General features: G+C 36.8%; 2 protein-coding genes and 2 long non-coding RNA genes across 7 annotated transcripts; 1 reads left to right on the top strand and 3 right to left on the bottom strand.

The window, feature by feature from the left end:
• Window positions 1-20,826: 20,826 nt before the first annotated feature.
• On the bottom strand, window positions 20,827-22,700 carry LOC110871261. Of its 4 annotated transcripts, XR_002553599.2 has the most exons (6): window positions 22,201-22,700; window positions 22,023-22,088; window positions 21,502-21,542; window positions 21,319-21,412; window positions 20,990-21,087; window positions 20,827-20,901 (listed from the first exon to the last, which is right to left on the bottom strand). It is a non-coding gene; the product is annotated as an uncharacterized LOC110871261 (long non-coding RNA). The 4 variants fall into 4 exon arrangements; XR_002553596.2 differs by lacking the exon at window positions 21,502-21,542 and having other exon boundaries at window positions 22,201-22,694; XR_002553598.2 differs by lacking the exon at window positions 21,502-21,542 and having other exon boundaries at window positions 22,355-22,694.
• A 985-nt stretch (window positions 22,701-23,685) lies between these two features.
• Window positions 23,686-24,552, bottom strand: LOC110870267 (leucine-rich repeat extensin-like protein 3). Its single transcript, XM_022119457.1, has 2 exons — window positions 24,177-24,552; window positions 23,686-24,038 (listed from the first exon to the last, which is right to left on the bottom strand). Exons 1-2 carry the CDS (start codon window positions 24,550-24,552, stop codon window positions 23,686-23,688), a joined length of 729 nt encoding a protein of 242 aa, XP_021975149.1.
• Window positions 24,553-25,276: 724 nt separating this feature from the next.
• LOC110870266 (respiratory burst oxidase homolog protein C) lies at window positions 25,277-39,623 on the bottom strand. The gene is made up of 12 exons (XM_035989778.1): window positions 39,578-39,623; window positions 38,934-39,096; window positions 38,750-38,798; window positions 38,467-38,580; window positions 37,825-38,235; window positions 37,244-37,708; window positions 37,071-37,166; window positions 36,851-36,966; window positions 36,297-36,399; window positions 35,900-35,961; window positions 31,506-32,038; window positions 25,277-25,566 (listed from the first exon to the last, which is right to left on the bottom strand). Exons 1-12 carry the CDS (start codon window positions 39,585-39,587, stop codon window positions 25,457-25,459), a joined length of 2,232 nt encoding a protein of 743 aa, XP_035845671.1. The 5' UTR covers window positions 39,588-39,623; the 3' UTR covers window positions 25,277-25,456.
• Window positions 39,624-58,902: 19,279 nt separating this feature from the next.
• LOC118491729 lies at window positions 58,903-62,186 on the top strand. The gene is made up of 2 exons (XR_004892132.1): window positions 58,903-59,013; window positions 61,787-62,186. It is a non-coding gene; the product is annotated as an uncharacterized LOC118491729 (long non-coding RNA).
• Window positions 62,187-64,040: the final 1,854 nt, after the last annotated feature.

Genomic DNA, 64,040 nt, shown 5'->3' with positions numbered 1-64,040 from the left:
CTAGGTAGCCCTGTAACAAAATCCATGGAAATCTGCTCCCATTTCCACTTCGGGATTTCCGGCTGCTGGAGTAGGCCTGCTGGTTTCTGATACTCGATCTTGACTCTTGCGCAGGTCAAACATTTGCCAACATAGGCTGCTATGTGGGCTTTCATGCCAGGCCACCAGTATGTGGTTCTTAAGTCGTGGTACATCTTATCTGAACCAGGATGTACTGAATAACGGGACTTATGGGCTTCGTCCATCACAAGCTCTCGTAGATCTCCGTAAAGTGGGACCCAAATGCGCCCTGCCACATAGTAGGCGCCGTCTTCTTTCTGTTCTAGTTGCTGCCTCGATCCTCGCAGGGACTCAGCCCTGATGTTTTCCGGTTTCAGAGCTTCAATCTGAGCATTTCGAATCTGGGTAGGGAGACTAGACTGGATGGTAAGTTGTAATGCTCGCACGCGCTTTGGTATAGTGTCTTTTCGGCTGAGGGCGTCTGCCACAACATTGGCCTTGCCCGGATGGTACTTAATGGCGCATTCATAATCATTCAGAAGTTCGACCCATCGGCGTTGTCGCATGTTTAATTCCTTCTGCTTAAAGATATGCTCGAGACTCCTGTGATCGGTGTAAATGGTGCACTTGGTACCGTACAGGTAATGTCTCCATATCTTAAGCGCAAATATCACCGCTCCTAGTTCCAAGTCATGCGTAGTGTAGTTCCTTTCGTGTGTCTTGAGTTGTCGAGAGGCATAAGCAATAACTTTCTCGCGTTGCATCAACACGCAACCGAGCCCATGAATAGACGCATCGCAGTAAACTATGAAGTCGTCCGTTCCTTCAGGTAACGAGAGAATAGGAGCACTGCAGAGGTTATCCTTTAGTTTCTGAAACGCGGTTTCCTGAGCTTCACCCCACTTATAAACCATACCCTTCTGAGTAAGAGCCGTGAGAGGCTGAGCGATCTTTGAAAATCCCATGATAAATCTTCGATAGTATCCCGCCAGTCCCAAGAATTGGCGGACTTCAGTCGGAGTCTTAGGGGTAGGCCAATTCTTTATAGAGTCGATCTTTGTAGGGTCGACGTGGATTCCATCTTTGTTAACCACGTGCCCAATGAAATGGACTTCTCGAAGCCAGAAGTCGCATTTCGAGAACTTGGCATACAGTTGCTCATTGCGAAGGAGTTCGAGGATAAGGCGTAGGTGCTGTTCATGCTCTTCCTGACTTTTCGAGTAGATCAGGATGTCGTCTATAAACACAATCACAAACTTGTCGAGATAGGGTTTGCACACTCTGTTCATGAGATCCATGAATACCGCAGGCGCGTTGGTCATTCCAAAGGGCATAACGAGGAATTCATAATGACCATAACGAGTTCTGAATGCAGTTTTGGAGATGTCTTCATTACGGACCCTTAACTGATGGTAGCCTGATCGCAGGTCAATCTTAGAATAGTAGCTCGATCCTTGCAGTTGATCAAACAAATCGTCGATTCGCGGGAGAGGGTAACGATTCTTGATGGTAACCTTGTTCAACTCACGATAGTCAATACACATTCGGAACGTGCCATCCTTCTTCTTAACAAAGAGTACCGGTGCTCCCCAGGGTGATGAACTAGGGCGAATAAATCCTTTATCCAACAGTTCTTGTAGTTGAGTAGAGAGTTCCTTCAGTTCTGCAGGGGCTAAACGGTACGGTGCACGAGCTATGGGTGCTGCTCCGGGAGCTAGCTCGATTTGGAATTCGACCTGACGATGGGGAGGGAGTCCAGGTAATTCCTCAGGAAATACCTCGGGGTAGTCACGTACTACTGGAAAGTCTTCAATCCTCTTTTCCTTTTCCTGCGTGTTGGTAACAAGTGCTAAGATAGCGGTGTGCCCTTTTCGTAAACACTTCTGGGCCTTCAAGAACGAGATAATGCCGGAGATTTCTCCACCTTTACCACCTTGTACAATGAGGGGTTTGCCAGAACGGCGAGGAATACGAACTGCTTTCTCTTGACAGAGGATCTCAGCGCGATGCTTGGATAACCAATCCATACCAATAACGACGTCGAAGCTTCCAAGAGTAACAGGGAAAAGGTCGATACTAAATGTCTGACCAGACAACTCTAGTTTGCAACCCTTGACAACATGTGAGGCCTCGATGTTTCTTCCATTAGCTAACTCGACGATATGAGGAGAACTTAGTAACGAAAGCGGACGCTTAAGCTTCTTACTAATACGTAGGGATACATAACTAGCATCGGCACCGGAATCAAATAACACAGAAACATAACGATCATCAAGTAGGAACTTACCCGCCACGACATTGGGGTCATTCCTTGCTTCTCCAGCTCCAATCACAAAAGCCCTTCCTCTAGCACCATTCCCAGCATTGTTGTTTTGATTGTTGTTTCCAGCTCCCTGGTTGTTGCGATTCTGATTCAGTTCAGGGCAATCCTTCTTAAAGTGCCCTGTTGCCCCACATTTAAAACACGCTCGGTCGTTTCCTTGCTGCTGTTGCTGTTGGGGTTGTTGCTGATTTTGTCTTGCTGGGAGCTGACTTCTACAATCCTTGGCTTCGTGCCCCATCTTGTGGCATCGCTGACACTGGCCCTTGTTACATGCCCCATTATGGTGTCTGTTACACTTGTTGCACTTAGGGTAGCTTCCCCGGTAGCCACCCTGTTGCTGAGTGCCCTTGTTGTTTTCAGTTTTCCTTTGCTGTGCTGGGGCCTGAGTGGGGTTAGCATCCTTGCCCTGACTTCCTTCCCACTTACGCTTGTTGTCACTAGAAGTTCCGACAGTAGCACTGATCCTTTTGGGCAACCTGCCCTCCTCTACGGCCTGATCAGTAAGTTTGTGAGCAAGTCGAACGATCGGCTGAATGGTAGTGTGGTTGGCTGAAGTTACATGGCTTCGAATTTCTGGAGCCAAACCCTTGATGTACAGTTCGATTCTTCGATACATAGGTCGAGACATGTTTGGGCAAAGAGCAGCATAATCATTAGACAACTTGGTGTAAGTTTCAATTTCCGACCCAACCATCTTGAGCTCGTAGTACTCATTCTCAAGCTTGTGGATGTCATCCCGGTGACAGTATTCATCCTTAATCATATCCTTGAAATCCTCCCATGCCGTAGCATTTGCAGTTTCCAATCCAAACATCTGAATCTGCGCCTTCCACCAAGAAAGCGCGCTTCCTTCAAGCGTAGCAGTAGCAAATTTCACCCAATTTGCAGGGGGACATTCGCAAACAGCAAAAACAGCTTCAATTTTCTCAATCCAATGCAGAAGTCCTATGGCACCCTCAGTGCCGTTGAAAGGGAGAGGCTTGCAATCCATGAAAGTTTTGAAAGTACACACTGGTGGTTGCGCAGGTGCATGCTGACCTATAGGGTGAGAAGCGAAACGTATAGGTTTAGAGGCGAAAAGACGATGTGGCGGTAGGATCTAAACATCCTAAAACAACGAGCTTACCTATAGGGTGAGCTGCGAAAGCTGCAGCCACTATGTTGAGTAGGTTAGTGAACTGAGCCTGAATCATGTTGATGTTTCCCCTTCCACGTCCACTCATTGTCTTCATAACCAGAAAACACAGTATGAGTGTGATGCCGTAGTGTAACGAGAATGAGATAGAAGAGAGAGAGGTGTATCTATCTAATTAGGCACACTAGTACATACAGTAATACAGGAAACATAAAGTAAGCAAACAAGTAAACACTGGTCCGAGCTATGAGGTCAAAAGTGTTGAGCCTTGCACTTGGAGTGTAGTGTCGTCGCGAGTCACGGGTTATAGTCTGGTTTTCTCCAAAAAGATTTTTCCCCTTTTTAAAACCAAGTTCACTATAACCAATGGCTCTGATACCAATCTGTCACACCCCCAAAATCCACCTGCGGATAACACCCGCTTTGAGGGCGTGACTGACCAGGATCCAGCCACCAATTATACTGAATAATTAAGTTGATAACAAAAGTAATACTTACTAACTATAAGATTAGCAAACATCAAGTTCAGAGTTTAAAGTTTTAAGTTCAAACAGTAATAAGTAGCGGAAGCAATAGTAAAGCAGTTTGAACAGAGTTCATATTTCAAAATAGGTAACACCCAACACGAGGGTGGACAGACACTACTCATTCCCAAGCAGCAAGCTCCTTCGTCACAGGTTACCTGCAAAGCATGCAGTAAGGGGTCAACAATAATGCTGAGTGAGTTCACTAGTTGTCCAGTTTTAATTTCCAAAAACTTGTTTCACCAGTTAATTTATCCGTTTATACATGCCATGGGGAGCTACCCCAAAAGTTAGCGACTAAACTGTTTTTCCAATACCGAACACTAGGTAACCGTTGCGTTTCCGCAGGATGCCCCGATGTCAATGTTCTATCATCATTGACGGATGCCTGAGTACATTAGTTCACGACCGATCCCAAACCAGGGCACGGTGTGAGGCTGGTAAACACCTAAATAGCGCTATCAACTAATAACCCGTTCGCCTGACCCCGGCGACTAATCGGTATTTGTAGTAGGGACTTGAGTGATAGAGTTTCGTTTAGTGCCGTTAGTTGCAATCCGTATAAACAGTAATTAACCAAAAGGTTTCCCAATACCAGGGAAGGAAAAGTAAGTTTTGTTCCCAATAACTAGGGAAGGTATGTAGATGGTATCCCTTTTACAAGGGGATAGGGTTGTTTTAGTCTCGTGTCCCAAACCACCGGGACGCATGCTTTTAAGTTGTGAACTCACCTTGGGTTGCTCGGTAGGTTTAGGTTACTTGTCAATCACATTGGTCACCACGTCCTAACATGGTTACCGGTATAGGTCAGGTTCGGTGTACAAGCATTCACATAAAAATCTATACACATAACTGGCACGAAGCATACATACAAGTAAACAGTCGTGGGGTTATTGGGCCGGCCTAAACATTTAAGCAGTCAACAGCGACACATAATCCAGTCAACAGATAGCCCAAGTTAAACACATATCGGCCCAATAACCAAAATGGACAGCCCACTCGCAACCAGGCGGTCTCGAGTCGCAACCAGGAGGTCTCGGCTTGTCACGCTGTGGTTGCGAGTCGCAACCGTGGTCTCGAGTTGTCACGTTGTGGTTGCGAGTCGCAACCGTTGTAGTCTCGAGTCGCAATCGTGTGGTTTCGACTTGTCATGCTATGGTTGCGAGTCGCAACTGCGTGGTCTCGAGTCGGAATGCTGTGGTTGCGAGTCGTAATATGTCCCTTTCATGTACACGTGATGATGCAGACTAAGTCAGGTTAGTTGGTACAAGACATCAGTCCCCAAATCAGGAAACAACCAATAGGGTTTAACTAACAACTTACCCAAACTGTCTATCAACCAAATATGGATCAAATCACAAGGGTTTTCAAATACTCAACCATTATTCAACATGTTCATAACAAGTTCATCCATATTCAACATCCTAGGGTTTTTTTTTATGTCCAACATAACCATTCATTTTATGAACTAAAACTTACATATTTCATCAATCATGCAAGGACAAGAAACATACATGTTTGTAGCCGAAATCTTATGTTTAACATCATCATTTTTGCAAGAAATAAAGAAGTATAGTTTGGTTGGCCATGAACTCTCTTAAACTACCATTTCTAGTTATTTTAAACATGTTTAGCAAATATTCATACATAAGGTTTAACACCCATAATCCAACTTCACAAATCACCCAAAAATCATGTGTAACACTACTAACCAAGCATTTCTAGTTCATACAACATACATAAATCTCATGCACATAGTAACAACACTAACCGGTTGTGAAGAAGAAGAATGAGCCGAAATAAAGGAAGAAAATGAGAGAAGATAAAGTGTCCGAGTTAGTGGTGATGAACTTGTCCGAGTTTCCTTGACCGAGATCCAAGCTTGAACCGAAAGTTGGATGAGGATGGATTGTTGTTGAAGGTTTCTAGTTGAGAGAGTATAGAAGTGTTGTGGTAACTAAAGAATGAAGAATGAGGGGGAGGTTGGGTTTATATACAAGGTTCCAACATAAGCTTGGGGGATTTCGGCCCAAGCCGGTTACGGCCCAAAGGCCCACTCGAGACCGAGTGGCCCACTCGCAACCGGGTGGTTGCGAGTCCTGGTCTCGGGTCGTGGTCTCGACTCTCATATATATATATATATATTACATACATATCAAACATATCATGTAAAAGTCACGTTTCCATTTAATAATATTTATATATACACAAAATATTACAAGGTGTTCGTTCGGAAAAACCTAGAGTGTCACAAAATTCTAATTACCCGTTTATTTTCGTAAATTATACGAAAATTGTTAAATAATAATAAGGGTGTTACAAGTTGGTATCAGAGCCTTGGTTTAAGAGATTCAAGTATGGCGGGAAAGCTATGCTTGGACTTAAACCTCACGCTCTTGATAAAGATTAGTGTTCGGTTCGAGGCTTGATCGCAAATCCGGTAAGTACATGTATATCAATGGTTTAATATGATTAAAGTGTTGAGAACAACACATATGGTTATCGTGTAATACACGTTACACCAATAAAATCGATATAGAGTAGATATAGTCAACGAAATTACATGCGTTGACGTGTATAGTAGAAAAGCCTTGTATTATTATACGGGCATCCTTTAATGTTGAAATTATTAACTGTTGTATATGTTTTAGTTGAAGGACACTCGCATATGAGGATAGCGAGAGCTTAACAAATTACGGATATGATAGAAGAACGGTCCGAAGTATGACAAGAGGAGCATGCTCACCAAGGACTAAATCGCGTAACGACCGCGAACAAATTTAAAGGCAAGAAACGCCCGTCAGGGCAAGCATTACCAGGTGCGTGCTTTTAAATATAATCGCACAAATGACAATATGCAACAAACATGTAGAAACTGATTGTTGCATATGTAAGCTAGAAACTTGGAAAGCCTGAATAGAATACCTATCCAGGATATTACTTCCAAGAAAACTAAATAGAGGCGTTACTTAAATAGGGCGTGATGTGAAAACTATAAAAAGGTCATGCGTGTCATGTGTTAATCGCTTACTCTGGCCAAGTAAGTAGTGGCATATGGTACCATGAACTTCTTGTAGCGGACACATTTACGTCTGACATAGTAAGGGCGGGGTGAATGGGACTAACTAAAATAGTACCAAAATGAATCAAATAAATAAGATGTTTGATAGTAAACGTAAACGCAAGTCGGACGACGGGAGCGTATTACGTTAAAATGATGAGCCCGAGAGAAGGGACAAAGATCGGAGAAAATGAAAATACAAACTAACTAATGAGAATGCTAAGGCATGGGGATAAAATTTTTATCGACATAAGTGATGAAATTCACGTGGACAAGTCAAACGAATTGAATAATGAATAAAGGACTTAATTAAATAAAAGCGATGGATTTCGCTAAGACGACCAAATAAATTGAAATGATGTCTAAAACCATATAAGAATGGTTACTTGATAATGATTACGGTAAAAATACCCGATGAACGGGTAGGATTGTGGGTGAATGCGCAAACCGAGAGACGGGAGCGCGAAATAGAAAGTCAAAAGACTCGGAATACGAGTCATGACTAAAGGATGACAAGAATTTTCGCAAACATAAATTTTGGTAATTACGTTCAACCATTTCAAAGTTGGACGGGTCAAATAGAAAATGAAGTTTAACATTCATAAGTGATGAAAATTCACCCAAAATGAGTCAAACGAGTCAATTGAGGAATAACGCTTAATATAATAGGAAAACGCAAACCGGTGAAATCGGAAGGCTGAAAACAATAAGATAGAAGGACCCGGGTAATGGGTTGTAAAGGAGTATAAGTATAAACCGGGTAACGGTAAACGTAAGCAAACCGACGTGTAAATGACGTTAGAAGTCGTAAAGTCGGAAAGATAGCCCGAAAGTAAAGCCCGAAAGTGAACAAAAGAAACCTTAGACTACGGTCAAAGTCAACCAAAGTTCAAAAACAAAATTAAATGATTCCAAACATAACAAAGGATGCTTTAAAGATATATAAGTATAAATAGACTCATGTATATTTTTTTATTATTTTGTCCAAGTCGAACCGTATAAGTCGCGTAGGTCCCTAACGAGCGTCGAAACCCTAATCAAACAAACACCCCTAATACACCCCTGATTTACGGATAAAATACTAAAAAAAATCAAAATTAGTTAAATAGGTTGAGTAAATACCTGGCGAATTCGCGTGTATACAGTCGCCTATGCGTAGTCGCCTTCTTATGTCTCTGTATTGTGTGTGTTTTTGGTTTGGGGAAGAACAGAGCTGCGTAGGGGTTTCTCTGATTTAAATCAGAACCTATACGCAGCGTAGAGGTCCCTAGGGAGCGTATACAAAAGTCAAAAAAGCAGTTTGACTTGTTAAATTACCATTTTGCCCTTCTGTTGGGGCTATACGAGGCTGATTACAAGGGTGAAAATGTCATTTTCTGACATTTATATATGCTGCGTATGGCCCTCTACGAAGCGTATATAAAGGTCATGAGAATGACCTTTATACCCTTATATTGAGGCTATACGAAGCATGGTTAGAAGGGTATAAAGGTCATTCTCTTGACCTTTATATACGCTTCGTAGAGGGCCATACACAACGTATATAAAGGTCAGAAAATGACCTTTTCACCCTTGTAATCAGCCTCGTATAGCCCCAACAGAAGGGCAAAAAAGTAATTTAACATATTTATATTTTGAAACTATGATTTGGGGGGAAAATTGTCCGCCTTTTACATACGCTTCGTATGGAACAATACGCTGCATATTGGTTTAATCATTTTACCATTTTGCCCTTGTGCTGAAGTTATACGAAGCCAAACACAGGGGCTATTTTGTCATTTGCTTCTCATACGCTGCGTAGGGATCCCTACGCATTGTATACAAAGCTCCATTTTTTTTTATTTTTTTGTGTTTTCCTTTGTTTATTTATAGAAAAAAATATTATTTGATAAATAATACAAATATAATTTAGAAAAGCTAAAAATAATAAAAAAATTATTATAAAAATGATACAAACTTTATAAATTAAAAAATTTCTACAATTTACAAAAATACAAGTTTCCGCATAATCTTCGATAACATTTAAACTCGGTTCTCTGTCTTTGTCTAAGTCTGATTTAGGATTGGTTAACTCGTAGTAGTGCTGTAACCGCGGTCTATACATTTCTTCCCACCGTTTCGCAGCTATTGATCGATGTGTCGACCACAATGGGGTCACTAAAGGCATGGGATAGTCTCCTTCCAACTTAGCATGTATGAAGTGTCCCCCGTAAACATGTACGAGCGTTATCGCTTTAGGTCGTGGATCTAGTGGGGCATCCGTTAATGGGAAGATGGTAGAGCTCCCTTCGATGCTTAGAACGTGGAGGACAATATTATACCTTTGCGCTACGAGAAGCCCAACGTGGGGCATTTCCATCCAGTGACTTGGATCGCACCCTTTCACTGAATGCCATTCGATGCTGTTACGTATTCGTTTAAAGTCTCCTTCTTTATATCTTTTGAATACATGCTTCCAATGCAGCTCGTTATGGTCAATCTCCAGTAGTAAATCACTTCGAATACGGGGCCATACGTGTTCCGTAAAACCTAACCCGACAGCCACAGACCTGTACCCACAATGACTGTATGGGGTCACATCTTGTATACGCGATATGTAAGAGTGAAACTCTGATGGAATTTGATTCTTAAACCTCTTAATGCTTAACAAGTGCTCGTGGTTTGGGGGAAGTGGTATATACGTTGTTGTACTCGCCATAGGAGTTGTATCTCCCAGCTTCGTCTAACCTCGCATCTTCATCTAGCCTTTCTTGTACTTTCTTTGATGTAGGCCGACGGGGAGTATTTTGCTGGACGATCGGTGGTTTCTTGGTTGATGATTTCGGGGTGAAGACCGCTTTTATCTTTGAAAGCAAACTCTTTTGCTGAACGGGGGACTGCGCCTCTAAATGTTGCTCACAGTATTGAGCTCTGCTACAACATCGACTTCCTCGTCTACCAGTTTACACGGGAGCAAGTCAAGCTTACGTCAGAATACATCTATGTCGTCGAGTTGTATCATACGCCCTGCACAGTTAAGTTAATACGGTGTGAGAAACAGCTAAATCGTACAAACTAACAAAAGGTTTGTGGTTTTAATATTTTTTACCTGTACGTTTGTAGTTTTCCAGCCTACGAGCACACGACAATCCACAGCTAAGCCACATATGGCAACCACATGATGCGTTAAGTTTCCACAACACCTCCAGCTTCCTCATGAGCTCTGCTGCCAGCAAATCAAGTGTTGTATGGGAAACCCTTCCACGTAGGTTGTCCAACAGTGCGTGTCTGTGGTGGTTCGTCGTTTTGTCGATGCTCTCGGTGAAACTTTTTTGTATTTCATCGTACTGAGTTTCAACTATATCAATGACGCATCTTGCTATTCGCTCCAATGGACTCCCGCGCGTAACGTATCTTTTTAAATTTGCGTGTTGGCTCTCAACTCTGTTGGTGGTGCGCTGACCAAAGTTGCGACACTTATCGGTCCACGCATAAACGAACATTTCTTTATAGTCTTTGAGCCAGTTTTCGTAGACGTAATCAAAGACACCTACAAAAATAAAATAATGAAATGTAAAAGCGTGTGTAAAATATAATGGATTGGGTGAGGCGTTTGTTGAAGGAACACTTACTTTCTCGGTTGGCAACCACGAGTCGGTTATACAGTTTCTCCAAGTTGTACTTGTAAATGGGCTCTGAAGCAGATTCGCACACTCTCCGCCAGTACGACATAAATTTCCCCCAATCTTCTTTATTGAACCCTTGCGTGCAATGTCTACATATATTTTGTTCGATGTGAGACTGGCATAGAAGCCTAGATGCGTTCGGGAATACTTTAGCACACGCGTTAATTAGGGCAAGCTCTTTATCTGTGACTATCACACGCGGCATCATACATTCATGCAAAATTGACATGATCCGCTCAAGCACCCACACGTAGTTATCCCTTCGTTCTTTGCAAATAACGGCATGTGTGATACAAAAAGACTTGTTGGTCGACTTCAAACCCACAACCTGGACAAATGGCATGTTGTACATGTTTGTTTTGTAGGTCGCGTCGATCAACATCACGTGCAGGAATGCACGCCACATAGTGATTGAATAAGGATGAACAAAGAAAATCTCTGTTACGACATCTGTTTTGGGTTCCTGTCGGGTGTTGTAAATGAATCTGTTGTCATGCAGCACGCTTTCCAGTGCCTGCATAGGAGTCTTTCCGTCCATCAGTGTCGCTCTAATTTTTTGTACCGTATTTTGCACGTCTTTCTAAACATGCAGGCTGTCGGGGAACTGCTTTCTTAGGGTTTGAAATATGATACGTGGCTTCATGTTTTGAGCAGTTAGCTGTTCCACTAGCTTGTATTCGGCTTTAGTAAATCTTCGCACAAAAGCGTGGCCCAACAGACTCATCGTAGGTTCGTGGTTATGGTTCGCGTTGTCCAATTTTAACTCTCACGTGTCATTTGTCACGTCCCGGATGGCGAGTAATGAAAATGGGCACCCGATTTTTTTGCTACCAGCTTTCCTATCTGTTGCTTTACTACGATGCTCACCACTACAGTCGCACACAAGCCATACCATCCCAGTAATACCGCCAATATTTTTCGATCGGCAGGTAACAATTACGTAACCATTCTCTTTTCCCGTTTCTTGTACCCAATTCTTCAAATCAGTTAGAGACATGAAACGCTAAAAAAAGTTACGTTAATAATAATAACAACAACAACAATAAAATAATAATAATAATAATAATAATAATAATAATAATAATAATAAAATAACAACAACAACAACAATAATAATAATAAACACCAACAACAACAACAATAATAATAACAATAACAATAACAATAACAATATAATTCTAACAATAATAATAATTATTATAAAAATAATAGAAATACTAATGCGATACCTCCTTTATTTGAAACGGATTGCCCGAGGTAGATGGTTCATAATCATCATACAGTGGTGTGTTACGGGGCTCATAACCGTATCCACCGTATTCTTCATATCCACCATAGCCTCCGTATCCCCCGTATCCACCTTCACCCCCATATCTATCGTATCCACTGTATCCACCTTCACCCGATATCCACCTTCACCCCCGTATCCACCTTCACCCCCGTATCCGTAACGCGGATACGATTGTTGCGTCAGGTAATATGGTTCATCAACATGTGCATTCTCAGCACCGTATCCACTTTGTTGCACGTACGGAGATTCATACCCGTATCCGTAATCCGGATACACTTGATGCGCCGGGTAATTTGGTTCATCAACAGGTGTAGTGGGAGTCTTGTTCAAGTCTGGCAACTGTGTTTTTTGATCAACAAGGACTCCAGACACAACCTCCTACTCATTGGCATCCTTTTCTCCCCATGTGTCGTTAGAATAGCGATGACCGAAATAATTCTCATTCCAAAATGATGACATTTTGACAATATTGGACAAAAAACAGAACAAATGATTTTGGTTTACTATTAAAGAAGAAGATGAAAAACATAATATGAGATGGATTTGAAGGGAAGCAGAGATGCATGGATAAATAGACTTTCAAATTCACTGAAATACGCAGCATATAGCTCTCTACTCCCCTTATTGTTTTTTTCACGTGCCTAGACAACATCGTATCAGTGTCAAATCAGTCTGACATACGCTGCGTATGGATCTATATGCATCGTATAGGGTTACCTCTATACGCTGCGTATAGATCCATACGCAACGTATGTCAGACTGATTTGACATGGTACTAGGTTTGACTGTCTGGTCGTGTACCTACCTCTTACATACGCTGCGTAGAGACCTATACGCAGCGTATAGAGGTAACCCTATACGCTGCGTATAGGTCTCTACGCAGTGTATGTAAACCCTAAATGTGTAGATAGCCTGCCAAGATGTGCAAATAGTTAGAGCAATTTAATATTTCTTTTATAATATTTGTAAGCCCACTAGTAACACAACATTTATATATTCTTGTGTTGGTACACCGTATCAACTTATTTAAAAGCTTCGGAGTTTTAAAACTTTCAAGTTGAGAATAAGTCAGTTGTTGTGTTGACCGACAATATGTTAGCTAGAAAATTAAATGTATGATAATTCTTTACAAGAAAGATGATAAATTAAGAGACACCTAGAAATAAAAATAATTTTCAAAAACAGTTAACATCACTTCCATAATTAAAAGTGGGAGTGAGATTGCTTTCATGTATAAGGCTGCTCGGTATGGTTCCCGTCTCCACCCTGGCGCCGCCACGTCACCACCGTCCTCCCACGCCGCCCCCCCTCCGTCCCCCTCCGTCCCGTCCTCCCCGTCCGAGTTGTGCCGTTTGCGACGGACCAAACAGGTGGGCCTCCCCCTGGCAACGCCAGTCCTCCCACGCCGCCCCCTCCGTCTTCATCCCGTCGCCGGCTTCCCTCCGTCACCATACCCACCAGCCTAATATTCCTTGGAATTTATATCCGAATTATAAATATAAGGAACTGGAAAACTGATATCAATTGACAATTGAGATTGCTTTCATGTATAATATTCCTATGTCTAAATTTATATCATAATCTTTTTTTTCTGACTGCCAAATGTTACTCCACTCTTGCTTTTAAATTACATAAATTAAAATAATATACCATAAGCCAGGAATTGAACCATATTCTTCACCTTAAAAGGCAAAAATCTCTACCACCCAGTCAAAGCTTGAATAACACATTGGAATCTAGTTAGAACTGAAACAGTCAAACTAGAATGCTTTTGATATCCTTCTTTGAAATCAACAATATACCTCTCACTTCCTTCGTTCAGCGAATAATTTGATCAATAGCAAAGAAAAAAAAGCATCATTGACTCCAGCTTTAATCACCATCAGAAAACTGCGCAATTGCGTGCGTATTTTGAACACTTAAATAACCTTTTGCTATCGATTTTCAACCTACACTGGCAAAAATATGCACGGGTGAAACCATCAGTGTGATTGTCTCGTCTTGCAGTAAGGTTTTGGATGCTTGCAAAATTTTAGGACCGTTTTTTCATGGTGTTTTTAACATATCATCCTCCCTACCTCTTTACAATACTAATCATAATGAACTACTGTATTTCTAACAATAATGTCGTCTTAGAATAAACTCTTAATCCATCAATGGTAAAACAAAAGTATACCAACACCACCCAAGCCTTGCAACAGCCTAAATTTCCATCCATACTTAATCTTGGCTCTTTCCAGTGATCACAATCGCGACCATGATCATGGTGGTTTGTACAGACAAGATAGTGCTAGTGACGTTCGTTCATCATTAACCTCGGTGGCTAATGTGTGTGTTAAGAGGTCAAGAGAGGTGGAGAGTGAAGAAACAAATACAATGATTAGCACAACAAATGAGGTTGAAGAAGAAGAAGATGATGATAATAGTGTTAATGGTAAGAAGAAATTCGGATAGACCATAGCCTAATTTGTACTTATTGAAGAAGATTTCAAACATCGTAATAATTTGAATCCTGAATGCATCATCTTTCTCACAAACAGATCGTCAATATATATTCTAGTAATTTTGACATTTTTATGGTTTAATGGTCAATTGAAACTAACGATGATTAGTGTTGAGTGTTAACATAAACAAACGCAAGAGCTTGCTGATGTGCCATCAATCACACATATTTTTAGTGAATAATCACCCTTACTTTTAAGTACTTTTTATGACTTTATAGTTGAAAATACTACTTAAATCGTTCACGTTTGATAATACAAGTCAAATTAATATTACCTCCTTTGTCGTCTTCTTCGCGACTGAATTTGGGCTCCGCATCACCCGAGTTATTTATCTTCTCCCCGCTACGCTCAAAACCTACCTCTTAATTTCATAAAGAAATAGCTTTGCTACATACAATAAAAACTTGTAGCAGTTGCGTACACATGTTTTGTCTTCACTTACTTTGACTAGATTTCTCCTTTTCCTTTGTTTGGGTGTCTTTTTGCTTCCGTTTCTTACATTTTGATACCTTTTTTATTGTCTCCGTGTTGCGTGTTGCCCTCCTGATTGTAATCTGAATAATACACAAAAAAATTGAATCAGAGTATCTTTGTAATAATATCATCATTTAAAACATTAACTATATCTCGTGAACACATGAAATACTTGGATAGATTCATTAGGCTTTCTAATACAAATAATAACGATGTGAATGGCATATTAGTAAAATACCAAGTTTTGCGCTTTTTGAACAAACACCATCCCTTGTAGAATTAAATTGGATCACCCTTTCATGTCCACTATCCTTGTTGCCGACATATCCTATAATAGCAAAATCAAACGCAACAATTTATACTTTGCATACTCAATTTACTGATGTTGTAACAACAATATCAACTATAAAAAGGTTTACCTTCCACGTTATCGGAAAACGGAACACTCACCGCATGTACTGATTGTTGTCTCACCAACTTATTTGCTTTTCGTTTTCTACTCTTTTCCCAATCTCTTTCATTTTTTGCCCCCAACAACTTCTTCCACATGGTAAACAAGGGTTACACAGTTGTTCTAAACATTAGATCATTAAAACACAAATATTAAACAAAGCCATGCCTTTTCTAATATTTATGTCTTCATTTGTTTTCTGGTCAACGCCAAGATCAACATAAAGAGCCGCACCATCAGATACTTTCCCATCTGTTTTCCCATTTGCCATCTCAACACCTGTTTCAATTTATAATATCCGAATACACAAATTTCTCACGCATACACAATAGTATACTAGTAGATATATTAATGTCACTTATTTAACTATTTTAAATATAAACAAACACAATCACCTAATCCATTCGTTTCTTCATTGTCAGAAAACTCGATAGGGTCATCCATTGAATTTTTAAACCTTTCTAGCGATTTCCGTACTTTCCTACAAAATCAATTTACATGTTTCCTACATATCATATGTCAATTTATACCTACAAACCACATTAACCACACAACATATTTTCAATACTTACTGGTTCTCATTTGGAGATTTCGTATACCAACTGAAATACGACAACACAAAAAAGCGTAAATACCTGTATACACAAATGTATAAACGATATGCATCAGAAATTTGTCTAACATACTTAACCCCTATAGAATACAAACATTATTCATTTACATTATCATTACACACAAGTTTTTGAAATATCACATAAACTACTACTATACACATGTATACACCTAATGTATTAGTAACTCCTGTGAACGATATACACAAGTATACATCACCGAGGTTACAACACATTTACCAAAATCACTACATAACATCACGACGATTATAATGCCTAAAATACAGAGTAAGCTCAACAATCTTATTCACATAACCCTATCCTTCAAAACAAGTAAAGTTTAATCAAAACACAACATCGGACCACAAACTTGTGATTAAATAACTATTACAAAAGCTTGCAAGAGGTTATTCTTACCTGCAGATGGTGGTTGCTGACATGGCATTTTATCAATCACTGCACCTTGTTGGTCAACATTTTTGTTCACCATCTCCCCTTCAGTTTTTTTTCTAGTTCAGTGATGAACCCCTGACTGTATTGTGTTTCTGTTGGGGGGATTTTTGGTGTTGTATCAAATACATGCATTTTTGGGGGTATCCTCAGCAGGGTGCAGGTGGTTTTTTATAGCTTTATTTGATCTACCATCTTTGGACAATCTAAACCTTCTTTTAGTTTAATCATTTGTTTTAGTTCTTGTCCCGGCAGTTCCAAAACCTCAGCAATACTTCTTTTAATTATCTTTTCCCCATTATATCTGAAAATGTGATATTCAAGTGTCTTGAAATCACATCCAAGCTTTCAATATCATTTTCGTTTATATATTCATCTGAGAATATAGTATTCTCATCACCACCCTCAGTCTCCCTTTCATCTTCATAATGAGCATCATCATTTATGGGGGTGTAGCAGTTGAGGGTTTGGTGTTTTGATCTCCAGCCATCTCCCCTTCCCCTTCTACTTCCACTTCCTTTTCACCTTCAACTTCCTTGGCATTTTCATCAACAACTGTTTGCACTTCTATGGCGTTTTGTTTTCCAACCATCTCCTCTCCCCTTCTCCTTCCTTTTCACATTTTACTTCCATTTCCTTTTGACCTTCAACTTCTTTTTCAACCTCACATTCATTTTTACCTTCTTCTCTCTCAGCTGCCACTTCCTTGGCGTTTTCCTCAACAAATTTTGACATGTTCTCCAACAATGTCAGACATTGTGAGTATTTAATGTGTACCAAGAGGCTGTTTGGATGTTCAATCTTTGACTGTTTTAACAATGTGCTCATTTTATTGTAATGGTCTTCTAATGCTTTGTATGCCTCATCCAACTTCTCAACCATTGCCTGTTAAATAAAGAAAAGGTAATTTATTAAGTATGGTGTTTTGTGTTTTTTTGTTAAACTTATTATTCGAGCAACATAACTCGTCAGCTTCATTGTTTTGTTGTTCTTCACCAGCACCGTGGTCTTCATTCTATGTTAGTACGCTAACTAGAGCATGGTTCCCTGATGAAGAAACTTCAAACATCCTGTTCTGGCTTTCTACATCTTTAGCCACAATCCTTTGATTGAAAGCCTCATCATTCTCATTCTCATCATTGATTTGCATGGCGATTTGCACTTCAGGGTCGAGTTCAACATAATCATAATGATCAAAACCATCATCATCATCATCAACCTCATCATCATCATTAACAACATGCTCATCAACATTGCCAACATCATCTTCATTCTCAACATCATCACCATCAGCATCTTCTTTATCAACACCCTGCGTTTTGTGTGCTGTCTTGGGTGTGGCTTCCTTAGCCTTCTTAATAGTTTTCTTTTTAACTTCTTTGCTAACATGGTGTTTTAGTTCTCTACCATATTTCCTTTTAACCAGTGCACCCTCAAATATGTCAAGAGTTCTCGTTGTAACCCACTCAATCGGGTATCCTTCTTTTCATTCCAATCGTTTTCTATTGCAAGCATCATTCACAAAGGCAAGTTGTAACACAAGACATTTATAATTTTTAGATTGTTATTTTGTGCTACAAGGAAATTTAGACAGAAGTTTCTCCCAAAGCCATCCATTTCAGGCAAGAAGTCATCAAAGTAGAGCTTCACACATGGTCTACTAATCCAGGCAGTCCCTTTGAACTGTGCTCTCCACTCAGCCACTACTTGGTCATTAGTTGTTGACCTTCTTTGCCCCTTCACGTCCACGTCTCCATTCGGTATACCCGTTAAAGAGTTTATCAGTTCTTCATTTATATGTATTGTATTGTTGCCAACCTTTAGGTTGTTTGTTTTTCATTATAATTTTCAACCAACCAGTCCCCAAGCATTGTGGGTATGCTATCTATTTTCATCCTTAGGGCAGCACCAAACCCCATGTTTTCTACTGCCTGTCTTTGATTTTGATTTAGATTTATAAATCAAGCAGTCAAGTTTGTAGGTTTTACTCTTGACAAAACCCTAGCCCCACTGAACTCATGAAATGGTTTTTCCTCAACCTCAATATCCTGACTTAAGGCCTTCCTCTTATTGGCGTTTTGGCCTTGCCGGTGTGCACATTTATTCTTACTCTCAACCCCTCTTCGTCTATAAAACATGATTAATTTCCATGGCATTTTAGTTTTTCATGGCGTTTAATAACACAAATGATACAATATACGTTGTTCGATAAGACAATCACAGATGATACATGGCGTTTAATAACACAAATGATGTATGTAAGATGGTGTTCTCGTACAATAAAAAAATATTATACGAACGATACATGTATTGGCGTTTAGTAACAAACTATCAAAGTATATTACATGATATATGGAGTTTTACAAACAAACATAATAAAAAGTAACCATCTGTACCATGTTTTGTTGTTGTCTTCTTTATTTGCTCGGTGGTTCTTTGGCGTTTTGGAGTAGGTGACCCTTCCTCTTCCACACCCATAGAAACTGCACATTTATTGATAAAAATAGAAGACCAAAAACATCATAAAATTAGCGTAATGTAAATCAAAGTTAACTCACTCTATTTTTTGCCTCTGGATCTTCTTTGATCTTTAAATGCCATAATATTTGTGGTTTCGCGTTTTCTAGGGTTTTCGCGTTTTCCGTAGGATTTAGGGACGTTTCTCTAGGAAGTATATATGTTTCGGTCCCGTTTGATGGGTTTTGTAGATGCACATTTACCTTTTTACCTTTAATGAAGTGTGGCCACTTTAGAAAGTTGATGTTATTTACGAAACGTCACCGTGCCAATCTAATCCATAGATTGTTTTGATCGGACGGATCATAACCGTTCTCATCGTTTTCACACTTTTAGGCGTTTTACCTAAACCCTACCCCTATATACATACATATATTGTTGCATCATTTTAAAATTATAAAAAAACAATGAAATATAGTTACGTACAAAACTTGAACTGCAACTATATATTTACCACCCATATATTGCTATATTAAATACTACTAAAAAGATTGACACCATACTAAGAAAAAGACACATCTTTTGCAGAGCTGAACTAGTTATAGCGATTTTTCAAATAACTTTAAACTTTACAAAATAAGAAGATAATTCAAGAAATCAATGATAAGTGATTTAGTTTTACAATTAACGAATGACTAATCTCTAAATATTTCCACAGTATAATGGATTTTTTTTTAGGAAAGCAAAGAGGGTCTTTCTAGTTATTTCTATCATGCCAAAATGGTACTTTGCTGCTTGGGGGTGAGGGTTGACGCGAATATGAACCGTATTTCAAATTGGGCTCCGGTTATAGATATTGTACGGAAAGCATCAAATCTGCCCATTGGGGGGTAGTCTTACCCTTATTCGGTCAGTATTGGATAGCTTTCCTACATATTACTTTTCCTTATTCAAGGCGCCACAAGCGGTGATTGACGCCATAGAAAAAATACGAAGGAACTTTTTTTTGGGGCGGCTCAATGGGAAAATACAAAATGGGTTGGGTAAAATGGGAGGATTTCATTCCCCCAACAAAGGTAGGCGGTTTGGGTTTAGGGTCCATGATCGACTATAATATGAGCCTCCTTGCAAAGTGGGTATGGAGGTTCAAGAGGGAAGACAATAGACTATGGAGGAGTGTAGTTTCATCTGTTCATCACAGTCCTAGAAGGTTTGAGTTTCTTCCTTAAAAATTTGGACGGGCCTTAGAAGTTTGTTAGCAGCAGCATCAAAAATCTCCCAGGGATATGTCTATACCTGGAATAAATGGGTGCCCAAAAAAGTCAACGTGTTTTGATGGCGTGCAACCCTTAATCGTCTTCCAACAAGATCTGAGTTAGCTCGTAGAGGTATTCCTGTACAAAATAAGTTTTTTGGTGCTGTATTTTATGCTTTATTTTATGTTGTACCATAGAGCACCAATAAATATACCACCAAATAATAGGATTTGTTGGTGCTGTTCAATAACAGCACCATTAAATCTTCAAACACACCACCAAAAGATCAATGATGAAATACAAGTCCCACCACCATTAAATCTTTTAACACACCACCAAAAAATTAATATAAACTACCACGTGTCAATTAATAACAAATCTAAATAGCACCAAAAAACAAATCTCCATAGCACCAAAAAATAAGACAAGAAAAAAAATATAGATTTTTAATATTTTTGCAAAATTCCAGAATTTTTAGTAATATTTCCTAATATAATTACAATTACACACAAATGCACATGCTCACGACAAAAGTTAACTAGTATTAAACAACCCGTTCAAGTATACGGAATTACAAAAGTATGAAACACAGACTAATGCTTACAAGATCAAAACATCTTTTTAAATAAATCCGAACATTAAATCTACCACTAAATTCTCAATTTGAGATTCTTCAAAATACCCTTCTTCATTCCAAAGCTAAAAACAAATAAATACAAAAGTTAGATTTCAAATATATATAATTTAATGCAATAAACAAAGTTTATGAATATTTACAAAAACTCACTCGGTTAACCAAATCATGTTGTATAGAGTCGATAAACTCTTTCATATGTTTGATTACCATATACCCACATTCCCAACTGCCTTTCTGTTGTTTGCACTCTATCATATTCACAATGAATTACTTTGAGTTGATCCAAAAGAACTAATATGCATTTTTTTCATATGAATTTGAATGAGAATTTCTTTGGGGTCATACCTTTGGGCAAAAAAGCTAAACGTTAAGTGAACCATCACCATGAATAGCCAAGATTCATGTTCAGGTTCATTATTTTAACCTGCCAACCCCAAACCCGTTAATTTGCCAATAGACAATCATACTGAAAAGCAAACCTGGTGCCCATGCCTTTTAGTAGTTGTATACGACTGACGTGAATCACTCAAACCTTGAGATATAAGAATTCCACTTTTTTAGGTGTAGGTGTTCCTATAACATAATTAGAACATGACATGAGAAATGGAAAAATAACATATTTGTTAGAGAAACTAAGCACGTTGAGCCAGCTGATAAGAAACCTTCTCTCCAAGAAGGGAAGAGCAAGTATGCCAGAGAGTTTCTATGTACAAAACACAAGAAAATTCAGCATTGTTTGAGTTGAACAAAAGTACAAAGCATGTAATCAAAGGTAGAATACTAACCAAATTAGTAATTCACACAACATTCTATATACGAATATTATTGTCCATCGTCAGTTAAACAACTGTTTTAACATATCAAGCCCATAGTTACATTCCATTCAATAGCATATTTTACTAAAAGAATTATACAACCTACATGGATCTCCTTTTCTAGACAAAAGGTCTTATGGTTCACTCAAATCACAAACAAGAAGATGAAGTATATATATAACTTCCACTCAATAGCAATAAACTACAAACTACAAATACGAAAAAAAACTTAACAAACAGGGGTCCCTAGAGACGGAGGAATTACCACATGATCACAGTAATTTTAACTATCAAATTACCACAGTAAACAGTTTGGTATTACTTGCAAGTTTCCATTCAGAGGAGTAATTAAAAACCAAAATACGAACCTAATCTTTACCGAAGCAGTGAATGCCCCGACATGGCGACATATGCCGTGAACGCATTGTTTCATTCTGCGAAAAAAGAAATCGACTTATAAATGTACGAAACATATAAAAAATTAACACCAATTAGGTTATTAAATTCAATTTAATTCTACACAAAAGAGATGGTATCCACAAATACCAACTTCTACTTCTAAGGTTGCATAAAAGAATCTGCAAAACACAAGTTTCATCCAAAAATAATTGCCAGATAATCATTCATCTAGTAAAACATGTGAAACGGAAGTTTTTTTGGTTGATGCGTTTCATCGAGCAATTGGTATGCATCTTCAAACCTTTCTCATTTACACACCTACAAAAGAGGTCAATTGGGATGTGACATCAGTGATTGTAGTCTAGGTAATCCGGGGGAGCCGATTGTTGGTGTGAACGGCTACAAACAACTGCTATAAGAATACAAGATGGGTTTCGGATGGCAGAATCAACACCCCGCAGGCCTATTGGAGATATGTGATGGTCAAGGGTAGAATCGTGACGGTGATTTAAAGGGAGGGTGAGTTGTTTTCTAGGTGAGTCACTGTGAGTGTAAGGGTCACAGGAGGGAGGACAACCGTTTTAGGTTAAAAGAAGGTGGGAGGAAGGAGATTAATTCTTTTTGGAAGGAGGGAATTAGATTTCTTTAGGTAGTAGGAGGGAAGCTTAAAATTTTTGAAAGCATTCCCTATTCATATAACATAATTTAGTTTTGATTACCAACATAAAATATATTTTATATAAATTAATAAATAATTTTTCATTATGTTATAAAAACAAATAATGATGTTGCTTTTAAATGGTTACTAAGATCACGTAACAAATAGAGCTTGATGCACGTTCACAACTATAAAAATATACAAATAAATTAAAAATGCAATTAAAGACTTCAAAGAAAACTAATACATTGGGAGGGAATTAGACTTGATGAGTGATTTTGGTGAGAGATTTTTAATTGTGTTCAAGACTTTAGAGGAAAAGTATAATACATTGGGAGGGAACGATTTCTTTCGAGAAATTTTGTTAAAGTGTTTAGGTCTTTAGATCATCCGTAGTCATAAAAGCCTCTTGTGGGGTGTTATGCGACACGTGTCATGCCACGCTATACGGGGGGCTTTATGGGGCGTTATATCACTAGAGCCCGTAGTCATAAAGCCCCTACCCATCAATTTTATTAATTAATTATAAAAAACCTTGCTTTTTTGTGATTTGTCAAGATTTTGAAAAGAACCTCCACAACGCCGCGAAATGCATGGCGCCTCCCCCTTTTTTTGCCCCATAACGCCGCCCGTCGCAGTGTGCGGGGCACTATGGGGCGTTATGACCCAAATAAACCCACTCTTCGCGCCCCACTACAGGTAGACTTAGGAGGGAAACTGGAAAAATTCTAAAAGAAATGCTCCAAAGCTTTAGTGGTATAGGCAAAATATCATTAAAAACCTGATGAAAATTTTAGTGGCACACGCAAAGTGCCATTAAATACGTAACTTAGTGGCACAATGTTAAATGGCACTAAGGGTCTGTTTGGTATGGGGTAATGGAATGAACGTGAGAATGGAATGGACGAGGTAATGGAATTGATCATTACCATTCCATGTCTTGTTTGGTTACCATGTGAGAATGGAATAAACCATTACTTTTTGTTGTTTGGTGTGTGAGAAACAACGAAGGAATAAAATCGTATGGCGGTGGTCAATGTGGGCAGCGATGGTGGGTGGTGATATGCGGAAGTTGTAGCGGCGGCGGTGGTGGGTGGAGACGGCGGCGATTGGAGACGGCAACGGGTGATGACAGCGGTGGTGGTGGTGGGTGACAACGAAGGTGGGTGGCGACGGTGGTCAGGGGTGGTAGCGGTGGTGGCAGGTGGTGGCGGTGGGTGGTGGTTGATAGCGACGGGGAGGTGGGTGGCGACGGCGGCGGTGATCGGAGGTGGCAGCGACATTGGTGGCGGCGATGATCGAAGGTGGGTGGTGGCCAGTGGCGGATCTAGGATTCACGCCAAGCCGTAACGTTTTATAAATAAGCCGTAACGAAATCGAAAAAACATCAAATTTTTCCAAAATTTACACTAAAAACGTCAAATTTTTCCGAGCCAAGCCGTAGCGGAGGTTACCCCCCGGTAACCTCTAGGTCCGCCCCTGGTGGTGGCGGTGATCGGAGGTGGCAACGACGATGGTGGATGGCGGCGACGGCGGTGGCGGGGATGGAGGTAGGTGGTGTCAATGACGGTGGCGGGTGATGGCGGTGGCGGCGGTGGCGGTGGCGGGTGGCGGGTGGCGGTGAAGGTGGGCGACGACGGCGGTTGGCAGTGGTGGTGGGTGGTGGCAACAGTAGTAGGTTGTGGTGTTGTTAATGAAGGGTGAAGACAAAATGGAATGGAAAAAATAGGGGGGAGAGATGGAATGATTTGAGGAATGAAATGCATTTTGAAATGGGCGATTTCATTCCATCGACCAACCAAACACTCTTTTCTTCGTTCCCTCTTAATGGTCCATTCCATTCCATTTCACCTCTCATTCCTCATATCAAACGCTACCTAAAAGTGTATGCTAATCAAATGTGAAATACATAAAGTGCTAATAAAAACTTAAATTAGTGGCACAAATGCTAAATGCCATTAAAAACGTATGCCACTAAATGATTTTTTTTGTTTTTTTTTTTTTTTTTTTTTGTAGTTAGAAGAGAAAGAAGTTAGATTTAGATTTTGAATATTATCCGTTAAAGTTAAAGATAATTATTTTGGTGTTTTGGTGCTATTTAAAAGTTTAAGCCTAAAAAAATCAAATTTATTTTGTATTTACGAGTAAAAAAATCAATTTTATTGTATATTTTGGTGCTATTAGCAACCTTAGCCTCAAATAATTGATTTTTTTGTGGTTTATAACTTGTAAGCATTTAATGGTGGTGTATAATGTATTTTTAAGTGGTGTGTTTTGTTATTTGGTGCTTTCTATTATAAAATAGCACCAAAAACATGAAATTTACACCACCAAAAAATTGATTTTGTACTAGTACGGCGAGTTTGAGGAATCGTTGGAGCACCGTTTTACTGGTTGTTTAGTCGCTACGGTAGTCTGGCAACGAGTTTCATCGTAGTGCTCTATCCAACCCATCTTTGCCTTTAATTTTCAAGATCTGTTACTCATTCATGAAGGCATTAAAGGATCAGATGTCAAGAAGAATTTGGTATATTCAGTTATATTAATCTCATGTTGGTCTTTATGGAAGCTTAAAAACGAAGTGGTTTTTTCGTCTACAAAGGTTGATATGGCAAGTTTGCTTCCTTGTATGCATTATAGTGTGTGTGTGTATATATATGTATGACAACAAACCAACCAACCAACATGATAAAGGGGTGAGAATAAACGAAGGGACATATCACAAAAAATAAAAATAAAAACTTCTTAGAAATTCTCTTTGTGAAACTCAAACTTGGTTAATGTTTTGTGCGAGAAATCTGAAGCTAATTGTTTCAGCTCTTCTTTTCCTCCGATATTTCCACAATAAAACACCCCTGTGAATTTTAATTAGACAAAAGTTAGAAAACATCAAACGTGAGATGACCCAAATAAGGGTGTGGCACACCAAACCCTAGTTGAATCAGAGTTTACCTACGCTGCGTATAGGTCTATACGCAACGTATAGGGTAACCTATACGCTGCGTATAGACCTATACGCAACGTAAGTAAAGCATGGATCTTAGTGCCTGATCAGCAATCATTACACATAAAACAAGGGTTTATATACGCTATAGAGCTATACGTAGCGTATGTAAACCATCTGAACTTTTGGGGGTGGGTTTGAAGCATCAGTTTTTCACAAGGTTTATATATGTCGCGTATAGAGCTATACGCAGCGTATATAACCTTTCATAATTTTGTTTGGTCATTCGGCATATTTGTGGTATAAATTCTCACCCGGTTACAACGTTAACTCGTTTAAAATATATAACGAGTTAAAGATATATAATGTTTTTATTATTTAGTCGATGTCGTCGTTAATTTATTTAGTCGATGTCGTCGAAAAGCGTATAACGTTAAAATTTTGAAAAGCGTATATACGGTTCAAATATATAATATCGTTATCGAGGTTTTGAAATAAATTATTATACCAAGTCTAATGCCGTTCGAATACTATAAACGTTTAAATATTATACCGTTAATTATTTTTAAGTGTGCAGATAATTTGGCCCCTCAAATAAAACAACTCATTTTTTAACAGAACATTCTATAGATGATATTATAATTTGTTCGCCACACGATTGATTGACTTTTATTTTTTCTAATGTTGCTTATAAAACAAATTATGAGGTAATTAATTTTTATCAATCATGTTGAATATATGTCAGTATGTTCTATGTCATAATCTGATGCGGGTAAAAATCATATAGAAATCATATTTATGTGACTTAAAATTTGTAATAATATTGTGTTTTTATGACGACTAACACATTATTTATTCATAATATTAAAAGATCAGATGTGTATTTGCATGTGAACCCAACAGCGTAACCAAACAACTTTCAATGCATATTACTTTATTATGACTTTTCAACCTAAAGTGAAATCAAGTCTAAATCCAAGAGATTTATCCTTGCAGGAATGGTCTCGTTAAATAAAGGTAAATCCTTAGTCTTTCTCTGATGATGATCTGATTGTTATCTTCAAAACAAAGAATCCTAAGACTCGTTACAATGAGAGGTTGGGGGTTCTCCTTGTAACCACCATCTGGCGTGAGAATAAGTATCGTTTAAGAATAGTGAATGAATGAGTGTGTTAAGAGTAAGAGAGTTAGAGAATGAATCCCTAAACATATGGTTGAAGGCTGATATTTGTAGATGAAGAGTATGGAGAAGGAGATGAGCTGATAACAAGGAATATCCCATTTGTCTCATCTGACACAACCGTTAGTGTTTGCAAAATAAAGAGACGTTGGCGCATGGTTAGTGGAGCCACGTGGCTTGGAGGTTTTCTTTGTTGTTGAGTCTGTCATCAGCTGTGAGTGGAGATTATGGTGTAACCTGATGTTCCATGTCACTGTCCGGATGTACTTCTTGTCCCCTGCACGATTGGCCATCGTGGAAATTGTCTGGACGGGGTCTGTCGCAAGCTGATTGGCTACAACCCCTGTCATCTGTACTTGTATTAGCTGTTGTTGCTCTGGGAACGTTGTCAGGGCTTGCTCACACAGTCTAATGTTTATTATGAATTATTTTGTCAATTCTAGGGTGTGGCCCTTTGCGCGTGTGTGTTATAACTACCCGCGCAATATTTAGGACCATACTTCTTCAAGTCACCCTCAGTCTAGTGTTGCTCCCATGCGTGGATCATAAATGGGTGGAGCTCGAGACTAAATGAGTGGTGTGCTTGTTTTTGCAATTTGGTACAAGCTTGGCTTACTTGATGGCATCCTGTGATGATGTGCATGTTGTTATGTGCCTTTCTCTGGTTGTTGGCGCATGGCAATTTGTTTCCTTGAAGGGAAGAAAATAACGAGGTGACGCACTGTTTTGGAGGTTTGAAATTTAAAAAGGATCTTTTAAGGATAAGGTATGGTGAGAAAGTACGGTTGATGTGACTGCTGACACTGTGCATGGGATGTCGTCACAATGTCAGCGACGCCTTTTCGTCTGTGTGTCAGGTGAGTGACGGCCACACATGCATGAGAACCGTTGTTCCGTTTTTTCCGCCTGACGTGTCACCCTGTGATTGGGCCTGTGCCGCAAGTGGTGGGCACGGTTACCCATCGCATTAAATGCGATGAGTATAAATAGTCGACTAGGGCTTGTAGAAAAAAAAACACTTCTTCTTTGAATCCTTTCCCTTTTTCTCTCAATCTTCATCACCTTCCTTGTTGTTCTTGAGGATTTTCCCCAGAACTTTTAGTTTTCATCCCCTTATTCGCCCACAGTTTCTGTCACTATGTCAACTTCTTCCCAAACCGAGAACCGTTGACCCAGAACTAGAGAAGGTTTCTCACGGTTTTCCTCTGTTAAATTGGAATGAGGCTGCTTTTGACAATATTATGAGTGGTGGCCAAATATCCGGTATCGGAGCAAACTGTCACTGATCCCCCTCACCCCAGACTCGTCACATTGTTTGCCAAAAAAAATTTCATGAAGGTAACTTTCGGCTACCCATTACTTAGTTCTTTTGGGGGTATCTTATGACACTATCAGTTTCACTATCAGTTTTGTCTTTAGACTCAAGGGGTTGAAGAGGTTGAGAAAGAGGATATCATTATACCCAAGACTGCTGAGTGGTATATGAATTTGCGGCCGTTACCTAGCCGGGCTTTTGGAGAAAAAAACTCTCGTTGTTGCACACATGAGTCTTCAGTGGAAGCCTGATAGCCGCCAAGTGCCTATTTACACTGAGGGCGGTATTGGTAAGTCTGCGCCATTTGTTCTATGTTGTTTGTGGTTTCTTGCTAACACCCCTTTTTGGATTATGTCCGCAAAGTGTCCGTTTTTTAACATCATTTTCGAGGAAGGTAAGGAATTATTAGTGTTAGAAATGCGGGCCCAGAGGAACAAACCTGGTATGAGTGTATAAAGGAAAACATGATGTTTTCGGATGCTACTTTGTTGCTTGCGCCTCTCCCTGAGAGACCTGGTGCGTGGATTCCTAGACCAAAACCATGTAGGGCCATGACTCTCGCTGGGGAAGAAGTTATCATGCTTCATAGTGAGGAGTTTGTGGCCTCATTTGGACAAGATCTAACTCTTCCTAACCATGTCTCGTGTGTAGGTTCTTTGCGCAACCTGGGTGTTGGTCCTAATAGCAGCAAGTTTGAGCGGGCACCGAAAAAGAAACTTGTCAGTGTTGCTGCGGTCAAGAAGAAAATGGAGAAAACTGTGGTGGCTCCTGACGCCGGGTGGCGTAAAGTTATGTTGTGTGCTCGTGTGGTCTAGTCAGATGATTATGCCATCATTGCTGACTCATTCGAGGCGCTTGGTGTTGCAGTGGCACCTTTGGGTGGGACTCCTGCTGGTGCAACTCCCACCTCTACGCCGACAGATTTTTAGGAAAGGAGTCTGGTTGAAGATATGATTGCGCAGTTACCAGCCCTACCCAACTTAAATTCAAGATCATTCACCCCAAGACTTCGCAAAGCAGTGATGTGCCCCCCCCCCCCCCCCCCGCGCCTCCACCTCCTCTTTCTACAACCCCGACAAAAGATAAACACGTGGAGGAAGTTGCACAAGGTGAACGTAAGGTGGAGAAGGAGTTTATGAATCTTGGTGATGAGTTGATGGGAATGTCAGCCTGTGATGTTGTTCAAGGTGTCGTTGCAATTGCTGATGTTACACAAGTCGGAGTGTCTGAAACTTAAAATCGTCCGGATACCGGTGCGCCGGAGGCGACTGTTCATGTCGTTGATCAAAATTCTGAGAATTTTGAGAAGGGTGTTTCTAACCCTACTTCCCGTGGGGAAGATGTTGAGAAGAAAAAAAAGATGTTACTGAGCGAGCACCACGACGGGCGTCAATAAAGAAACACCAAGTCTTTCCTCGATGATGATCCTGTTGTTATCTGCAAAACAACGAACCGTGAGGCTCGTTACAAGGAGGAGAGGTTGGGGGTTCTCCTTGTAACCATCCTCTGGCGTGAGAATAAATATCATTTAAGAAGAGAGAACGAGTGTGTGTTAAGTAAGAAAGTTAGAGAGCCGATCCCAAAATTTGTGGTTGAAGGTTGTTAATTATAGCCGAAGAATGTGGAGAAGGAGACGGGCTAATGGGCCTTGGGCCGGACGTCTCCTATAAGTAATATCCTCTTTGTCTCCTCTAACACGACCGTTAGTGTTTGTTGGATATAAAGACGTTGGTGCACGGTGAGTGGAGTCACGTGGCTTGGTGGTTGTCCTTGTTGTCGAGTCTGTCACCAGTTATGTGTGGAGATTATAGAGAAGTGAACGGCGCAACCTAGTTGGTTCCACGTCACTGTCCGGATGTACTTCGTGTCCCTTGCACGATTGGCTATCGTGGGAATGGGAATTGTCAGGACGATGTCTGGTGCAAGCTGATTGGTTACAACCCCTGCCATCTATACTATTTGTACTTGTATTAGCTGTCGATGCGCTGGGTGCGCCATCGAGGGCTTGTGCACACAGTCTAATGTTCATTATGAATTATTTTGTCAAGTTTGGGGCATGGCCCTTTGCGCGTGTGTGTTATAACTATTCGCGCAGGATTTGAGACCATACCCCTTAATAACCTAACCCATCAATTAAGACACTAGCTAAAACATTAGCCTAGCTCGTTCTATTTATATTTTAAGAGCTCGAACTCATGATATTTTTAGAGCTTGAAATTTGATGAGTAGTTTAAATTTCAAGCTCGAGCTTTTCTAATATATTAATTTATTTATTTACATTTACATATATGTTTTTTGAATTTATTTAGAATTATAAATCATATGTACAATAACTTTGTTAATAATAATAATAATACATATTATCTAAATATATATATCTAATATCTTTCTATACTAATAAACAAAAATCTTTTTTAAACATGTGTCATTCTCTGTTAATTTTCACCCTTATTTTTTTATTTATCTCTTTTATTAAATAATAATAATAATAATAATAATAATAATAATAATAATAATAATAATAAACATCAATTTAACTAAATCTATTTCTCTTTTGTTCTCATAATCTGAAATTGATTTCTTTTTTAACTCTAAAGTTTTAATCTTTGGCAATTTAAATCTAAAGTTTCAATCTTTGGTATTTTAACCCCTTTGATTAATTTGATTTTTTACTTTTAATTCAAAAGTTTTCATCTTTTGCAGTTTAATCCCTTTAATTTTTTTTTTACTTTCAACCCAAAGTTTTTCATCTTTCGCAATTTAATCTTAACACTTTTTTTTTTACTTTCAACTTTAGTCTTTTATATACTTTTCATCTTTCATAAGTTTCCCGTTTAACGTATCGTTCTAAATTTCCGAGTTAACACGCCGCAACGTGCGTGTGGGGTTCAATGTTTTTTCATATATTTTTTTCCTGTTTGACATGTCCGTCGCACCGCGTCTATTTTCCCGTTTGATAGGTCTGTCGCAATGTACGAGTCAGAGATCGACTTAGCTGTTTTTTTCTCGGTTTTATACATAGGCTCGTGGTCATGTAAGAAACATTTGTCTTTCATCTAACATGATATATAACTAATGAATACCCCGCCGCAATGGCGGGTGGTAATTCTAGTATTAAATTAAAGTAAGATCATTAATAGGTTCGTTTAGGCGTGCAAGTCTATTCGAGCCAGATATGTGAAGCTCGAACTTAGGTTCACTTTTATTAAACGGGCTTATTTGTAGGCTCGAGTTCGAACTCGAGTAAGTTTAAGTGCGGCTCGAATTGAACTTTTAAGGAGTGTGTATAAAGTAGCTCATAAACGACTTAAGTCATATCCTATAAAAGAGAGAAAAATGAGATGGTAGAACTGACCTATTTTGGAACATGAGTGATTTAGAGCAATTCGCATGTAAACATCCCGCCAATTAGGTTTACCAAAATGAGACATAACACGAGTATCCGAAACAACGTCAACACCTTTTTTAGCATAACCGATCGCTTGAAGCATAGAAATAAAAGTAGATCTTGCATCACCTTCCTCGTAAATACTTGTGCAATAATTATGCATCTCTATAACACCATTTTTGTCCATCTCAGCAACCTCATTCATAACTCCTTTGAACCAATCAAACGTACCCTGTTGATTAGTCACCCAATAAAAGTAAGCCCGTGTTGTTCTAAAGTTCTTTGTACTTCTTGAACCTGATTTATTCTTTTGTAATTTGACACCATTTTCCAATGAATTTTCTTCTTCTTCTTTGGCTTTCATGTTATTCAATATGTCTTTCACAATACTGATCATTGGGGTTGCTCCAATCCCTAAGCCCACTAGCAACACGACGTCGTACTTTTTGTAGTCCGCTGCTGGTGCACCGTATGGACCGTCGATTAAAACTTTTGGAATGCTGTCAAAAAAATTGATCAAACTTATTTTAAAATACACATCTAAGTTTTAAAACTCTCAAGTGGGAAGACACGTCCAAATGTGTATAGGTCGCAACAAGTTACTACATTATCATTGTTGTTGTGTCGCTAGTTGACAAGTAATAAACACCTTTTGTCAATACTTTTTAGCTTTTTAATTTAATGGGTTAGCTGTCATTAGGAAAATAATATTATCACAGCAATTAATCTAGATATTAAGTAAAATAATTTAAAGGCTCAAACTATCCACACACCCTATCGGCCTATTTGGACACTCTTTGCCTCGTATATGTCTCGTATAGACCTATACGGGGCGTATAGGGTTACATCAAACTCAATGTCTGACTCATGTCAGTTCTGGTTTGGCTGCTCCTATATGCCTCGTATAGGCCTATACGGGGCATATAGGACCCCTCGTATAGGTCTCGTATATGACTCATGCCCCATATATGCCACGTATAGGCCTATATGGGGCGTATATAAGGTTTTTTTTTAACAAACAATTTACACAATATTAATCGTTTTAGTAAACTTTTATACAAAAATAAGTTTTCTATTTTAAATAAATAAAAATAACAAGTACAAGATATGATACAACACCTGTATAGGCTTATACGAGACCTAAACCACATCTATAGTTGCGAGACCTATACTACACCTACAGGCCTATACGAGTTACTATAATTAATATGAGTTTTTTATAATTAATATTAGAGTTATTATAATTAATATGAGTTTTTTATAATTAATATTAGTGTTATTGATATTAATATGAGTTTTTTATAATTAATATTAGTGTTATTATAAATAATATGAGTTTTTTTTATAATTAATAGTAGTGTTATTGATATTAATATGAGTTTTTTATAATTAATATTAGTGTTATGGATATTAAAAAGAGAAAACAAAAAAATATTAAAAATATATGCCCCATATAGGGCTAGACTAGGCGTATATTGTGGTCCAAAAGACCATTATAGCCCTGTTTTGCCCCCAGTATAGGCCTAACTCAGGGCTAAAATGGTAATTTGCATTATATACATACGCCTCATACAGGCCTATACTAAGCATATAAGAGAAGCAAAAAAAGACCAATTTACCCCCAGTCTAGGCCTAACTCAGGGGTAAAATGGTCTTTTTCGTCTATACGCCCAATATAGGCCTATATATGGCATATACGAGGCATATAAGACAAAATATGATCTAATCAGAGATTCTCTTGGAAATCGAAAAAAATTATACGCGACGTATAGACCTATACGAGGCGTATACGAGGGTGTGTAAATAGCGACTAGGGTGTGTGTGAATATGTAGACCCAATTTAAAAGATTGTATGCATTAACAGTAACATGGATTTTCAACATATTTTTGACCGAACACACACGGCCGCCTAAGGACTGCTTAACAGTTAGCACCATCCGTCTCGCAACTGGATATATTGTTTTGTGCGTACACTGATAGCAGCTGGATATATTGTTTTCTATATATTGTTTTGTGCGTACACTGGATAGCAACTGGATATATATTGTTTTCTATATATTGTTTTGTGTGTACACTGGATATATATATATATGTACACTGGATATATTGTTTTCTTCTTTTTTTAATTCACATATGTACATCTATGTTTTTATATCATGTATACCTAATGTTAATATTTTGTAGAACTTATAGAACTCGTACTATTTTAACAAAAATAAATATCTAATAATAGACCAAAGGCCATCAACAATTGTGTTTTTTTAGTTGTTCCACCTTAATCCATGTATGCATGTTATTGGAATATTTTTGCGTACATGCTCATATAGCTAGAATCTTTTATTTATTTATTTATTTATTTATTTATTTATTAGCATGTGTTTAGAGAAAAATGCCCGGATAGTCCCTGTGGTTTCGTCTTTTTTCACCTATAGTCCCCAACTTTCTAAAACTACCCGAATAGTCCCCAAGTTTTCATTTTTTGTTCCCGGATAGTCCCTGTGTCTAACTTCAGTTTGTTTTCTCTGTTAATAGGGTGTGAAATGACAAAAATACCCTTTCCTTAAAAGACCAAACCATAGGGACTATCCGGGCTTCTTCATTTTTATTTATAAAACCCCACCACCACACTTCATCTTCAACCTCCACCCACCATCACCCTCCTCCACCCTCCACCATCACCGCCACAGTCGCTCTCCATCAAGTGGGCCCACCAAACATATATCTTCTTCTTCAATAAACCAGTCCCCTGCCTCATCGTCCCATGAAGACTGTTACACCACCACCACCCTACACCGGAGCTTCCTTTGGCGGCAGATTGAGCCACCGGCGGTCGATTGAGCGGTGAAATCGGACTGGAGATAATGGTTGCAGGTGGGTGGTGGTACGATTGTGGGAGGTGAGGATGATGGTCGTGGAGATGATGGTTGCGGCGACTGGTGGTAAGAAATGGTTTAAGGTCAGATGGAGAGTGGGTGCTGCGGTGGTGTGGGTTGCTATGGTTGGTGGTGGTTTACTGGTTCGATGACTTGGTGATGGTGGTTCGACGATGACGATGGTGTAACAGGTGTGGGTTTTTTTTTTTTTTCAATACAGGGGTAGTATCTACTTCAGCTATGAAAGCAATAAACAAAACTCATGTTAAATTAACAATATTCAATGGATTAAATAAACAAAACCCACATTGAATCGTAAATAATGTTGAAGATCAGACTATTATTTAGGCCCAAAATTTGAAATTAAAGAAAATAAGAAAACAGAGGACAATAAATGGTATTACAAAAACATACCTTTTTGTTTTAACACTGCAATCGAACAAAAAATTGTAACTTTTATCACAAAATGGTATTAAATAAACATAATCAACTTCAAATCTTTGAAAATATTCAAGAGCAGATGATGATTTTGACCCCAAAAAAGTATAATATATAAGAAAGTGAGAAAGCAGAGCACAACAAAAATGTTCTGGTTTTAAACCTGCAATCGAATCGAACAGGTTGAGGCAATGAAACGCGCGGATCAGATTAGGGAGAGCGAGGAGAGATAGAGGGAGAGAGAGAGAGAGAGAGCGCATCGAGGAAAGAGGAACGACGGAGACAGCGGCGCCGCCGTCTGCGGGGTGGCGGTGACTTATTTTTCCGGCGGATGAGGGTTAACGACGGCAGCAGCCGCACCGGCAGCGGTGGTAGATGGTGATGGAGAGTGACTGTGGCGGTGATGGTGGAGGGTGTGGGAGGGTGATGGTGGGTGGAGGTTGAAGATGAAGTGTGGTGGTGGGTTTTTATAAATAAAAATGAAGAAGATGCCCGGATAGTCCCTATGGTTTGGCCTTTTAAGGAAAGGGTATTTTTGTCATTTCACACCCTCTTAACAGAGAAAACAAACTGAAGTTAGACCCAGGGACTATCCGGGAACAAAAAATGAAAACTTGGGGACTATTCAGGTAATTTTAGAAAGTTGGGGACTATAGGTGAAAAAAGGCGAAACCACAGGGACTATCCGGGCATTTTTCTCATGTGTTTATATATAACCAAAAAAGTGATAGCTTTAAAATTAAATGTTTGATAAGTCTTTACGACAGAGACAGTAGATATAAAAAATAATAATTTTTTAAATGAGTTAATAACACTTTCAAAATTAAGAATGTCATATAATTATAATACCCTATTAATGCTTATGATTTTAGAAATAGAAGAAAATAACTAAAAAACCAATGAGTATTAATTAATGACTGAGATGAACTTATATATTGGTTCTCCTATGATTCTCACTTAAAATTTATACCTGGATCTAGCTAGAATTGAAACCCCGTCAAAATAATTTAAAAAAAAAAATCTAGAACTGAAATAGTGGAACTCGCTTACCATGGATCTCCTCCTTTGAAATCAATGCTATACCTCTCACTTCCTTCCTTCAACGAATATTTCTACCAAAGACCAAAAACGTAGGTTAAATGATATATATACTTGAGTCGCAACTAACTCGCTAAATTACCAACTTTAAAAGAAAACTGAGCGACAACAGTATTTTTTGTCGCAAATATTTTTTGATTGATCTATGAATGAAAACGCGGTGACAAAAACCTTACGAGTTAAATAATTTTTGTGGAAATTTTTTACTGTTTTTTATAGGATATCACTTTGACTAGTCACTATTATGATTTCAGTCGCAAATCAGTTGCTAACTTTGCGACCTTTTATTCGATCAAAATAACCCACTTTTCTAATAATGAGTAGTAACGGTATATAACACATTACATACATCTTTAAAAGCTTTGTTTATATCTTTAGTCCAGTCACCAACAGCTCGGATATGCACACTCAGGTAGTCATCACCAGGGGCAGATGTAATGGAAAATGGGTGCCTGTTGACATGTATTGATAAATATGGAAACAGGTTATGACCTGATGGGTCAGTTTAAACATCTTATTAGGGTTACTTCATATAACAAAGTTTTTTTGTTGTTCAAAATTCACTTAACTATTAAATGTTACAAAGTTCTAAAATTAAATGATATGAATAAAACATATGTGAATTTTGCTCATCATTTAATTAAACCTGAGTAAAGCTGATTAATTTAAAATTATGGTGTACTAATAGAGTAGGAGCAAGTGTTGTCATTCAAAACAAAATTTGTGATTAGTGTTGATGATATCTACTTAAATGACTTTAAAAAAAAACAAGGTTTAAGTGAAGACAGTGAAACACTTGCAATTCAGAAGGGGTGGTGTCGCAGTTTGTTTCCCGTCTACCTTCTGTTTTGATGTAACTTGGCAAGTATGAATAAAAGATTTTATTAATAAAAAAAAACTTACCACTCAAATGGGGAGATAGCAGTATACTTGACAAACATGTATTGACCACTCTTGTATTTGAAGCCTTGAGGCTTTGTCATATGAAGTGCCAACACATTTCCGGGATAAACAAGCACCTTTGAGTAAAACACCCAATATCAATCTTAGATATCTCATCTCTTTTGCCAATTATAAAAACAAAACACCACCTTAATAACCCATGAATGTAAATATACACTACCTTGCACAGTTGGGCTGGAATAAGACGTGACCTAAACGTCCTTATTAATCTCTCGCAAGCGTAGAGCAAGATTGGAACCGCCAAATACATCCATGTCTGCATCCAAATGGCTCGGTTTAGTTTAAAGATTACATATACCAATTTTTCAAATGATTAAACATGAAGGAACTTACCGTTTTCTTGTACCATTCTTTGTTAAGGTAAAGTTTGATCCCATGAACTATAAGCATTGCGTATACGATAACAAAGAGGTGGTGGGAGTACCAAAACGCGTTAAATCCCGTGAATTTGTTTATAACAGTAATGAAACCGGTTAATTTCTTTACAAATGCATCATATCGCTTTGAGCATTTAAAGGCGTTAAATTTCATTAATTTTCTAAAGAACGAGGGTATTTTAAGTTGGCCTTGTCTTAGCCAAGCTAGTGTAAAAGCTATAGTCATTAGTACTACCATTATTATTCCGGTATACCCTTCTACTTCCTTCAGAAAATGCCAATAGTTCTCGGCTTGATCCCCAAAAAATTGTTCCATCGGTTTATACTCTTCCTCGGTTGCATGGATTAATCGGGGAAAGTCACATGCTAGATGGGAAATCGCGTGTAACCCAACTCCAATCACAATCGCCACTGCAATCACCTATAACATAACAATAGTAAAAATTATATTTTTTACAAGAAGTTGCAACATCCTAATAAACTTTCCAAATTTAGTAAGCATGCATTTTTTAAATTTGAGACTATTGACTAGCTTACTTGGTGAAAATTAATATTGTCATCAAACGGAACTACGACACCCAACTTGGTGTTCCTCAACCAAGTAATTGTGTTTCGACAAACTGGTAATAACATAATCGCCATGTTTAATTTCAAAGTCTCGGCTGCACCTTTAGCTATACATACACACGGCCCCAATACATCATATACAACATGGTTTTTGTATTCGATGTACTTCCATGCAAACAAACCGGCCATTATTCCTATCCAAAGTACAAGAACCAAACATCTCTTCCAATGGTCGTGTACAAAGTACTTCAAATCTTCATACCATTTTGTTAACGGGTGGGGTGTTTTTAGCTTTTGGCTCAACATCTGGCTCAAGTTTCGGTTTTCTCCTCTCACGTTATGTGTTGGTTCTTGAAACAATAAAGTCTCCAAGCTTTCAATCTATTTAACCATAAATTACATTGAAAAAACACTTACTATTACCAAAACAAATCAAATGTAGTTGGTAAGTTAATCGAGTTTATATCTATTGTAGGAAAACCGTTTACAAAATAGAAAGAAACACCATTTTATTACTTTCTAACAAAAAGAAACACGTAAACATATTACACTTGTTCTTGAAAAATATACGAAAACCCTGAACTTATCATGTAATTCATGATAGGTACGTACCATGATGTAACCAATATTATCCTTGTCTAATTCTTCCATGATCAATGTTGCGTATTCATCTACTTTTTTTGGTATATTGGGTAGCTTGTTGTCTAATGCACTTAAGCTGATAATCTGCATTACATGTATCGATCATTAAAGATGCTATATTATTTGATTTTGAGTATACAAGTACTACAAAACTGGACAAAATACAAACAAATTTGCGACCAAGAAAAGGTCGCAAATCTAGTGATCGATTTGCTACAGAAATCAAATCGGTCGCAATAGTAGCAAATTTTACCTCTATAACTTCATCTTTTGTGATTCGACCATCTCCATCTTTATCAACCCTGTGATCATTAATACGAAGCTAATCTAAAGGTATATGATCGTATTTGGAACAAGTAGATAGAGGTATATATGTGTATGAGCAAATGCTTTGAACTTAAAAACACAAGAAAATGTATGAAATAATATATCCTCACACGTCAAAGAAAGTTTGTATCCTTGAACCAACATTCTGATCAGCAATTTGGTCCCAAAATTCCCTAAATTGTGCTTTGTTAATCACCTCACTCGTTATATTCCTCCGCCGGCAAAGTGAATCGAACAACCTTTCGGAGAAGTATCTTGAATCGTCTTCTATCACTATCAAATTCAAAGTCTAAATTATAAGAGTAATAAAACTTACATTGTTGCACTCATAATGTCTCCTTTATTAAATTTACGATCGAATATTAACTTTTTTATAGAATTGAGTTGTTACATTGTTTGCTTATGATCATGATGTCCCGCTTATTAAACTTTATAACCTATGTTAAATAATGTCAAATGATCATTTTATTAGAATATTTACATGTATAATATTTCTTATATTATTTAGAATTACAGTTATATATGTTTCAAAAAAGAATTATGGGTATATAAAATATTGTATATTATTTACTTAAAGTTAATAACATGTATTTATTATTCTAAATAAAAAGTATTATAACATTACTAAGTTCAGGACTCTAGCTAGGAGATTATTTATAAGGCCGGCCGGCCTCAAGGCTCGAGCTTGTCTGGATTCGAACTTATCTCGATCTTGAATAGCTAACGAGCGACTGTAATCTAATCTATTACTTACCTTCGTTCATACGTCCAGAATGAGTTGAAATTTTCTTCTTTCGAATCAACCCTACCAAATTAAAAAAAAAAATAAAACAATAAAACCTATATACATAATACAAAGTAAACCAAAAAACGCAAAAGAATAAAAAAAAGGATGAAAAACAATTAAGCGCTCCTGTGTTACCAATGCATTCACCGAAATGTGAACGTTGAAGAAAGCCACCGGCGTCAGCCAAGCCATCGAACCGCCTCTCCACGGTGGCCCACCCGGTCGGACCACCGTCGTTCTTGCATATAAACTTGAGTCCCTCGAGAGCATGAGTTAAACTGGAGTTCTTCATGTCTAAAGGGACAACCCTTTGTTGTTTTGAGAAGGAAGTCAAGTGCTTGAACTCTGCCGAAAGCATTCTCTTCGGCGCATTTCGCGCCATCAAAGTCAGCTCCTGGTCCTCCTCAACGTTAACTCCGCCGGCCGCCTTGACATTGTGCGCCACCGCCTCAGAGTTGTTATGATCCGGCACCCCATTTTCATCCTCATTGGTAACCATCATATCCATTTGGATCTAAAACAAGCCTTATAACTTTGAATAAATGTGAAGAATAAAGGTGGAATATATGTAGAGTTTCATATATCGTTGTTGTGGTGGAGAAAGAAAGAAAGAATGAGAGCTAGGGTCGTATTTAAACTGTGAAAGCGTGTGATAACCCTAATTTTTATATTCTTGTACACCCATTTGTAGTATCTTTTGTACGTTTGTTTAAATAGATCCAAATTATTAAATGAAAAGGATTAAAACAATGGATGAATTTTTTTATTTTTTATTTATTTATTTTTTTTGTTTTTAAGCCATTGGTAAGATGCACCTCTTTGTTTATAAATTACTACATTTGATCAGCATTTACTTAGAATATAAAATAACACAAATTAGGAGGTATAGAATACACGTTTATACATAATTATTATTACTATTTCAAGCAATAAACCATGACGGTTCCAAGGGGACATATTGTCTTGGTAGGTACAAACGCCCTATTTTTTTTCTGAAATGTAACTTTTATAAACACCGAGACCGCACCAAAACAGGCCGGCTCACCAAAACAAACTACAACATATACAAAGGAAATTTACACCACTCGACCCAAACAATATCATTGAACTTCGATCTGTTTTTTAACCAAAGAAAACCTAATGATTTAATATCCCTTATAATATCTTCGCTCTTACCAACACCATTTGAAAAAATCTTGTCGTTCCTTTCTTTCCAAATACACCAGCTCCCTATGATGATTAAACCTTTGACTACCATCTTCCCTTCCTTAGATAGATTACATACCTTATGAAAATCAGCCAAGTCTCTAAAACTGAAAGCAAACAGGGGAGGAAGCCGGGCCCATCCGCAGAGAAGGATCCAAACTCTAATAGCCAGAGAACAACCCATAAATAAGTGTTCCGTACTTTCTTCATAATCACCACAGAAGCAACAGTTGTAGTCGGGAATATAGATGTCCCGTTTAACCAAAGCGGACCTCGTCGGGATTTTATCTTGCAAAGCTCTCCAAAAGAAGACGCCACATTTCGCCGGAACCCATGAAACCCATTCCATTCCATCATGTAATCATAGCGAACAACATTTTCTTCAACGAGGGACCTTCTAACATAAGCCGTAGAGAACCGGCCACCCTTCGCTTCGCTCCAGCACCATTTGTCATTCTGATTCGATAATCTGACCTCCCTAAAAAATAATTCCATCTCAATCAAATATGCCCGTTCACTGACAGAAAGAGGATGTCCCGACCAGTTCCAAGTGAAAACCGGCTGATTTCCCACCACCGCCAACCTATCAGCAATAGAGCAAAGACTGTTCACCTCTTTGTTATACAGGTTAGGCCATGAAAACATCAAAGGACGGTCTCCGATCCAAAGATCATACCAGAATTTGATGTGCCTCCCGTTCCCCGGCTGGCCTTTGATGAGCACATTCAACTTTTTCCCTTTTATTATTGTGCCTTCTTCAATTTTCACTAAAGTCTTCCAAACTCCAGAAACAGCAGAGTTTAACGGCAAAAACGCCCATTTCCTGCCCTTGCCGTGAATCGCCTTAATAACCAGTTATCATAAGCTATCTTCTTCCCCTTTGAACCTCCAAATCCATTTGGTTAACAAAGAGATATTGATATAATTCAGTTTACATAGACCCAAACCCCCTAATTTCTTTGGTAATGCCACTCGGTCCCATGAAACCCGATGCATCTTCTTAACTTCTTGATTACCTGCCCACAAGAACCTTTTCATCAACGATTCAAGTTTATTCACCACTTTGACCGGAGCCTTGAACAGGGAAAAGTAGAAAACAGGAAGACTTTCGAGAACCGCTTTAATTAAGGTAACTCTTCCTCCGATTGAAAGCAAGTGGGCCTTCCAAGAAGAAAGTCTTTTTTGAAAAATATCCACCACCGGGTTCCAATTATTAATCCGATTCATGTTCGCCCAGACCGAAATCCCAAGGTACTTAAAAGGAAAGGATCCCGTCTTGCACCCCAAAATACTCGCCATACTTTCCAATTCCTCCTCCGTGACCCCTAGCCCAAAAATATTAGATTTGTGGAAATTAATTTTTAAACCTAAGCAAATATGAAAAATCCTCAAAATTCTAGCAATCGTCTTGATGTTCTCAACAGTCCATTCCCCCAAAATAAGAGCGTCATCCGCGTATAGAAAGTGCGAAATCATCGGACCTCCGTTAGGGGTATTAATCCTATTAAAACATCCCAAATTACATGCATTCGAAATAAGACAAGAGAGAATTTCCATAACTACCAAGAAAAGAAAGGGAGATATTGGGTCTCCCTGTCTCAAACCTTTTTGACATTGGAACTCGAACGTGGGCGAACCATTAACTAAGACCGCCGATCTAGCCGAAGAAATGATCCTCTCCATCCACAAACGCCACTTAGCCGGAAACCCCATTTGCTCATAAATATCTATAATAAACTTCCAATTAACGTTGTCGTAAGCTTTCTCGAAATCGATCTTGAAGAGGAAAGCTTTCTTCTTACTATGTATCAACCAAGCCATCACCTCGTTAAGCATAAGCGGACAGTCAAGAATGTACCTATCTTTAACAAAGGCAGATTGGGTACGCGAAATAACCTTCCCGATAACCTTTTTAAATCTGGTGGCAGTTATTTTTTAGACCGTCTTACTAATAACACCAATAAGGTTAATAGGGTGGTAATCCCTTAAAGTCGTAGGGTCCTTAGTCTTCGGGATTAAAGTGATAAAAGAAGAACCACTTCCTTGATTGAAAGCACCAAACTCGAAAAAATGCCTCATAATCTCCCCGTAATCATGCTCAAATAAAAACCAGAACTTCTTAATGAATCGAAAGTTGACGCCATCTGGGCCCGGGGCCCTATCAGACCCACACGCAAATACCGCCTCCTTAATCTCCTTATCAGAAAAGGGACCAGAAATATCACTAGCATCCTCTTCTGAAATTCTCTTAATCCCTTGACATCGGACAAGAGGACGCACGCCCCTCTTTTCTTCGAACAAGTTCCTGAAAAAAGAAAGAATCTCTTTTTTGACCTTATTCGGCTCTTGGATCCACTTACCTTCCACCGTGAGACCATGGATGAAATTAGAAGCCTTCCGTCAGTTGATGATACCATGAAAAAAAAGCCGAGTTATCATCACCGTCAATCGCCCATCGAATTCTAGACCTCTGCTTAAGATCGTTAGCTTTGTTGAGACCGAACATCCCCAAGTTTTTTTTGCATTCCGTTTTTATCCACTCTTCATCTTTGTTAAGATCCCTAAATTCCATAATACTTGTGACCATAGACTTAACTTGACTTAACGCCCTGATGGTTTTAGTCACCATATGTCAGTCGGATATTAACGTATATATATATAGGCCGGGAAGCATACCAAATAATCAAATAATAAGTCAAATCCTACAAGTCAACTAACAACCCAAGTCAAGTTAAGTCTATGGTCACAAGTCACAACAATTGTATGTCTATAACCCTCATTCAATTTGTGTAGGTCTTTGCACTTTTCTATGTCCACGCATTCATCTATCTTCATGTCGACTAGTAACCCAAGTCTCAAGTCTCAAGTCTCTAGACTCAAGTCTTCCTTCCGAACCTATATAAAACTAATATAATCAAGCATGTACCAATGAGGTCCCCAATTGTATAGTCACCTAAGTTGGGAAAGGTTACCCAAGTAACAACGAGGTATAATCAAGTTACATGAGTCATTGATAATTATTTATTTTATTGATGGATTTTAAGAGTTTAATTAAAGCATAAAAATGAATTTAAAAAAACCCCCAAAAACGGGTCTTCCCGGATTCTCCAGGTATGTAGAATCTTGACTTGATTCTTCACAACAAAACTAAAACCCTAAAGCTTCTCGTATTAGATTCCCCCTCAGAGTATCCATATCCGTGTTGAGTGTTGTGCAATGTCCTCGTAAGGCATCATTGACCGACCTTCCGCCGATCTTCCAAAACTCTAACCGACATTTGATAAAGGTTTCATCTTCAACAATATGCATCGAGTCTTGATCTTGTCGTAAAAAACTCTGTTCCATATCAAAGCATACTGCATTGGTAAAGTTTTCTAGTGAAATATCTTATGTAAACCATCTTTGTCGAGTCGACCAAGTAATACAGTTTGATCATCAGCATCAATACTCAGGAAGACCGCTAGACCAAGCATATCATTTGCAAGCTCAACCAGCACACTTAGCTGAAGTAAATCTAGATCTCATTGTCTCGTCTTTGTAAAGTCGACCACGTTATGCATTACGGATCTTTAGCATCAGTACTCAGGATGTCAGCTTAACCAAGTACATCATTTGCAAATTCAACTAGTTGAATTTCACGCAAATCCCTATAAAATCCTAATCAAAACATCAAACCTAAAACTGAATCCTGCAAATTCTCCCTCAACGGTAACCCCACGATGGCTGGAGAATTAATTAAAATCCTCAAATATATGTATGTACAAAACATTCCACGCAGACCCTTAGGTATCATCAGAAAATGACGAACTTTACCACATGTGATTGTGTTTAGGAATTTACGGAAAAAATCCAAAAACATAAAAAAAAATTAAAGAAAAGTGCCCAGATAGTCCCAGTGGTTTGCTCTGTTTTCACCTATAGTCCATACACTTCTAAAATTACAACTATAGTCCCTAACTTTTGCATTTTTGTTACCGGATAGTCTCTGACATGGACGGGAGTTAGTTTTTGGTGTTAAATGAGTGTGAAATGACAAAACTACCCTTACTATTTAAAATTTAAAAAAAGTAATTAATCATTTAAGAAATAAAGTGGACCCCACTTTTTTAATCATAAAATACCCCCACCCATCTCTTTCTCCGGCCAAACCAAAATCTCCAACCACCGTTGTCACAACCCCCGACCCCACCCTGAGAGCGGGAGCCGTGAACCAGTCAAGTGGTACCGGTGTTTATTAAATATGCAGCGGAAAATTTTTCATCAGGATCATAGTTAGGAAATAATTTCAGAGTTTGTAAAAACTCCAAACTTTTAATATTAAATAAATGGGCTAAAACCCGTATTTTATTCAAATGTTTTTATAGGGATAAATCCTAATTAATAAAACATAAATTTATTCTTTTATTTAGGTATTTGTAGCCACTTTATTTAAGCCTTCAGTGCTCCATAGCAGGTTTCTACTACTTTCACAGCAGGTTACCTGAAACGCGTTTTAAAAATATTTTATCAGCAAGAAATACTTGTGAGTTCATTCCATTTTATAAAAAAATATATATTGTTATACTTTATAGTATTAAGAATGATATTACAATGTTTATATCTACTAAAAACTCAATCAGTATTTGTCACGTTGGCAGTTACAATGACTATGGTCATATTACTATTGGCTAACTTTCGTCCAATAGCAACGCTTGACTAGTAGTGTATACAAAATCTCGCATACCGGCAGTAATTGGAGAATACAAAGACTTAACTACTGTAAGTGTAACTGAAAAACATTTAGGGTTTTGTAAAGCAATTTGGTAAAAAGGGAGAATGACTCACTTTGTAACTTGAGGGTTTAACTACAGGCCTCCTGGTATAATTTTTGGTATGACTCCTGAGCTCTTAATAAAATATAAAATGCACTCGTGTTAGTATAATAACCCAAATCAACTTTATCAATACATCACGAGATCAGAACCCCAACGTAGTTTACAAAGCATAGCCTTATTCAGGCAGCGGCTTGACATCCGTTGTTGGGTTCAAGATCGATCGGACATGGTATCGAATCAGTGGTCAGGGTTAAAACACTTAAAAGGGGCAGAGCTTTGTAGTATTTATGGGGTGAAATACTAAGAAAAATTAGGTATAGAAGAGCAGAGAGGGAGGGCGAGAGAAAAGGGACAGAGGAAAAAATGAGCAGCAGCCTTCTATTTATACTCACTTTTGAACTTGAAGATCACGTCTGAAATGATTCCTTCTGATAAATTGCCTTCCACGTACACACGCACACGTACACTTTTCAAATTCAAATGTTAGTTTTAAATATTATTATTTTATTATTATAATTAATTCAGCTGTTTCACTCATTTATCAATTATAACTTTTAAAATATGATATTTTATAAAACGATGAATATGTCTTTAGAATGAGAATATTTTTATCTACATTTTGACCTAAGTTTCATTAAATTAAAAACGGAGTAAGGTCAATTATAATGTATTTTTATTATTATAATTTTTTAAACGGTTCCTATGTTTGTCTAAATACCTCATATTTCTAACAGTCAACTAACACGTAATCTACCAGTTTAATAATATAAGTTTTATATACTTTATTTTTTAATAAAAAAATGGAAATGTAACAACCGTACATCTCCGGATCTCCCACCTTCTTTCTTCTCCGGCCAAAAATTTCCGGCAATGCAACACTACTCCAACCATTATCGTCATTTCTAAACAATAACTAACTAAATATTAAAATTTACAAAACTAAGCAAACATTAAAATATACAAACAATAAAATACGCAAACAATAACCACACACAACTTTCACAATAGACTTTCAAACATTAAAATTCAAATTAGAATCAAATTTTACAAAACTACTTAACATTAAAATTCAAATCAAACATATTCAAATCACCATCAGAGCTTCAAACTACACATGACAAACAAATTTTGTGGCGGAACTCTCGTTTTCATCTCAAAGCAAATTCCCTCTACAAAGGGAATTTTCTCATGTGGAAATAAATTTAACATATTTGCCCATCAGGGCCGTCTTTAAGAGAGTGCGGGGTGGGCGACGGCCCAGGGCCTAGTCTTCCCGAGGGCCCAGATACATATTTTTATTAAAATTTTATTATATATATACTGAATGAATGAATAAACTAATAAAAATACCGTAAATGGGTGAAATGATATAAATAAAACAAGCCTTCTTATATGACTCCAGCCCAAATCCAACATAACATGTTGTGGGCCTTAACCACATAAACAATCATATCATTTGATCCATGACAAAAAGCAATTCTATTATATGCATTAAATCTATTATAAATTACAAATTTTCTTCTGAACTTGATATGAATAAATTATAACTTTTTTTCTAAAATGTTACTTCTTAATATTATTTATTCTGAAAGAGCTGGTTGAACCTATATAAGAGACATTTTCATATCTATATATAGTATTTGTTTTGTCTTCGGGTTCATAACAATTATTGTCGCATTATAGTCTATAAACTTTTTACACATGAGTTATTGGCGTTATATTTTAGGGGCCCTATTTTTTTTTCTTGCCCTGGGCCCAAAATTTTTTCGAGAATTTCGAAGACGGCCCTATTGCACTTAATACTCATGTCACTAAAGTTTGAGGTTTACATCGATATTTGTGACTACTCCACCTTCTTTAATATCAAGTGTTTTCATCATCCCTCCTCATCCCAACCTGATTCGGTGAGCTCCCAAACTCTTACGAATTTGACTTAAAATTTTAAAAGCTCAGTTCAAATAAACTTCACGAACACTCGGCCCACTTAGCATATCACTTGAAATTCTTGGCCCAAAATTGCAAAGTCTAAAAGTTGGCCCAAAAAATTATCAATACATGATAACAACAATCATTAGCCCATTATAGAATTTATAACTTCTAGATGTTATCAATCGTAGACTCACATGTACCAGACAATTATTCACCAAAAAAATACTTTAGCTGCCATAAAAAAATCTTTAATGATAATAGCCCAATCGTGATGCTAGTGGGCCCAAGCCTGCGAGACCATACTTCATTTAACATCATCCCATAATTTAGAGTTAATTACACAAATGGATCCTGTGGTTTATATATAATTTCGCCTTTGGGTACTAACTTTATTTTTTAACAGGTTTAGGTTCTATGATTTCAATTTTGTAACACCTTTGGGTACTAACACCAAAATTAGTTAATTAATGACTAAAATACCCTTACATTTTTTTAAGTTTATCAATATAACACATTTGGATACTAACACCTAATTTTATTTAAGTTTAAATCAATTTTACAAAATCTATTTTTTTATTTTCATCTTTTTATTATATCTCTTAATTAACATAAACTCTATTTATTTTTTTTATTTTCATATTTTTATTAAATTTCTTATTTAACATAAAATCTATTTGTTACACCAGTATTTTTTTTAAATAGATATTTTAAATAAAATCTACTAGCTATATAGTTTTATGTAAATTAAATTTCTTACTCGTTTTAAATAATGTAAACCTTACTCGTTTTCAATTTTGGATTGAAATGATTGATAATAATAAATATCTTTCATGTAAAAAAAATAAGCCTTTTTTTAACTCGTTTTTTTTTTTCATTTACATTTTACTATTTTAGAAAGATATTTAATTTACATAAAACTATATAGCTAGGTATTTTAGATAAAACTATATAGCTAGGTATTTTAGATAAAACTATATAACTAGGTATTTTAGATAAAACTAAAAAAATTTAAGCCTTTTTTTAACTCATTTTTTTTGTAAAAAAGATATTTAATTTACATAAAACTATATAGCTAGTAGATTTTACTGGTACAACTAGTAGATTTAATGTAAATTAAATATCTTTCTAAAATAGTAAAATGTAAATGGACAAAAAAACAAGTTAAAAATGGCTTGATTTTTTTTACATGAAAGATATTTATTATTATTATTATTATTATTATTATTATTATTATTATTATTATTATTATTATTATTATTATCAATCATATATATCCAAAATTGAAAACGAGTAAGGTTTACATTATTTAAAACTAGTAAGAAATTTAATTTACATAAAACTATATAGCTAGTAGATTTTATTTAAAAAATCTATTTAAAACAAAAAATACTGGTGTAACAAATAAATTTTATGTTAAATATGAAATTTAATAAAAATATGAAAATAAAAAAAATAAATAGACTTTATGTTAATTAAGAGATACAATAAAAAGATGAAAATAAAAAAATAAATTGATTTTGTAAAATTGATTTAAACTTAAATAAAATTAGGTGTTAGTACCCAAATGTGTTACATTGATAAACTTAAAAAAATGCAAGGGTATTTTAGTCATTAATTAACTAATTTTGGTGTTAGTACCCAAAGGTGTTACAAAATTGAAACCATGGAACCTAAATCTGTTAAAAAATAAAGTTAGTACCCAAAGACGAAATTAGGTATAAAACACAGGACCCATTTGTGTAATTAACTCCATAATTTATTTGTAACTTGTAATATCAAGGGGCCCAACAAATTACGTGTTAGGACTGTTAACCATAATTAGTGAAAGATTAAGTTCACAAATGGAAGGTTAGAGATAAAATAAACATTTTCTTTTATTGATTCAAACATCATAACATTACAAACCGACATAATAATAAGCTATCTAGTAATGCCGAAATAGTATACATCGTGGAAACCGGGAGAGACCAAGTGGTAGTCTCTTCCCCGAATCTCAAAACCATAATTTGCAAGTGACACCAAAACAAGTATACACGGGACTTGAAAATTCCAAAGAACATCCCGTGTCATTTGGAAATTCCAAACAACATCTCCAACAATCACATAACAACCCCTTGTTGTTTGACCATACTTGTCTCACTTGAAAACGCACAAAGTCAAATGAAAAAACCCTTTCGTTTGACCACTTCAGATAAATGGGTCTAACACATACGTTTGACCGTTCACTAAGTATTACATAATTAGCTTAAAATGTAATGTATTCTATTCGCACAGCAGCGAGCACAAAACTGCACTAACAAGATTGCTTCTAAAAGGTTGCATTAAGCCTATTTTCTAGTAGTGTTTAGAATTTTATTTTAATTAATCTCATCCATGGATCATTTGAATGGATAGTTAGGATTGGGTTTCTTCAATTTAAGAGGGTTGTCTATATATTCATTCCCTGTGTAGGTGTAGTGCTTCTTTACTTCTATACAACGCAATTTAAAATCTATTTGTATCGGATCTCACAAGTATTGTGTTTATGTTTAGTGTATATCTTTTTTAACACAACATTTACAGATTATATTGTGGGTTTAAATTTTTTAATTCTAAATTAATGTATCACATGTGTGATCATCTTAGCTATCTATTTTTAGGGCTCATGTAAACTACGTGATGCTTGTCATTATTTATGCATGTCTTGCTATGGTTATATCCAAAACGTTTAATTTTCATGCAATCTTCTAAATATAAATAACCAAAAGTAATGACATTAATTAAGAAAGCCAATCAACAGCATTAAATATAAATAAACATTCACTTTTGTTACGTTTGATATCTATTTTGGTCCTTGTCATCATCACTTCTGGTCATGGGCGAAGCTTTTAAGGGGCGGGAGGGGGCAGCCGACCCTCCCGAACTTTTCGCTCAGTAGTGGAGAGTATGTAGCTTTCGTATAAAAATTTTTGGGTATACGTCTTCGACCCCCGATTTTATAGAAATTTTTAGGTCCAGTGACTTCCAACTCACGGTCGGAAATCTCAAGCTTCGCCACTGCTTCTGATCTCTATTTTAATTCTCATCGTAGTTTTTTTTTAAGTAGATTTTAATATTTTCTATATCTATCATTTTACTGCATTTATTTAATATTTTCTTTTCATTTACTCAGGTCCTTGCCAGACCATATCTCATAACCATATGTTTGGTAGTGGTTTGTGATATTAGTAAGTGTTATTTGTAAATTGCAGTGATAACAAAAAGTAGTAGTATTGGCAAAGAAACAATTAATGCTCTTGTTCCATGTGGTGATCCGTGGACTAGCAATTAGACATACAAAGGAACATGTGATCCACGTGAGAAAAAGCCAGATACTATAAATTGTGCCAATACTTGTCGTGCTGAAGGAGCAAGAGATGGGTATTGTTTGATTAACAAAGTATGTCATTGCGTGAATAGTCATAGACTTAGAGTAAGGTTAACATACAAAAAGCCTTATCATACATCACGTAGAAGACAATGGTAACTGTTGGATCAGGGGTATAATCACGCATGGGACCATATAATCACACATGGGACCACATAATCACGCATGGTACTATAATCACGCACGTTTCATGATAATAACGCACGTTATATTTTTTGTCATGTATGTTAATGTAGGTTAAGCCCTGAAGTACATTATACTTTCTCTACATATTAAAATACGTGTAATGTTAGTAATTGCAATACTACTAATAATAGGAATTATTGTGGTTAACTTCAAACCTTATGGTAATTTTCTAAAAGTCTCATTGCACAATATTGATTAGTTACTATATATATAATAACTAATCAACATTATAGTTCATGAAACTTAATGGCAACCCTTTAAAGTCATAGATTAGAATCCGTCAACAAGAAGATTTAATACACTTTTGATTGGTGGACCAGTTCATGAAACTGATTGTTTTAGTTGTCAAGGAAACAACATTGAACATTTACATGGTTCTGCGCCATCATCACTTTGGTGTGTGATAGAGGCTTTGTGCCTCTTAGGGAGAGATCAGGGTTCAATTCCTAACATTGTGTAAAAGTTTGTGTAATTTAAGAGTAGTGTTATGTGACTTTTGCCGTTAAAAAAAATTACATGGTTATACTTCATTTTATCATAAACAACATTTAGATGCATTTAATTTTGTTTCATATTTTACATATTCTACTATCCTCATCTCTTTATAAATCTAATAAAGACAAATCTATTCGTTTCACATTATTTGGTCCATTTTATGAAGGAACACATGACATAACGTGCCGTCATCTATAAACAACTAAGGCACCGCCGCCGCAACGCGCGGCATATGATAAAAATCTAGTATACTCTTGAAAGACAAAGTCGGTGGAAACCCCACCGGCTTTGCCTCCCCTCCACCATACTTTCACGATGTTGCAGTTGTAGTCCCTTGACTTTGATATCTTCAAAGTTTCATAAAATGGCAACTTTAGTCCCTAAACTACTACCCCATCTTACAAATACTTAGCTTTTGACACCCCAACTTTGTGGTAGTTTCCTTTTCAGCTCCAACTTTGTTATAATTTCCTTCTTACCACAAAACTTTATCAGATTTTATCTTTACCATTTCTTATCCCTTAAGTTTCCGAAATGCAATTTTTAACCACTTAACCTTTTATGAACTTCGTAAATGCCACTTTGACCCCCTCGAAAGTTTTTGCCTTGACGATATAAATTCGAGTTAGTCGGGCTGTGTATAATACGTTATGATTGTACGATATAAATTCGATTTACGTTACATTTTGATCCAATCGCAATGCAACTATAGGATACATTGAGTTCAATCGGATACGTCAAAACGTGCGTTTTCATATAGTTAACACATCACATAACGCTTGGACTAATTCGTTCGATATTTGCGAAGTACCCGCGTCGCAACAGGCGCGGGTCTTATTACCAGTTAGACTTATACAGTATACATTTTATAGTAGTTGGACTATGAATGATGACAAGGTGATATATATTTTTTTGAAAGCGAGATGTAATTTTTAGTTATATATGCTAAGTTGCAAACATGTTAAAGTTGTACTCAAGGTTTTAGAAACCTGTTTAAATCAACCCGTTAAACCGGATGATGGAAGCTTGTCTGGCATGAATCATAACGATAAATTATGCGAATGACAAAGAAGTTGTACCGTCAGTTTATTGGGTTATACTGTTTTAAACCAGTATACCGGTACGAGGCGAATGCTAAGAAGGTGACGATTTATTTTCTTAGTAAAATCTAGCGCCCACAATCCACATCATCATTGGGTTATATTGATTATAGATGAACTTTTGGAATATTTTTTGGAATGAAATAGTTTTTTATTATTTTTTGAGTTGAAATTGTGTTTTATCGATCTATCGGGTTAATTAGTTAATACGACTGAACCGCCCAGTACAACCGGTTCAACCAGTTGAACCATTTGATTTCTGAGCTGATACGATTTTTAAAACATTGGTTGTAAAAGTAAACGTAACGTTAAAGAACGTTAGATAACGTTTTCAATAATTACCGATTAGATGTTATAAACAAGAATTTATTAAAACTACTATTTAGTATTTATCAAAATTTAATGATCGATATAGAGCAAGGGACTTGCAGGCTTGACAAAAAAACAGGGCCCTATCTTGTACTGGTGACACGTGGTAGTTATTGTGAGTGTTGTCCACGTACCTTTTTCTAAATATTCACCCTTTTTGTGTGACGTGACGTGACGAAACACCACACATGAGGGTGTAAGGGGTGCTCACCTTTTAGGTGAGTCCTCCCTCTTACACACAACCAATCACATAGTGCCATGTCAACTCCCCTAATACACTCCCCTAATACCGATTTTTGATGGCGGCACTCCCCTATTAGGTGAGTTCAAAATTATTTTTTTTTTTGGTAAAATTATGGATGTTTAAAAATTAAATAAAAGACATTTCATTAAATTTAAAAAAATACATTCAAAGTAGAAAATAAAAAACACATTCAAAGTAGAAAATAAAAATTACATTAAAACTAGAAAACTAAAATTTTAGAAATCGCATGGCCACCCGTACTTGTTAGCGATTTCTCGCTTTCGGGCGAGGATGATCGGCAACATACTTGGCGGAACATCGTCGTGCGGCTTAAGGAATGTTTTCATATCTCGATCGAAATTGTAGTTTTTCATCGTCTCGAGTTGTGCCGATATGAGCTCGCGAGCCTCCGACTCTCTTTTTTTCCTCAATTCGATCGCCTCCAATTCTACCGCTTGCTTCGCTTCTTTCATGGCGGTGTACACTTTGAATTGTGCCGCCAACTCGGCCGAGCTTCCCTCGGACGATGTAGCTTGACGCTTGTCTCGCCGTTGTGCTCTTTGCGGCGAGGGATCTTCGTTCATATCCGGTATCGAAAAGTCCACGTCAACGGGCTTTCTTTTATGTGCCGAACCTTCACCTTCCTCACCCATCAATGGGACTTGGGCCCATTTCTCGTGTCTTCGAACGACCTCCCACGCCTCGATGTGTTGAAAACCGCTTGGAAATCTTTCTTTAAACTCTTTTAACGCGACTTTCATCACGTCGAGATCCTTACATCCGCTTGCTCGTGTGCGATCCTACATGTTATAAAATAAAAAAAAATTAGAAAGTGTTAAAAAAGTATGAACTTAGAAAAAAAATTAAAAATATGCAATGTTAAAAAAAATATAATTTTTACCGCTTGTTAGTATAGGCCGTTGAAAAAGTTTATTTTCGTATGCATCGGGTTCCATTTAGACCGTACTTGATGAACGGTCCGGTTACTTCCACCGATAGTTTTGTTAAAGTGCTCTAAAATTTTACCCCAAAAACTTTCGCGACTTTGTTGATTGCCCTTTTTTTGTTGGTAGAACAATGTACCCACGCCTTCGCCAACGCCTCTTCTTGTTCTTTTGTCCATTTTTCGCTCACCGTTTTCCCTTTTTTTTCTCGAGCCTCATCTTCTTCGTTGCCCGCGTCTTCGTCCACATTATATTCATCTTCCTCGTCGTCGTCGCCCAAATTTTGAGTTTCGGGCACTACCTCATCCTCGTCGTCGTCGTCGTGAATAGGTAGAGGACGTTCGACATTTCCTCGTGTAGAAGGAACTTGTGAAGAACGATAAGCATATGGGTCGAAGGCGGGGGATTGAGGAGGAGCGTCCATTGATAACAAATTTTGAAAATAGCCGAAATTGGGTTGTTGGGTGTTGTAAAACGAGGGGTGTGTAGGTTGTTGGAAAAAAAACGGGGGTTGTGAAGTGTATCCGAAAGGGGGTTGTGGTTGAGCATTTGCACCGCTCGAACCATCTCGAGACGGTTTCGAGACCCGTCCCTTAGTTTTTTTCTTGGCCTCGCGGGGTCGGTTCTCCATTGCTCGGTGTATAAAAAATAAAAAGTGAAGGGGTTTTGGTTGGAGAGTATAAAAAATAAAAAGTGAAGTGGGTGTAGTTGGAGAGTTAAAAAAATAGAGAGAATGAGATGGTTTGAGTATAAAAAAATGGTGAGAATGAGATGGTTATTTATATTAGTTTAAAAAAGTGAATTTTTTTTTATTAAAAATCCGACCGTTGAAGACGACCGTTCCTCAAATCCCGTGCACATTCAATCGGTGAGTCCACGCCTAAAATACACCCCGAATCGGGACCCCGCTTTGATGGCGGCGGTGTTCCCGATCGGGGAAACCTATCACCGCACCACCTCACCGAAGACGCCCCGTACACCCTGAGTGATTGATGCTTCTATATCCGACCGTTGAAGACGACCGTTCCTCAAATCCCGTGCACATTCAATCGGTGAGTCCACGCCTAAAATACACCCTGAGTGATTGATGCTTCTATATCTACAGATATAATAAAAGAAACTATGTTATATACTACCTATACAAAATATAAAAATCAGAGTCGTTAATTTACAATTGGACTTCAAATTAATGAATTGTCATATAACTTTTTGCGATTTTGTCCACAGTTCAAAATTACAATCTTGTCATTGTTGTAGTTTTTTTTTTTTTTTTGACAAATTACGAATTTACCCTCAGTCAAACTTACAATTTCCCCCAGTTCAAAATTACAGTTTTGCCATCGTTTTCGGTTTTTTTTCAAACCTATGATAGTGTTTTGTTTTAATTGGTTAACTCGATGTAATTTTTATTCGCTGTGGCTCGCTCATTAGTCATGATAAATTACAGTTTTGCCCCCAGTTTAAAATTACACTCTTCTCATCACTTTAGTTTTTTTTCTCGTAAAATTATGATAGTGTTTTGTTTTAGTTGGTAGAAAAATATTTGATCTAGCTTGCAAACAATATGACGATTATAATTCATAATTTCTTAATTCTTTGTGTACAGTGTAGTAGTTTACATGCAATGCGGCCTACAGAGTTTTGGTCCTTTTGTGTAGATAGGGACCGTCCCTCAAGTCCCAACCCCACCCAACCCAACTAAACTGCGTGTTATACTCTAAATTATCGACGCCGTAGCCCATTTAGTTAATCATGTCGGGTTCAATAGTCGTGTTAGACGTATCATGTCGTAGGTGACCAGTTTAACATAACACGACGCGTTTTTTTCCAGCTCTACATGTATTAAGGGTGTAAGAGTGTAGATTGATTTGGCCGGTACTCATACGTTCTGACTTGAACTGAACACTCACTTTTTTTTTTAAACGATAAGTTTTAACACGAACCCATTTTTCTCAGGACCCGTTACCCAACCTGACTCGGATCCGTCCGTTTTGCCAATTTACATATGTTAAATAACTTGATATACATACCAAATTATAAAGTGAAGATGCTGCTGGCTGCCCATACCTACCAGTATTGACTCTGTGAGAGCCTCCAACAAGAGCACTCACCAAGAATAAAGGTGAAAGTTGAGTTTATCTGAAGAATATATGCAATGGAATTTTCAGTAGCATGAAGAGAATAAAGATATGATAAAAGCATCTTTCTACATACCACTCCTTTTGCTTTTCTTCATTTTATAATTATAATTAGAGTAAATTGCCATTTTAGTCCCTGTGGTTTGGGCGATTTTGGCAGTTTAGTCCAAAGGTTTCATTTTTAACATCTGGATCCAAAAAGGTTTCATCGTTGCCATTTTGGTCCAACTGACTTAACTCCATCCATATCTGTTAAAGCTGCCAAAGGCATTTTTATCATTTCATTTTGGTTCAACTAACTTAACTCCATCCAAATTTGAAAAAAATGCCCTTGGCAGCTTTAAAAGATATGGATGGAGTTAAGTCAGTTGGACCAAAATGGCAACGATGAAACCTTTTTTAATCCAGATGTTAAAAATGAAACATTTAGACTAAACTGGCAAAATGGTCCAAACCACATGAACTAAAATGGCAATTAACACTTATAATTATAAAGTAAAGTAATACCCACCTACCTACGTGTCTCCAACCTAACGATTTCCGTTAGAAGTATTAATAAAAGCCCAAAAGGAATCACATAGAAACACGTATGTATTCACCCAACATGGATTCCCTACCAAATACACCTTCTTGTTGTATGATTGATTTTCTTAGTCCCTTGAACTTCAAGGTTACACACAATTAGTCCTCAAAGGGACAAATTTGTAACCTTTTTTTTGTTTAACCTAGTATGGGTAATAAAGAAAATGGATGTACAAGCTATATAAAATTAAATTTATTCAACACATGTAATGCATAAGTTTTTTTTAAATATAACTTCTTTTATTATTTACTATACAAAATTGCATACATTCAACCTGTTTAATACATGGGGGTTTTAAAAATAAAACTTTTTATAATTATTATCTGGTGTATAAAATTAGTTTTATTCAACTTGTGAAATATACGGGGTTTTTAATTATTTAATAAAAAGTTAAGTGATTAAAAATTGCATTTCCTAAACTTAAGGACTAAGAAAGGGTAAAGATAAAATTTGATAAAATCAATAGTTTTTATATACAAAGTTAAAATGTTTATAACCAAAATTATATGAAAGTGCTTTAAAGTAACTTGAGATTATACAATATAATAGAAAACGTAGTCCATGGCTTTATAACCTAGTGGTATTTTGGGGTGAGACAAGACTTTGGAACCAATAAGTCATGGGGGGAGGGGGGGTATTCCACGGTCCTCCCAACCACCGAGGTGATCCCACCTCGCAGACCGCCACCCAGCAAGTCTGAGTCTGGGGGGTAAATCCGCTACCGTAGGGGCATTGGGAACGAGCAAGACTCGAACCCGCCACCTCCGGGTTAGAATGCGGGCTGGTGGCCATTGGGCTGACACCCAATGGTTCAATAAGTCATGGGTTCGAATCCCACAAGGGGGTTTTTTCCCATATTTATTGGGTTTCCTCATGAATTGGTGTATATGCATTATGCCTAGTAGAGATGGTTATGATCAGGTGGTTTCGTTGGTGGCACGATGATACTCCAGTGGTTCGTCAGTGATCCAAATTTGTCGTTCCAAAAAAAGATAGAAAACGTAAAACAAAAGTTAAAAGTAAGGGTGTAAATAATGGTATTCAAAAAGCTCGTGTCTTGAAACCCGTCCGAAATTGGCTTGAAGCCAAGTCAACGTAAATTCAATGGTTTGGCTCACTTAAATTAAGCCAGAATTCCAATGTCTATAATATATATAACCAAAATAAGATTTTTATTTAAATCTTCTTAAGCTTAAGTTTTAAATAATTGTAAACTTGCTAAATTGCTCGTTTTACATGTATTGAATCTATTTATAATCTCTACATGTATGTAAAGATTTTTATGTATACGTCATTAAAATTTAACAAAATAAACGAGCTAGTTCATCAAACCATGAGGTGAGTCAAGCTTTTTGTGGAGCCAACTCGTTTAAGTTCAAACTTAAGTATAACCTTAAGCTGGCCGAGTTCAACTCGCTCCATAAACAGCTCTAGCTATAAGCAAGAAACCAAGCTCAACTCAGGAATAATTTCTCCTTGTAAAGACCGAAATAATGGAATCGGTTCTTTTATTTTTGAAAAGGGTATTTGCTGTGGGATAGGATAGTTATGTAAATACGCAAGTAATAAATTTTAAGAGGATACACGCAATTCTCTCATTTTTTGTTTTGTAAATACGCAAACAACTTGTTATCATTCTAATATATTCCTTCAGAATACTAAAACAAATATAAAACAAGTCAAATTCCAGCTGAATTTGACGAAACGTTATCTCAAGTCACAAACGGTAAACTTAAAAATAACTTTGTGTACTTCACTTTCAGGTTTACATTGTAAATAAAGAGTTATGAGGGGCTTAAGTTGGTGAGCAAGAAGACTTGAAGGGGTAAAGTGGAACTTTGGGAGTATATATACTGAACAGGCACACACCGGAAATCTCACCTCCTCATCTCACAGGAACGGCCAGCCACCACCCTAGGGTGGCGGCGCAGGAGGGAGAAAGGAAATTCCGGCGACCGGAATTGAGCGGCGGTGAACTGCTATGTGCTGGTAACTCTCCGAATCCATCAAAATTTTTCCGTCAGCATTTCCTAAACCTCAGAAAATCGTCGTACGATTTTTTTAGGTTTATGGAATTCTGATGGAAAAAGTGAAGGACATCGATGGTGCTAATGTGGAAAACAACAATGCGTATGTGACGGTTTAATTTCATATTTGAGCCTTCTAACGAGTTATTGAATTTCATTTGTGTGTTGAGTTTAATTTATTACGAATTTACCGATCAATCGATTATTGTTAACGTCTGTATACGTGCTTTAATTGGGATTTTCTTTTCTTGTCATTTATCAATTTGATTTTTATTTTGCTGTCTTTTTCTTTTTCTTTTTCTATTTTCGAAAATGATTTTTAAAGTACTTTCATTTTTGTCTCTTTTTGTATGTACACCATAATACTATATTATTATAGGCAAAATGGATTTTAATAATCCAAACTTTCATACATTGGCCAGTAACGGATCCAACTTAAAAAATAACCGGTGGTGGTCCCAATTTTTCTTATATTGTAAACCAATGGACTTTTACTAATAAAAACCTTAATTTGTTTTTGCCTCCTTATCTTTTTTAGCAACTTTTTCGTATAATGTAAACCAATGGACCTTTACTAAAACGAAAAGGATAAGAAGACAAAAAGAAATTTAGGTTTTTTTAGTAAAAGTCCATTGGTTTACAATATACGAAAAGTTGGGACCACTACCGGTTATTTTTGAAGTTAGGTCCATTGCCAGCCAATGAGTGAAAGTTTGGATTATTAAAATCCATTATTCCATTATTATATTATACAATACAAATCTACAATACATGTGTCATAAAAATAATAAAAATGATGTATAAGAAACAATGATTTGACTTTAAAATTGCGTTTAGAGTTGTGCATGTTGCTTTAATTATGGTACATATAATATATGCGAAAGTTTGATCAAAACTTTGAAACCGCATTAACAGTTGTGCATGTTGCTTTAATTATAGTACATACGTTTGTTACGTAGCAGAATAGTCATCATTGTGTACTAGTGTTTTGCGGTTCTAACTTTTTTTTGTTTCAATTAATTATGTAATTATATGTATTAAATGTAGAAGACTTGTTTCAAAAGTTAACAAAAATGCCATATTTTTCAAAATTTTAATGAATTAAATTGTGACAATGATGATAATAATTTTTAGCATGTGTCATTGATGCTTAAAGTTGAAAAGGTGAAATGCCCCATCTAGAACTATATAGATTTTTTTTAAGGATTTTGAGGAAACACTGGAGGATCTTTTTACCGCTTGCTCATTGACAAATAGAGTTTGGGCAGAGATTAGTGCCTGGTGTAAAATCCCCCCTCCTCCCCCGATATTTATTTTCGATTTCAAAGACACTCTGGATATCCATAATTATTATCAAGTTGGAAAGAAAGCAAAAAAAAAAAAAAAAATCATTCTTAAGGCTTGGTGATAATTTCGTGCTGGTGCATATGGAATGGAAGGAACGAGTTGGTTTTCAATCAAATCAGACGAAGTTCTCGGGAGATTGTTGGGGAGATTAAATCTAGAGGTTACGCTTGGGTTAAAAATAGAACGTCCTGTAATTATATTAGTTGGGGTTATTGGTGTAAATACCCTCTGTATATTAGTTTGGGTCAGGGGTGTGTGTATTGTTTGGCCTTTTGCCCGTTTAGGTCGGAGGTGTTTTTTAATGAAATTTTCTTTTTTTTATAAATCTAGAACTATATAGATAAGGAGCTTCCACCGAATTTAATTAGTTACATGTTTTTTATTGTTGAAATGATTAGATATGATAATATCTTTTTGAATAGACACACAATTCACCAAAAATCAGGCATTGATTACCCTAAAAAGTCTTATAAATATTATTAGAACATCTAAAAAGTAACAAATTGTATTATATAAATTGTTTATTTTATTTTACCATCTATACTTGGAAGATTTCATGTATCTACTTTTTTCTTTATATTTTTATTGGTATGGAATTTCGGAGTATATCTTTCGAGAATTTATTCAAAAGTATAAAATATTTCAACGTGTACATTTCAGTCATATACATTATTTAAATAAATAATATATGTATATTTAGTTACTATGTATGTAAAATAATTATGATTTTCACACATCAAATCATTTTAGGATCAACTAACTATTTTTCTTAAATAATTATTTTTTGTTTTTATGTGTTTAGCAAAATTTCATGGTGCGTATTTAGGTAGGAAAATAAATAATTGAAGATTTATTTGATTAGACAAAGGTCACTTTTTTTCAAAGCCAAATTATTCTAACTTACTCAAGACAAGTAAAGTCTAGACCCATTCTTGTTTTTTAGTTTGGAGTTTTAAAATTGTAAAAATTTAAAAAAAATGATGGTGGGTCTTAGTTGAGACTCTAACCCGGTTTAACAAGGTATTTAAAACCCGTCAACCGGAAAGGTTTTTCGCAAGGTGAAGATCTCGTTTAATGCAGTTTGGTTCATAGTTAACAGTCCGAAGAAGTCCGATCTGGTTTCAAAAACATTTTCTAAACTTTTTTTAACAATTAATGTCTTAATTTACCTAATTTCTCTCTTAATCTTCTACTAATAATCAAGTTGTAATTATGAACCTAAATGGATATGCATGGTTTTCATAAAGTAGTGAGAATCAAATCATTACAAATGGATAAAAAGAAAAAAAAGTTGTATCTTGTTTGCTGATTTGTGGTTTTTAATAACAATTAATACTTGATTACTGGTTTCCTTCTTAACATTTCTTTATCCATACGAATATTGCAAGGATTTCCACAATTGATTTGTCGAACGCGCAAACCAAGATCATTTTGGAAGATCTTTGTTTAGCACAACAATGCTTGCTCATCTCCTTTCTCCATGGACCATGCTTAACCAAGTCAAAACTCGGTGTCACCTTACTACCTGCAACAAACTGCGAAAGTATGTTGATACAAGTAGTATGACTTTGATATGCATCTCGATTGGCTGTTGTGAGTCTAGTGATAAACTACGCACTAGTGTCACATTGGCGAAGTCATTTTTGTAAATATTATGCTTTTTTTATCAAGATCGAAATCAAGTCATATATCATAAAGAGGAAATGTTAGTAATTAAGCTAAGTGTTGCTTTTGCAACTTTACTTGAATAAAGCATCTTTTATGGAATCCCATGTGTGATTGTGCTAACATGTTCTTGTTCGATTGGATACACCATGAATATGTTCGACTTTATCATGAGTAACTTTACTTTTTGATGGCAACGTCTTTATGAACACAAAAATATATTAAGGACAATAAAGAATGTGACTTTTTTAACTCCTTTACTTACTAATGAGTGGCTCGGAAAGTAGTGGATATAAAAACCTAGATCCGGGTATTAAAAAACTAGTTACTCAGCTATAACTTTATATGTAAAAAATCAATCTTTACATAATATAAATCAGATTCACATGTGGCAATTATATGATTTAAGATAATTAGGTTAAGACAATATATAAAAACAAGTAGCAATTTTATAATCAGCTATAAATTTACATGTAAAATATCAAATTTGTTCCAAAACTAGTAATTTGACCCCTAAATAAGCATATAATGAGAAATAGTTTCTTTCTAGCCACAAACACTAAGAAACTAATTGCTCGCAATTTGGAAACGTGCTAATGTGATAACCAGTTTCAAAAACAGGATGGCAAACATCTCAACACCAAATTCACATTCACACATACATTTTCCCAGCGCTGTCTCCTGTCTCCGAAAGTTCTCGAAAATCTGCGGGCCTTGAGCGAATAAAGAATACGAGCCCCTAAAATATAATTTTTTAAAAGAAAATATATAAAAAAGCTTTAAATATATGAAAATGAATTAAACTTTAGTGGGAATCACCCGCATGTTGTGGTGGGCCGATTTAAGCTAAAATTTATGTCCACATAAATAAAAAATACATCACACGCTCGTTTGCAAATCGAAACGTAGATTGAAAACATGGTGTAAGGGTATATTCATAAAATATGGAAAAGTTACGTCCTGATTTAAAAAAAAAAAACATAATTTAAAGTCAAATAACACCACTGTAACCACTCCAAATTTATTTAAAAACATAGAGTTGAAAGAAAAACGAAATAATATTTTTTTTCATAAGAAAAAAATATTTTTGATACATGCAAAACTCATTATAGATTGAACAATAATTCAAAAATTAGTTTAAATAATAAGTTTTGAACTAAATTTTGGAAGTAATTAAAGGGAGAGATGTAACTTAATAAAATGGGCATTGATGTATTTGCGTTTAAATAGCTAACAAACAAAATAAAAATAAAATTTCAGCAAAATTGGAGAATGCGCGGATGCATTCTTTTGAACACAAATACAAATATGTTGTGCACGTGGCAGGTTGTGGTTGGGCTGTGACTCACCCACCTGCCATGTGACTGGTTTGCATTTTGAGATCCCGCTGGTCAGGTTGTGACTCCCTTTTATCGTTTATGTTTATTGTAGCTCAAAGTTGTAATTTAATTACTATATATCTTAAAAATGATGGTCAGTGACTGTCACATCACAGCCATCGCCACCATTCATATATGTTATACTTTGCGTTAAGAGATGTAAAATGTTTATCTGCCCCAGTGGTCAGTTGTGTTTGTGGTTTCACCGGTGGTTAGCGGTTCTATTCTGTTTCCACTCTTTGTATTTCTTTTTTCCATTAATTGCAAATCTGGTAACTATTCTTCCACAAGTCTTTCTTTTTTCTTTTAACTACAAATCTAGTAACTATTCTTCTACAAGTCGTCTGATAGTTGTTCTTCCCTGTTTATTGTACTACCATTGGTAAAAGACAAAGTTCTTATATATGTTCTAGCTAACACATTATTTTAACTGCATCATATTTATATTTTCTTCGTTTAGATCCAAAAACTTCCACATAGCTTTTAGTCTTCTTAGTTTTTATTAACACATTATTTTATTGAGATTTAACATACTAATTTTATTATTATTTAAGTTAATTTTTTATTTTAGTTTAGGCTTTTATTTTGTCTTTTTCTT

The sequence above is a fragment of the Helianthus annuus genome, chromosome 4 (assembly GCF_002127325.2).
Source record: "Helianthus annuus cultivar XRQ/B chromosome 4, HanXRQr2.0-SUNRISE, whole genome shotgun sequence".
Taxonomy (NCBI): domain Eukaryota; kingdom Viridiplantae; phylum Streptophyta; class Magnoliopsida; order Asterales; family Asteraceae; genus Helianthus; species Helianthus annuus.
Note: the sequence above shows the minus strand (reverse complement) of the source record. Positions and strands in the feature narration are given on the sequence as shown.

Bases quoted from the DNA above. Each gene is read 5' to 3' on its own strand.
- LOC110870267 (XM_022119457.1), bottom strand. From the start codon at position 24,552: ATGGAATGGACCATTAAGAGGGAACGAAGAAAAGAGTGTTTGGTTGGT. The intron at 24,039-24,176 runs GTTACCGGGGGG...CGTGAATCCTAG, and splicing joins CACCAGGGGCGGACCTAGAG to ATCCGCCACTGGCCACCACC.
- LOC110870266 (XM_035989778.1), bottom strand. The intron at 38,799-38,933 runs GTGAGGATATAT...TAATGATCACAG, and splicing joins ATACAAACTTTCTTTGACGT to GGTTGATAAAGATGGAGATG. The intron at 36,400-36,850 runs GTAAGTTTTTTT...ACATGTCAACAG, and splicing joins GCTATCTCCCCATTTGAGTG to GCACCCATTTTCCATTACAT.